A 72089-nucleotide genomic window follows, 5' to 3' on the forward strand; every position below is an offset into this window, starting at 1 on the left:
GCATGATGATGTTGATGACTTATGTGCCATGCTTTCCGAATGCAACTTGGTGGGCAATCCTAATGAGTGGTGGATTGATTCTGGAGCCACTCACCATGTTTGTGATGTTAAAGAAGCTTTTGCTACTTATGCTCCTGTTGGACCCGATGAGATGATTTCTATGGGAAATGATGCAAAGGCCAAGATTGAAGGATGAGGGAAGATAGTTCTCAAAATGACTTCCGGCAAAGTGGTGACTTTGAACAACGTCCTTCATGTTCCCGAGATTAGGAAGAATTTAGTCTCTACTGGACTTCTTGTTAAGAATGGTTTTAAATGTGTTTTTGTTTCCGATAAGGTTGTAATAAGTAAGAATGAAATGTTTGTAGGAAAAGGTTACCTCACTGAGGACCTTTTCAAGCTGAATGTAATGGTTGTTTAAAATAATAATAAAATTTCAGCTTCGTCTTACTTGCTTGAGTCAAATGAATTATGGCATATATGTTTGTGTCATGTTAATTATAAAATTTTGCGTAAAATGATTAATTTGGAAGTATTGCCTAAGTTTGAATGTGACAAATCAAAATGTCAAGTATGTGTGGAATCTAAGTATGTTAAGCATCCTTATAAGTCAGTTGAAAGGAATTCAAATCCTTTAGACTTAATTCACACAGATATTTGTGACATGAAGTCAATACCATCTCGCGGTGGAAAGAAGTATTTCATAACTTTTATTGACGATAGTACTCGATATTGCTATGTTTACTTACTTAATAGTAAAGATGAAGCAATAGACGCATTCAAGCAATACAAAAATGAAGTTGAAACGCAACTTAACAAGAAAATCAAAATGATAAGAAGTGATAGGGGTGGTGAATATGAATCTCCTTTTGAACAAATATGTTTAGAATATGGAATTATTCATCAAACAACAGCCCCTTACACTCCCCAATCCAATGGGATTGCGGAAAGAAAGAATCGTTCATTAAAGGAGATGATGAACGCATTGTTGATAAGTTCTGGTTTGCCACAGAACTTGTGGGGGGAAGCCATTCTTACGGCCAGCCGAATACTAAATCGAGTACCCCATAGTAAAACACAATCCATTCCATATGACAAATGGAAAGGAAGGAAACCCAACTTGAATTATTTTAAAGTGTGGGGGTGTTTGGCAAAAGTGCAAGTTCCTAAACCCAAAAGGGTAAAAATAGGACCGAAAACCGTTGAGTGTTTTCATAGGATATGCGACTAATCATAAAGCATATCGATTTCTGGTTCATAAATCAGAAAATCCCAAAATTCATAATAATACGGTTATAGAATCAGATAATGATGAGTTCTTTGAAAATATATATCCGTATAAAAAGGAATGTGAGTAGATTGGTAAAGGATCTAAATGACTTCGGGAAGAAACAAAATAAAGTACACTTAACCAAGAGGATCCAAGACGTAGTAAACTTCAAAGAACGTCTACTTCATTTGGACCAGATTTTGTGAAACTCTTATTGGAAAATGAGCCTCAAACATTTAAAGAAGCTATGTCTTCTTCATAATCATTGTTATGGAAAGAGGCGGTCAATAGTGAAATAGAATCCATATTGAACAACCATACATGGGAATTGGTTGATCCTCCTCCTAGAAATAAACCATTGGGTTCTAAATGGATCTTTAAGAGGAAAACGAAAGATGATGGCACTATTGACAAATATAAGGCAAGACTTGTGGTCAAAGGGTATATACAACGAGAAGGTCTTGACTATTTTGATACATACTCTCCAGTTACAAGATTTACGTCCATACGAACGTTAGTAGTGTTAGCTGCAGTTTATGGTCTTGAAATTCATCAAATGGATGTAAAAACGACCTTCTTAAATGGAGAGTTGGAGGAAGAAATCTACATGGAACACCTTGAAGGGTTTGTGGTTCCAGGTAAAGAAAAGAAGGTTTGTAGACTTGTTAAGTCTCTTTACGGATTAAAGCAAGCACCCAAACAATGGCATGCGAAATTTGACCAAACAGTGTTGTCAAATAGATTTAAGATAAATGAAAGTGATAAATGTGTGTACATTAAAAATGTTCCAAATCACATAGTCATTGTTTGCTTATATGTGGATGATATTCTCATAATGAGTAATGACATTGCCAACATAAATGCTACTAAGCATATGCTAACGAACAAGTTTGATATGAAAGACTTGGGAGTTGCTGATTTAATTCTGGGAATTAAGATCCATAAGGCTTCTCAAGATCTGGCATTGTCACGATCTCATTATATTAAGACAATACTTGAAAATTTCAAACATTTGGGCTTTAAAGTTGCAAAGTCTCCAATTGCGTTGAATCTTGCATTAGCAAAGAACAAAGGTCAAAACATATCACAATTGGATTATGCTCATGTGTTGGGTTGCCTAATGTACATCATGAATTGTACATGGCCAGATATAGCTTGTGTTATAAGTAAATTGAGTCGATATACGAGCAATCCAGGCCAATCTCATTAGATGGCAATGAAACGAGTTTTGGGATATTTAGAACATACCTAGGGCTTTGCTTTGCACTACAGTAAATATCCTGCAGTGATAGAGGGATACTGTGATGCAAATTGGATCACCGGTTCAACTGATTCTAAGTCCACAAGTGGATATGTATTCACTATTGGTGGAAGAGCGGTATCTTGAAAGTCATCTAAACAAACTTGTATTGCCCGCTCTACAATGGAGTCTGAGTTCATAGCCTTGGATAAAGTCGGTGAAGAAGCTGAATGGCTCCGGAATTTCTTGGAAGATATTCCATTTTGACCCAAATCGTTGGCACCCAATATGAATACATTGCGATAGTCAAGAGGCAATTGGAAGGGCTGGGAGCGTTATGTACAACGGTAAATCTCGTCATATACGACGAAGACATAAAACTGTTAGACAATTACTCTCTAGAGGAATTATCACGATTGACTATGTAAAGTCAAGTGATAATTTGTCGGATCCATTTTCAAAAGGCCTAACTAGAGAGGTAGTTGAGAAGTCATCAAGGGGAATGGGACTGTGGTCGAGAACAAGTCATAGTGGCGGTAACTTTATCTAGAAGACTGGAGATCCCAAGATCTAGGTTCAAGGAGATCAAACAAAGTCATTAATGACGGTTCAACATTGTCAACTAAACTTTTGGTCCATTCTCGTGATGAGACAAAGTTTAGTGCCAAGGATAAAGCATTAAGGCTTTTTAATGATTTCTAATTTTGATACGGGGTATATCAAATAGTGTATCTACGGGATGACACGTTTAGGAATCACCTATGTAAGTGTGAAGTGTTAGCCGCTACAAAGAAAACTTTGTAAGGCCAGTTCTTTACGCACTTATGAAACCAGGAGGTGTCCAAGGCTGAAACGAATACAACAATGAGAACCAAAGACGGTTAAGGGTTGGTTGTTTGACTTGTGGTTGTCTAGGTATACACCAAAGTTCGACGGTTCAAAGATATCAAATCTACCGATTGATCGTGTATATCCGACATAAGTTCACTACGGAAAGTTCAAAGGGAAACCTACTTATCCAGATGCAATTAATCCTTACTTGCGAATCACACAGTTTTTCATGCATACTTTCGTGATATAGCCATTCCCCATTCATGTGGGGATTGTTGGTTTTTTTTTTATGTATTTAATTAATATATTAAATACTTAAAAGAGGGTGAATGTGAAATGGAGGGAATAGAAATTTTTGAGTGAAATTTTAAGTTTTCCCCCTGGTAAATGGACATTGTCCTATATTGGAAGAGGAAGAGGTTTTTTATGGGTATATAAGCAATTGCTCTCCTTCTAGCTCTTAATGAGTTGAGAAGAAAACAAGCCTCTCGTCGCCGCCGTCGTCGCTCGCTCGCTCGGCTCAGAATTCGGATTCGGATTTGGTCAAATGATCGATTGATTGATTAACTTTTTGGACCAAATTTATTCGTTAATAGTAAAATATTAACAGAAATGTTATTAAATATTTGTTTTAATAACAGAATATTAAAATTAAATATTAATATTAAATCCAATCCGTTTTTCTATTTTGGTAACAGAAAATTAACTACCCTCTTTATTTTTCCTCTTTATTGTTGAGTAAATAGCCATTTATGTAATGGCATTTATGATATGGCCGTTTTGCAAAAATAGCCATTCTGAATAGTTGCACCTCTTCTGATTTCAGCCCAATTTTGGCTATAAATACAACACTATTCTGCTCAGAATTTCACTACGATTTTCTCAGTTTCTCCTCCTTCCTCATACTTTTAGCATCAGACAAAGCAATAGTAAGTGTGATTTGTCACCGAACCTTGTGTTCGCTGAAACACTGGGGTTTGAAGTACCACTACACCAGTGTATAATTCGTTCTATCCTGGGAGAAAATAATCCATAACCTTGGGTATTAGGAGGGGATTAAATTCCTTAGGGAAACACTGTGAATTTAGTGGGATCGAATTAGTTTTCTGTTATTTCGTTGTTCACTTCTATTTATGTTAATTTATATTTCCATAATTATTTTACAAATATAGTTAATTAATAAGCTTAAGGAATTTAACTATTTTCTGTATTTGTACTCACTGTTTCTGGAGAGTAAAACCTTTGTGGTTTTGTACTCTATTGGAGATTAAAATCTACGTGATTTTAACGTTTGTATCATTCTTTTACAGAAATGACTAATGATAACGGAAACCAAGCTACTCCGATGGTGACTGCCAATGCCTCAACGAGCCGAACAACACCGGCAGCAATGGCACCGGCGGAGAAACCCGAAAAATTTTCCGGGATTGATTTCAAAATCTGAGAGCAAAAGATGTTCTTCTATTTGACTACTCTAAGTCTCCAGAAGTTTATCAAGGAAGATGTTCCTGTGCTGTCCGATGAAACTCCAGAAACTGAACGCTTTCTCGTGATTGAGGCATGGAAGCATTCAGATTTTTGTGCAAGAATTATATTCTAAGTGGGCTGGAGGATGCTTTGTATAACGTCTACAGTGGCGTGGAGACGTCAAAAGAACTGTGGATTGCGCTTGAAAAGAAATACAAAACCGAAGATGCCGGGTTGAAAAGGTTTGTTGCTGCAAAGTTTTTGGACTACAAAATGGTAGATAGCAAGTCTGTTAGTACCGAAGCCCAGGAATTGCAAGTGATTATTCACGATCTCTTTGCTGAAGGTATAAATCAAATTAATAATAATATTGAAAGTAGTAATTTTAGTATTTATACTAATAGAAATTTCATTGAAAGTCTTGTCATCAATGAAGCATTCCAAGTATCAGCGATGATTGAGAAGTTGCCTCCTTTGTGGAAGGACTTCAAAAACTACTTGAAACATAAACGCAAAGAAATGTCCCTTGAAGATCTCATTGTTCAATTGAGAATCGAAGAGGACAACAAAGATGCTGAAAAAAGAGGCCGTGGAAACTCAACAATAATGGGAGCAAATATTGCTGAAGAGAACAAAACGAGGAAGAAGACTTCTGGACCGAAATACAACCCAAGAAAGAAGCGGTTCAATGGAAACTGCTACAACTGTGGAAACACCAGACACAAATCTATGGAATGTCGTGCTCCGAAAAAAGACAAGAAGAAGGGTCAAGCAAACATGGTTGAAAAGCATGATGATGTTGATGACTTATGTGCCATGCTTTCCGAATGCAACTTGGTAGGCAATCCTAATGAGTGGTGGATTGATTCTGGAGCCACTCACCATGTTGTGTTGTTAAAGAAGCTTTAGCTACTTATGCTCCTGTTGGACTCGATGAGACGATTTCTATAGGAAATGATGCAAAGGCCAAGATTGAAGGATGTGGAAAGATATTTCTCAAAATGACTTCCGGCAAAGTGGTGACTTTGAACAACGTCCTTCATGTTCCCGAGATTAGGAAGAATTTAGTCTCTACTGGGCTTCTTGTTAAGAATGGTTTTAAATGTGTTTTTGTTTCCGATAAGGTTGTAATAAGTAAGAATGAAATGTTTGTAGGAAAAGGTTACCTCACTGAGGGCCTTTTCAAGCTGAATGTAATGGTTGTTTAAAAGAATAATAAAATTTTAGCTTCGTCTTACTTGCTTGAGTCAAATGAATTATGGCATATACGTTTGGGTTATGTTAATTATAAAACCTTGTGGAAAATGATTAATTTGGAAGTATTGCCTAAGTTTGAATGTGACAAATCAAAATGTCAAGTATGTGTGTAATCTAAGTATGTTAAGCATCCTTATAAGTCAGTAGAAAGGAATTCAAGTCCTTTAGACTTAATTCACACAGATATTTGTGACATGAAGTCAATACCATCTCGCGGTGGAAGAAGTATTTCATAACTTTTATTGACGATAGTACTCGATATTGCTAGGTTTACTTACTTAACAGTAAAGATGAAGCAATAGACGCATTCAAGCAATACAAAAATGAAGTTGAAACGTAACTTAACAAGAAAATCAAAATGATAAGAAGTGATAGGAGTGGTGAATATGAATCTCCTTTTGAACAAATATGTTTAGAATATGGAATTATTCATCAAACAACGACCCCTTACACGCCCCAATCCAATGGGATTGCAGAAAGAAAAACTATTCATTAAAGGAGATGATGAACGCATTATTGATAAGTTCTGGTTTGCCATAGAACTTGTGGGGGGGAAGCCGTCTTACGGCTAGCCGAATACTAAATCGAGTATTCCATAGCAAAATACAATCCATTCTATATGAAAAATGGAAAGGAATGAAGCCTAACTTGAATTATTTTAAGTGTGGGGGTGTTTGGAAAAAGTGCAAGTTCCTAAACCCAAAAGGGTAAAAATAGGACCGAAAACCGTTGAGTGTTTTCATAGGATATGCGACTAATCGTAAAGCATATCGATTTCTGGTTCATAAATCAGAAAATCCCAAAATTCATAATAATACGGTTATAAAATCAGATAATGCTGAGTTCTTTAAAAATATATATCCGTATAAAAAGGAATGTGAGTAGATTGGTGAAGAATCTAAACGACTTCGGGAAGAAACAAAATAAAGTACACTTAACCAGGAGGATCCAAGACGTAGTAAACGTCAAAGAACGTCTACTTCATTTAGACCAGATTTTGTGACTTTCTTATTAGAAAATGAGCCTCAAACATTTAAAGAAGCTATGTCTTCTTCGGAATCATTGTTATGGAAAGAGGCGGTAAATAGTGAAATAGAATCCTTATTGAACAACCATACATGGGAATTGGTTGATCTTCCTCCTGGAAATAAACAGTTGGGTTCTAAATGGATCTTTAAGAGGAAAATGAAAGATAATGGCACTATTGACAAATATAAGGCAAGACTTGAGGTCAAAGGGTATAGACAATGAGAAGGTCTTGACTATTTTGATACATACTCTCCAGTTACAAGAATTACGTCCATACGAACGTTAGTAGCGTTAGCTGCAGTTTATGGTCTTGAAATTCATCAAATGGATGTAAAGACGACATTCTTAAATGGAGATTTGGAGGAAGAAATCTACATGGAACAACTTAAAGGGTTTGTGGTTCCAGGTAAAGAAAAGAAGGTTTGTAGACTTGTTAAGTCCCTTTACGGATTAAAACAAGCACCCAAACAATGGCATGCAAAATTTGACCAAACAATGTTGTCAAATAGAATTAAGATAAATGAAAGTGATAAATGTGTGTACATTAAAAATGTTCCAAATAACATAGTCATTGTTTGCTTATATGTGGATGATATGCTCATAATGAGTAATGACATTGCCAACATAAATGCTACTAAGCATATGCTAACTAGCAAGTTTGATATGAAAGACTTGGGAGTTGCTGATTAAATTCTGGGAATTAAGATCCATAAGGCTTCTCAAGGTCTGGCATTGTCACAATCTCATTATATTAAGACAATACTTGAAAAATTCAAGCACTTGGGCTTTAAAGTTGCAAAGACTCCAATTGACGTGAATCTTGCATTAGCAAAGAACAAAGGTCAAAGCATATCACAATTGGATTATGCTCGTGTGTTGGGTTTCTTAATATACATCATGAATTGTACATGACCAGATATAGCTTGTTCTATAAGTAAATTGAGTCGATATACAAGCAATCCAGGCCAATCTCATTGGATGGCAATGAAACGAGTTTTGGGATATTTAGAACATACCTAGGGCTTTGCTTTGCACTACAGTAAATATTTTGCAGTGATAGAGGGATACTGTGATGCAAATTGGATCACCGGTTCAACTGATTCTAAGTCCACAAGTGGATATGTATTCACTATTGGTGGAGGAGCGGTATCTTGGAAGTCATCCAAACAAACTTGTATTGCCCGCTCTACAATGGAGGCTGAGTTCATAGCCTTGGATAAAGCCGGTGAAGAAGCTGAATGGCTCCGGAATTTATTGGAAGATATTCCATTTTGGCCCAAATCGTTGGCACCCAATATGAATACATTGCGATAGTCAAGAGGCAATTGGAAGGGCTGGGAGCTTTATGTACAATGGTAAATCTCGTCATATACGACGAAGACATAAAACCATTAGACAATTACTCTCTAGAGTAATTATCACGATTGACTATGTAAAGTCAAGTGATAATTTGTCGGATCCATTTTCAAAAGGCCTAACTAGAGAGGTAGTTGAGAAGTCATCAAGGGGAATGGGACTGTGGCCGAGAACAAGTCATAGTGGTGATAACTTTACCTAGAAGACTGGAGATCCCAAGATCTAGGTTCAAGGAGATCAAACAAAGTCATTAATGACGGTTCAACATTGTCAACTAAACTTTTGGTCCATTCTTGTAATGAGACAATGTTCAGTACCAAGGATAAAGCATTAAGGCTTTTTAATGATTTCTAATTTTGATACGGGGTATATCAAATAGTGTATCTATGGGATCACACGTTTAGGAATCACCTATGTAAGTGTGAAGTGTTAGCTTCTTCAAGGAAAACTTTGTAAGGCCAGTTCTCTACGCACTTATGAAACCAGGTGGTGTCTGTGGCTGAAACGAACACAACAATGAGAACCAAAGACGGTTAAGGGTTGGTTGTGTGACTTGTGGTTGTCTAGGTATACACCAAAGTTCGACGGTTCAAAGATATCAAATCTACCGATTGATCGAGTATATCCGACATAAGTTCACTACGGAAAGTTCAAAGGGAAACCTACTTATCCAGATGCAATTAATCCTTACTTGCGAATCACACAGTTTTTCATGCATACTTTCGTGATATAGCCATTCCCCATTCATGTGGGGATTGTTTGGTTTCTTATGTATTTAATTAATATATTAAATACTTAAAAGAGGGTGAATGTGAAATGGAGGAAAATAAAATTTTTGAGTGAAATTTAAGGTTTCCCCCTTTGTAAATGGACATTGTCTTATATTGGAAGAGGAAGGGGTTTCTTATGGGTATATAAGCAATTGTTCTTCTTCTAGCTCTTAAAGAGTTGAGAAGAATACAAGCCTCTCGCCGCCGCCGTCGTCGCTCGCTCGACTCGGCATTCGACTTCGGATTTGGTCAAATGATCGATTGATTGATTAACTTTTTGGACCAAATTTATTTGTTAATAGTAAAATATTAACAGAAATGTTATTAAATATTTGTTTTAATAAAAGAATATTAATATTAAATATTAATATTAAATCCAATTCGTTTTTCTGTTTTGGTTACAGAAAATTAACTACCCTCTTCAATTTTTCCTCTTTATTTTTCCTCTTTATTGTCGAGTAAATATTTATGTAATGGCATTTATGTTGTGGCCGTTTTGCAGAAACAGTCATTCTGAAGAGTTGCACCTTTTCTGATTTCTGCCCAACTTTGGCTATAAATACAACACTATTCTGCTCAGAATTTCACTACGATTTTCTAAGTTTCTCCTCCTTCTGCATACTTTTAGCATCAGACAAAGCAATAGTAAGTGTGATTTGCTACCGAACCTTGTGTTCGTTGAAACACTGAGGTTTGAAGTACCACTACACCAGTGTGTAATTCGTTCTATCCTGGGAGAAAATAATCCATAACCTTGGGTACTAGGAGGGAATTAAATTCCTTAAGGAAACACTGTGAATTCAGCGGGCTCGAATTGTTTATTTCGTTGTTCACTTCTGTTTATGTTCATTTATATTTCCAGAATTATTTTACAAATACAGTTAACTAACAATAACTTGAAAACGTATTATAATATCGATATTACTAATTTAATTTGAGAATGTATTATATTGTCCAAATCCATTTAGAAAAAAGAGAGTCTATATTATTATAAAAGCATAAATACAATATTAATATATCAAAATAGCCCTAAAATATTAAACGAAAAAACTCATAGGTAAAGGACATAATTGCAATAACCTATTTTTTTGACGACAATACCTTATATGCTAATTTTTAATATTTAAGATTTTAAAAATAATATAATTTTGTCTATTAATTTTTTATTAAAATTATGTAGGAAGATTTAATAAAATTAATTTCATATCCTCCATATGGCAATACATTTCCACTCCATAATATTCATACCAAGAAAAAATAAAAGTAATAGTAAATGAATTGCATAAAGAGTTGAAATTGAAAAAAAAAATATCCCCACGATAATATATGTTTATATTATATTTGAACTATTTTCCTACTCAAGTAATATTTTTTAAATCAATTTTTCATATAATATTAAAAATACCAAATTATTAAACAACATCTAAAAAAATATTTAAGAATATAAATATGTGAGAAAAGGAAAAAAAATAGTTTGTAAGAGTCAATACCACTAATGATTCTACGAACATAAAGATCTAAAAGTGAAATGTCATATCAATCTTTTACTCTTTGAAAAGAAAATTTATGGTGGATAAAATTATAATTAAGATTAAATATTTAAAATAAGAGATGAACTTATATTAAGATCTGAATCAATATGAATAAATTATTTTTTATGTTGAACCAAATAATAATATATTTTAATTAATTATTTAGCAAGAGAATCCAATTCAATTATTTTTTAAATTCATCACATGATTAAAATTCTTATTCAAGTAAAACAAATCTTAGGATACATAAATTTATTATATAAAAGGAGCGTTAGAACACAAACTAAAAATGTTAGTATATTATTAATAATCAAAATGCTATACAAAGTGTCTAAGGAAGCACCATCAAAGCTAATTCTAAACAAGAACAAGCTTTCAAGACTATATTATAAAGAGTCAATTCTGATATAATGGGATTGTTCTTTGTAGATGCCTCCGGTGGAATCGAAATAATATTTCTATGTCATGCATTACTTGCAAATATCATATCAAGGGCATGGCAATGTTAGTAATAATAACAACTGGTATACCAACAACGGTTTTATTGTGAAGCCACCTATTTTAGATTTGATATACTTCTTCAAATAACTTAAACAAAAATCACAAATATATCAAAGCAGAGCAATGATGCTAAATTTATAGGAAAAGCAAAATTGATAATATGGGATGAAGTACTAATGGCTAAGTGTCAAATGATTGAAACAATTTTTCGGAGTTCTACAGATGTATCGGATACTAATGAACCATTTGGTGGAAAATTAATAGTTTGGGAGGTATTTTATGTCAAGTACTACCAGTAGTTCCAAAATCGACAAAAGCAGGGACTGTAAAAGCTAGCTTACAAAAGTTATACTTCTGGCCTCAAATGAAAGAGTTTCAACTCACAAGATCTATAAAGTAAGAACATATCCAATATTTAGTGTCTTTTTGCTTCGCGTCGGAAACGAAAAAGAGCATCCAATAAAAGATTATTTGGTTGTTTCTGAATACTTGGTTATCAATCTCAATGGTAATACTAGTGCATTTAATAACAGAATTATTTTTATTATTAGATTAAAACGCAATTTGTGCAAATCGCATGATAGAATTAAAAATATATCTTAGCTACCAAAAAATGAATATGTTGATCAACTAAATAAAAGGTTGATTACAAAATTTTATAGTAAAAACAAAATATGTTTCTGTTTTTGACTCAGCAGAAAATGATACCAATAATTACTATCAAGAAAAATACTTAAATACTCTAATACCAAATGGCCTTCTACCATACATGTTTATTGTCAAGTTTATTATTTCTTGCGTATGTTAGTGTAACCGTATATATAATAGACTAAGTTAAAATTGATCTTCCATTGTATGTAGGTTGATTTTGAAGAAAAATATGTTTGTCATGCTACTGAAAAACTTAGATATGCAGAATAGCTTATGTAATAGCACACGGATGGTATATAGAAGTTTTAACAATAATGTCATACATGCAAAAATTATGATATTGGTCAATGTGCTTCTAAGTATATGATTTATCCCTGAATTCAACGTTCATCTTTTGAAACTAAGGAATATCCTTTTAAATTTGTGTGAAAATAATTTTTAGTATGTTTATGTTTTGCAAATATCATATTATATAATAAATGTGAACACATTAAGTCAAAGTTAATTTACAAATCTACCCATCAAAGACTGAGTGACGATTTTACCCTTAAATTAAAAAAATATTCAAACAATATTTATGTACAAAGAGGTAAATATACATTCTAATAAAAGTAAAAAATAAATAAAAATTTAAATTAGAATGGGGACCCATTAAGATGACCAACTTTTAATAAGGCCTTTGGACTTCTTCGAAATTGTCTATGCAAACTTGAATATTTTATTTATTATTCTACATTCAAAATTGCATAGCAATTATATTCGAAAAACTATTGCTGCTCAATTCATTACCGATGACCGTGAGCCTATTTATATTATATAAATATAAGCATTTTGTGGTAACTGACATTCAAGTTACTAGAGTCTTTTCTGCTTCCTATAAAAGCACTAAATAATATAAATGTATTTGGCACCTTTGGAGTTTGTGAAACTTTTAGTATTCCTAATTAATTAATTAATTGTGCCACTTATTACATATGAACTCAATTCATGAAATTTTTGAGAAGAGAAAATACAAATCGAAATATAAATGGTCACAAAGCTCTCCTTGAATATATTGCTACTTTTGTTGCAGTTGCGTCTCCGTCCTCTTGATAGAGAGACATCAAAGCTCTCCCTGAATATATTGCTACTTTTGTTGCGGTTGCGTCTTTGTCCTCTTGATAGAGAGATATCAGATGGTACCAGTATAATGCATCAAGGAGCTGAAAGTTGTGTATCATCAAAGATGTGCGCGGAGATGATAATATGCTATAAGCAATGGGCTCAAAGAAGTTTTGATATTTGTGCTTGCTAAGTCAGGAAATATTTTCCAGTTCTTTTTCTTTTAAAGAATAAGTGCACAATCAGTGTTTATAAGAGTAATGTGGGGTTTTCAAATGCGAATGAATTCAGAGCTCAGGTTTTATGTTTGTTATCAGAATTCTTTAAGTTTTATTCGACGAAAGTTCTTTTGAAATTTGGAATAATTTGGTTGAGGACAAAACTTGAAATTGCAAACTAGAGTTAGTAATATGTTTGATAACAAATAGTTTATATCAACAAGGGTTGTGGGGAGTTAATAATTTCTTTGTCCTTAACTACAACTCTCGAGCCTTGATATGGAGTCGATAACAAATAGTTTAGCCAATTTATTTGCTAGAAGAAATTAGTATATAGTGATATGATGTAGAACTAATTAACTGATGACATCCAAACAAATATTTTTGTGGAAGAATTTAGCCTCTGTCATACTAAACCATAATTAAGAATAAACTATTGGATATCTACTCATTCTTTTTTAGTTATTCATGACTTGATATGTTTTTGTCGCAAGTCAAGATTCTTTCTCCATATGTGTGTTGCTCGTATAGGTCGTATATTGCATATTCTTTATTAATATGAATAGTTTGACTGCGCAAATAATTATATTACTGATAGTACAGAACAATCTACATTTAGGAAAAGAAGATGAAAATGGACAATGAAGAAACAAAGTTTGAGACCATTTATAAATGCAATGTGGTTGCCATAATTTTTAGCCATCTATATATCATCTCTCTCTTTTTTTTTTGTGTGCACGCTTAATTTAGCCGGTCAATTAGGGTACTTGGATTGGCTTTTAAGCTGGTCAAATCAGCTTTTAAGCTGTTTTTAGCTTTTTTCAGTGTTTGACAGTTAAAAAGTGCTTAAAATTAAATAAGTAAAAAACTACTTAAAATAAGCCAAAAACAATAAGTTGGGCATTGCTTTTTGGCTTAAAAGTTATTTCTACTGAAAAGCCACTTTTTAAGCCAATCCAAACGGGCTCTAAATCAGAAGAAAATGACCCTAACGATCTCCTATATTATTTTTATAGATGTCCTATATTATTTTGACAGATCTTTTATGAAAAGACATTATAATTAAAATAATACACACGTTATATTAGAACTTCATACTAAAAAAGTATCCTCCCATATTAGAACTTTATACTTCTAACACATGATACACACGTGCAACGCACGTGATCAGAAACTAGTAATAAATAAAGCACAAGGACAATACATCCAGAGGCGGATCCAGGATGCCACGACCCAGATTTTCCACCCTCGGGAGTCGTGATGGCGCCTACTCGTAGAAGCTAGGCAAGCCACGAAATTCAGAAATCTTTAACTCCTTTGTTTTAATCTATTTAACAACTTGCATTTAACAGGTGATAAACATTAAATAACGGCGGAATGTGAGATTAGTGAAAGACTTAGGCAAATATAAAACTATAATAATACGAAATTCACATATGTCTCTACCCAGAAACCGGTGTCACAACATTCACGAACTAACCATGATTACTACATACAAATGTTTGAAAGAAAGAAACACCGTCTGTCTCGGATACAAGTGATACAAAACATAATAAAAGATAGAGGAGACGCCGGGGCCTGCGGACGCCTACAGGACTACCTCGGAGTCTCGGTGGACTGAAGGCTGGCTCCCCTACTGCTGCTAACCAAGCACTACTCCGGTATTTGCATAGAGTGCAGAGTGTAGTATCAACACAACCGACCCCATGTGCTGGTAAGTGCATGGCCTAACCCCGGCGAGGTAGCGACGAGGCTAGGACCAGACTCCAGATAAACCTGTGCAGTTATATAATATACAGTGAAAAAATAAACAGGAAATAAGCAGTTTAAAAGGAGGGGGAAACATGCTTCGGGGAACATATCGAATTTAGCAAAAACTAAATAGAAATCTGAAAGGACAGTACAATATTTACAACAATACAGTAACACTACTGCTGCGGCGCGCAACCCAATCCCTTATCATTTAACACGGTTGCGGCGTGCAACCCGATCCATATATATATAACTGTTGCGGCGTGCAACCCGACCCACATATATATAACTGTTGCGGCGTGCAATCCGATCCACGTATATAACTGTTACGGCGTGCAACTCGATCCACATATATAACTGTTGCGGCGTGCAACCCAATCCACATATATAATTGTTGCGGCATGCAACCCGATCCACATATATAACTGTTGCGGCGTGCACCCCGATCCAATATAATATAATAATAATATTGCGGCGAGCAACCCGTTCCAAATATACAGTCAACAATAATCATAATAACCGTCCCGACAAGGGATCAGCAATAAATTACACTATCCCGACAAGGGAACTCAACAGTACAAGTATATACGCCCCGGTAAGGGAGAATCAGCTATAACCAATCTTAACTCAACTCCTACTCATCTCAGTTATCACCATTACTCAATCATAAGTAAATTCCACGAAAATAACTAAGTCTTTGCTCAATGTCAAGAATTCATCCACTAAAACATCTGTAGTAGCATTTAAGAATACATCAAGTATCAATTTAAGACTCACGGACATGCTCGACACCAACGTATAGATACGTGGCACCATGCCTATACGTCGTACTCAACAAGAAGCAATTAGCAAATAGGACTCAACTCCTAATCCTTCAAGCTAAGGGTAGACCGGACACTTACCTCGATGTCTCGAACACAACTCAAGTTTCAATTATACCTTTACTCCTCGATTCCACCTCCAATTCGCTCGTATCTAGTCACAAATTACTTAATTACATCAATAAACGCTAAATAAATCAATTTGAATGCATGAAAATGAGTTTTCTAAAGTTTTACCTAAAAAGTCAAAAATCGCTCTCGCGCCCACATGGTCAAAACCCGAGGTTCGAACCAAAACCCGATTATCCATTCCCCCACGAACCCAAATATATGATTTGTTTTGAAATCGGACCTCAAATAGAAGTCCAAATCCCCATTTTTTTAAAAACCCTAGGTTCTACCCAAAACACCCAATTTTCCCCATAAAAATCATTGATTTGAAGTTGAAATCATGTTAAAAGATGTTAATGATTGAAGAAAACTAGTTAAAAACTACTTACAATTGATTTGGAGGAGAAATGTTGTTTGAAAAATCGCCTCTTATGTTTTTGGGGTTTTGAAAAATGAATAATGACTGAAAATCCCGTCTATTTATACCCTTCTCAGACCTCATGTGCGGACTGCAACCGCACAGCCCTCCACCGCGCACTGCACAAGGCCGACCACGGACCGCACTGGCCCCTTCCGCGGTCGCACACGTTTTCGTGCGGACCACACTGGCGGGTTCAGAGATATGGAAATTTTCTGAACCTGCAACAACTGTGTTTTTAGGCCTAAGGCATCCCGGAACCTACCCGAAACTCACCCGAGCCCTCGGGGCTCCAAACCAAATATACAAAAAATCCTCAAAGACATCGTATGACCTACTCGTGTGATCACCTCATCAAAATAACCTGTAAATTCATGAATTAAACCTCGAAACTCAACATATTCATCAAGAACTCTCATCGTTCATAACTCTCCAACCGGAAGTCCAACTCACGCCAAATAAACTCCATTTTTCACCAAATTTCACAGTTATATTTCAAATATCATAACAAGTTTGTACCAGGCTCCGGAACCAAAATACGGACACGATACCATCATGTTCTAATCAAATTTCATTTCAAATTTCCTTAAACAATTTCAGAAAATAATTTCCTTTAAAAATTCATTTCTCGGGCTTGGGACCTCGGAATTCGATTCTGGGCATACGCCCAAGTCCCGTATTTTCTTACGGACCCTTCGGAACTATCAAATTATGGGTCCGGGTCCATTTACCCAAAACGTTGACTGAAGTCAAATTAACTCATTTTATAGCCAAATTTTATTATTTTTTCACAGATTTTCATATTTAAGCTTTTCGGCTACGCGTCTGGACTGCGCACGCAAATTGAGGTGATGATAAATGAGGCTTTCAAGACCTCGAAAGCATAAAATTTCATTTTAAAAAAAAGTGATGACCTTTTGGGTCATCATACAGGATTTGAAGGTTGCGGGTACCACTGTATGCATATAATATAGACGCACACACCTACCACTAGCCGAAAAGACAGAATATGAAGAATGGATGATTCAGTTAAGTTTTGGTTAATCCAGTTAGGTATTTTATTTAAAAGAGGAAAATAAGTTCAATTTTAGTTCAACTTTTTTATGCTCGATTTACTAATTTCTAGATAAAAGTACAAAAAAAATATTTCATGAAAGTACACCTGCAATTAGAAAATTTTCTTAAAGAGTAGCTTAATTACTATATAATTTTTGTTTGATTTTATTAATGATAATTATTCTTGGGTTAATTTTTCCAATTTAATTGTTGCGTTATATGATAATTATTTCCAAAGCCAAAATTTTAAAGTTATCAATCTATGAGAATCAACTTAAAACCTCTATTAATCAAGATATTTTTTTTAAAAGCCAACAAATGATACTGCTCAAATTATACTCTCCAATATAAAAATTTATGTTGTATCACTAGAAAGAGAGAAACTAAATATTACTTAGAATTTTAAAATTATGCATTGATAGAAATTGCTTACAAAATAAGATATAATTGTAGGATGCAAAATGAAGGCTAATATAAAGAAATTTAAAAAGAGAAAGAAGATAGAGGGATTTGGTAGCAAATAACAGGAAGAAAAAATAGGGAGGAAAAGGAGGAAGAAGAAATGAGGACCCAAGGCCCAATAGAGAACAAAGAAAATCTAGGGCTAATATGTAGGAAAAAGAATTTAAAACAAAAGAAAAGGTAAAAACGTTGCTGCAAGGAATTGAACCCGGATTCGTGCGGTACATTAGAGACTTCATCACATCGTCTGAACCATGGCACCCACATCCCATTTGTGTAAACCAGGTGCCACTTTATATATATAACTCATTTTTCAAGATATCAACAACAACAACAACAACAACAACCCAGTATAATCCCACTTAGTGGGGTCTGGGAAGGGTAGTGTGTACGCAGACCTTACCCCTACCCTAGGGTAAAGAGATTGTTTCCAAATAGACCCCCGACATCCTTTCCTCCAAGAACTTCCCACCTTGCTCTTGGGGAGACTCGAACTCACAACCTCTCGGTTGGAAGTGGGGGTTGCTTACCATCAGAGCAACCCCTCTTGTCTTCGTAGATATCAACATAGTTATTAAGAATTTTTGCCGAGGCGTGTGGGCGGCGTGCCACCCCAACCTGACAAGGTAGATACGCCCCAGCAAACATCCTAAACATTGGACTATATTTATCACAATGTATTTTTTTGCACGAACAATTGTATGTTGCACTTTCAAGAGGGATATCAAGATCGACAACAAGGGTTCTGGTTAAGGCAGAGCAACCAAAGCATTAGGAAGAAATATACACAAAAAAATATTGTCAACAAAGAAATGTTCATTAAGATACCATCGCATTAAATACTTTTAAACTATAATACATAATTATCTTACTAACATGACAAAATGGATCATTTCTATAAGTTTTGATGATGTCCTTTTATTTTAAATTCATGTAAAATCCTTTATCTCCCTCCTTTTCTTCTCTCTTTCTTTCTTGCTTTCCTCCTCCTCCTTCTTCTTCTTCTTCTTCTGTTCCTCCTCCTCCTCCTCCTTCTCCTTCTTGTATTATTATACATAAAATTTAGATATTAACGTAATAATATTTTTCGGTATTTAGATGGTTGTTCTATTATTATACATGAAATTTCTCTCATTAATTAAGTTTTATTGTTCCTTCATATAAATAAATGTTTAAATCATTGTGCGTGCCATTATTAACGTGCAATGCACGTTCATAGATATTAGTGAGGAAAAAACGGAAGAAATGATTGATTAAACAAGGGAATGTTTCATAACTAAAAAAGCTTAAAGAAAACATTCGATTCTCCTTAGGAAAGTTTTGATAGGTGGCCTTTTTAATATTAATATTATTTTTACATATTAATCCTTTGCTATGTTTCGAACGTTTTATACATCTTTTAGATTTAGGATTTTTTTTTGAAAAATTTCATATTAAAACAACTGGGCTGCCTCTTTTTCAACTTTATAGCCCATATTTCAATTTATAATTGAATAGCCCAAAAATTAGAGGTCCATATCCGAAAAAGGGCGTTATTTCTGTTTTTGGGGAGTAAGAAGCGGGATTTTCTTTGTTTCAGCTGAATTTTCTCTGATTCTTTCCAATCTTCTTCCCCAAATACTACAAAAACGAGATCTTGCGATCAATGCAGCTCCAAACACCCTAGAATTTCTTTTTCATCTCGAATTTCTTCATTTTTTTTTTGCTACAAATCAGCGCAATTCTCATTTTTTGCTGCAATTTTGATTTCAATTTTTTGTTCGATGGAGCTTTTTCCAGTTTACGTTCTTCATAGTGGTGAATGGGAAGAAAATAAGTTTATTAATTTCATCAGCGATTGTGTAATAATCGACTCGACATTCAGCTACAACAATTTAGTTGCAGCTATTTCGGAACAGATTAGGATCGATAGTGAGTTAAACACAATAGAGATTAACTTTTTCCCAAATGATGGTTTGCAACCGATTCTGATATACAATGATACAGGTGTAAAAGTGTAAATCGAATTAAAGAAGAAAAGCTTGAACTTCACTGAATATCCCTTGTTTGTGACAATGAAAGAGATTTATGATAATCGTTTGGTTGCTACAAGTTTCAGTTGTTTGGTTGCTACAAGTTCAAGTTGTTTGGTTGTTACAAGTTCCAATTCTATAGATGTATCCACAATTGATAGCACTAAGATTATGCCTGATATCGAATTGATTGAAAACACGAAACTTAGTGAAAACACAGGTATAATAGATAATATGTTGAACGAATTTGTTGAGGAGGATCAAGTTTATAAAGATAAAGAGACAGTTATGAATGTGATGGAGAACTTAGTTGTACGTGAGAGGTTCCAATTCAAGGTGAAGAGATCTAGTGCAACAATGTATGTCATTAATTGTATATTCTGTTATATATATGTATAAATATGTATAAATTAGTATATATTTATATATAGGTATTAAAATTAGTATATATGTAGTTATGTTTTTGTATACAAGTGTATTTAGAAGTTGAATGATCTTTAATCCTAGGTATCACCTTATGTGTGTGGATGACAATTGTGCTTGGAGTTTCAAATCTTCTGCCGTTTTCAAGGCAAACATATTCAAAGTGAGAAGTTACAATAATAATCACACATGCGGCTATGGTGAAAGATACTTAACACAACGTCAAGCTACTTCGGGTGTAATTGCTAGTATAGTCAAGGATAAGTATGTTAATCCAAAAAAAGTTTACACCGCAAATGATATAATAGAGGACATACAAAAGCAACAGGGGATTGAAGTGAGCTACATGAAAGCATGGAGAGCTAAAGAGATAGCAATGGCAATGATAAGAGGGAGTCCGAGTGATTCATATAAGGAGTTGCCGAAGTATTTTTATATGTTGGAGAAAACAAATCCAGGAACGGTTACAAAGTTGCACAGATCAGAAGATGAATGTTTTCTTTATGCATATGTTTCGCTATATGCATCTATCAAGGGCTGGGAGCATTGCAGACCGATAATGGTTGTTGATGGAAGTTTCCTTAAAGCAGCATATAAGGGTACCATCTTGACTGCTTGCACACAGGATGGAGCTGGTGAGTTGACTGCATCTACCTTGTTTCTGCAGTTTGTATAATATTGTAGTTTCATGTATAAAAGTGCATAGGATTTCACAACTGTTGTTTTTATAAAATTTGCAGTTGGTATAAAGTTGTATAATTGTATATAACTGTGTATAAGATTTGTATAATTGTCTGAATCCTAATATCTATTTTATATAAACAGGAAAAATCCTTCCACTTGCATATGCAATTATAGATTCAGAGAATAACAAATCTTGGGAATGGTTCTTTGTCCAGATAAAGGGTACTTTTGGAGTTAGGGAAGGGATATGTATAGTTTCAGATAGAAATGAAAGCATCTTCAATGCCACAAAAGTTATGTACCCAGAAGTACCACATTGTATTTGCATGTTTCACTTGTGGCAGAATGTAAAGCGCACATTCAAGAAACATCACAAACAATTGAAGGATATTTTCATTGCTTTGGCTAGAGCTTACGCGATAGAGAAGTGTGAGTACCATATGACAGAGATGTGCAAAATTGATCCGAGGGTGCAGCCTTACTTGTTCGAAGTTGGCTACGAAAGGTGGTCTAGGGCATATTCCAAAGTGAAAAGGTCGATGATAATGACTTTCAATATTGCAGAGTCAATTAATGTAGCTAACAAGGATGCTAGAGAGTTACCAGTAATGCGATTTCTAGAGTACATGACAAATTTTCTACAACAGTGGAACAACAAAAACAGAAAAATTGCAATGGAGACATCTACAGAGCTTGGTGAAAAGTATGACAAACTCCTTCGGGAAAATCTGATTGCATCGGAGCAAATAACGGTAAAATCAATCAAATGTAATGATGTTTGACACTGCTGACTTGCATTTTACTGCTTGTATAAATATGTATAACTCTGTATATTAATGTATAATGTTCTTTAACTTCTTTTTTTTAAAAAAAACTTTTGCAGGTGAGCCCTGCTACGGAGCAGTTATATACTGTGTTTGAAGGGGTAAGGCGAAATATAGTGTGCCTTAAAGAGGGAACATGCAGTTGCGGAAAATTTTAAATGGATGAACTTCCATGTCCGCATGCTTGGGCGGTTTTGAAGAACCAGTATTGCTCTTTTTACTACAAGAAGGATAAACTCCTTAGAACTTATGAATTTCCAGTAAATCCGATGTCAGATGAGAGTTTATGGGTAATCCCAATAGAGGTGATGGAAGATGTGGTCCTACCACCTAAAGGGAGGAGGAATGCAGGAAGGCCAAGAAAAGAAAGACTCAGACCTACTTCAGAAAAGAGTCTAAGAGGGCGTTTTCATGTTCTGTGTGTGGACAAGGTGGTCACAATAGAAAAATATGTAGAAATCGACCAAAATAAATAGTTGGAAACATAACACTTCCTATTACAGTTGTTGTCAGGTTGAGTAGTTAAGTTTCACAAACAATAGAGTTATAAATATTGAGTAGTTAAGTTTCACAAGCAATTAAGTATTGAAGGGTGAAGGGGCAGATTCACTATTCGTTAAGCTTTTGAACTGGAAACATCAGATTTGTCCATTATTTAAAGCCAAAAAATTTCAAAATTTCCTGAAATTATTCCATAGGTGCAGATAATTTTTGCTATTCCTCATCAAGTGCATGTGTATTTGTAAGCCTGTCATGCCATATGTTAAATTGTCCATCGCTGGTAACTGGGAAATGGGAGATTTGGTCTCCTTATATAATCTTGAATAATTATAGCTAGATTTTGAGGTTGCTTTAGACCAAGGCACATTCTCTTATGAAAATATTCATTAAAATGTAATTCATTCGCAGCCACTACGTGTAATGACTACCACAAATTACACAAAAATAAAAACATCTATAATATCCTTTAAGGTTATCTCACAAGTAGCAGAATATTACTTAGACAAAACTACGCAACAACTCCTGATACATAGAAAAACTACAGTAAAATGGAAAAAACAGAACTACTTTCTCGGTCGTCCCCTCTTCCTCTTCCTGAAAAGTCTCCATGTGATTTCATCACCACTAATTGCACCGGACTGCTGTCTTTTCCTTCCATAATCCCACAACAGAGATCCCCACCTGGTTCTCAATGTCAAAATTATCTTTTCAAATTTCCTTACCAAGGATGAAATACTCAGCAAAGCCAGCAACAAAAGCACCACAATCACTGTAATTAAAAAGAAACAAATCAGATTCAAATAGGTACACTAATAGTAAAATAGTAAAACAATTGAGATTAACCTACCATTTGATCTGGTGGGGCACATTATTAACCAGATTAATCTGCAAAGCATCAAAATGGGATTTATCGATATATGCACCATTGGTCCAATCAATGCCCTTCTTCTCGACATAAAAATCAAAACTCTTCAAGAAGTAAGGTATCAGAATTGCATAAGGTAATACACCATCCAAAGCAAGTCTATCATTAATAGCTCCACGATTAGAGTCATAGATATGGATGCACCTATCTATGAACGTAAACAACCCCAAAACCCAATGGCCCGATTTTGCTCTTCTGCGCTTCACATAGATAGGGAATAAGACATGGTCAACAGTGTGCCACAGTACATTTGCATCACAATAATATCCTCTAATGTACTCTTCTATCTCATGCCCTTCAGGAATCACTGAAGGATCTTCATTTACTTTGAAATCTTTATATAGGGAGTTGATTTTGTTACCAAAGGCAAAGTCTGTTGTAGTAAACCGCATGGCAACACTCGACCCATATTTTCCCCTCTTTCTCAAATAATAAAAGGACATCCAAGTGTTAAGATAAGAAATAAAATAGAACAACTATCACTACCGGATTTTTTAAATATAGAAATTTATACACTATTATACAGAGATATACATATTTATATAAGGTTATACAATCTTATACAATATTATACTGTGATTATACAAAGCTACGTATACACTATGGAGGTCTCAAACAATAAAGATATGCAACAAATAAAAAAGGCATTAGAACATAAATTGATTAAATACCGTGTCAATCAAAGGTCGGCCACAATATGCAAGTGAGTGAAACCAATCCTTCGTGGTCACATGACACGAGCCAAAAGTAAAAGCTTCTGCAAGCTTATTTACTTCATCGGGATATATATTTTTGTCACTTCAAATCACAAAAAATAAAAAGTAATCAGAACTACATTCATTGACAAGTATAAAATCAGAACATGAAAGATTAAAGAAAGTGAAGATACATTCGCCTCGTATACATCCCATAATCAACAAACGCGCAAAACTCTTTAGCCAATGGCGACAATGGATCAAAATCATCAATTTCGATCGTGAAAGGATGCTTGATATCAAAAATAAACTTGTGTGCCGATCCTGATGCTCCCGAATAAAAAACTGGCAAATATGGAGATTTGGCATATTTTCCTGGTATTTTCTGTCGAACTGACTGTTCAGGAGAAATGTAATCATCTTCTACGTCTATGATGGATTGTTTGTGAAGCACAATTTGGGACACCTGTAGCGCAGCTAAATCTTCATCACCAATGTCATCCCAAAATGTGTCACCCTTGACATCACCTGTTGCCCCTTAGATAGAGAAAATAAATAATAAAAAACTTTAAAAATGAAGAAAAGAAAAATCAGACAAAAAAAGATAAAATGTAGAACAAATACCATGATCAACACCATCAGTAACTCCCTCGTCAACTAGCACGTTATCTTGATTCACTTGATTGACAAAGTCAACAACAACATCATATTAATAGCCATCAAATTCGCCGAGACCAGATGTATTATCATCAGACATGCGCTGAGGAATCTAATAAAAAATAATAGAAAGAGAAGGCATGTTGAGTGATGATTCAGAGAATGTATAACTGTTGAGTGATTTGGTTTATCAGTAAACAATTACCTTAGAATAAGTAACATCCTCCCTCTTTTGCTTGTTTTCCTTCATATTCAAAAAACTGAACACTTTTTCAAAGGAAGAAACTACATAATTGCTGAGTGTCATCACTGTATCAGTCAACTACAAAAAAAGAAAAGCAAATCAACAACCATGTTTATAACAAAAAAACCATGTATATACAAAAAGTACTGATAAACTACAGAAAAGCTAAAGGTCCAGTACCTTTCCAACAGCACTCCTCAACTTCTCAACTTCAGCATTCAACAGATCAATGCGCACCAAAGGATCATAACTCGGGTTAGGCTGTCGATCCATATTCTGAGGAAAAGGTCGTTTAGACTGTTGTTCCGTATTCTGAGGATAATGTCATTTAGACTGTTGCTCCATATTCTGAGGACAAGGTGGAGATGCAGTGACAAAATCATTAGTGTGAAAGGCAGGCACCACAGGCACCTCCCCTGATGCAACATCATCGGTATTAACTTCAAAAAGCGTGTCGATGTTCAGAGTTGACATCTCTTTATGAGTAGGGGAAATGTTCCTATAGTTCAACTACAAGAAGAAAAACTGGATTACAATAGTAGAAAAATGAAATTGTGACATATTCATAAATATACATACAGAAAAACTGAAATCATATATGAAGAAGTATTATGGTACAAAATGGTTACCTTGTCGATACTACACATGATCACCCCGCCAGTCAAATCCGTATATATTGGAGTTTCAGTCACTTTCCAATTAAGAATGCGTGGCACATTTATTCCAACGCGAACAGCTAGATGCTTGTCAACCATAGAGCAACACTCAAAAAATCATATTTGTAATGCAAGTGGCAAACCTCCAAGCCTATACATTGTCAAATAGTCACATTGTCTGTCCCTCATTGTCCTTAAAACATCTTCAAATAACTTTTTTCCCCAAGCATACGTCTGATATTGACCACTTTCAATGATATCAAAATCATCTTTGTTGATACCATGATTATTGGCATCTGAGAATATGAAATGATGGACAAACACCATCAAGGCCATCTTGAACGCATCTTCGTTCGACTTCCAGTCCTTTTTCTTGAAGCGATCAAGAAGCTGCCCCCTCGTTATAGCCTTTTTCCATCTCCTGGAAAGTACTCTTTTAGCAATCTATTAACATTTGGTTTGTCATAGAAAGTGGTGTCGTCTTCTACACACTTCAAACCAGTGATAACAACAAACTCTCCAATGCCAAAATGCAGCAAACAACCATTAATTTTCACCCACAACTCCATTTCCCGTCCTGGGATGACTTCTCTCAATAATATACAATGAATAAGTTGATTTTGAATTTTAAATTGAGGGAGGTCCAAGAAGTACCCAAAAGAACTAGCACGAAACATTTGAAGCTGCGTGTCAGTCAAACATTGCTTCAAAATGCTCACAATATCAGTTTCAGTATGGGAACTAATCCTGTTGTGGAAATGATCAGTTGGTTGTATATAGAAGTCCTCAACCTTGCATATGGAAAAATTAACAAGAAATAGATCAGGAACAAAAACTATACTAAAAAGTTTTATAAAAATGTATAAATAAGTGTAGTAGTACTTGTATAAAGATGTATAAACACCTGTATAACTTTATATAAAATTGTATAAGCATGTATAATTTAATAGCAACACAGGGATACCTTCAACTTAGCTTTTCTCTCATTCAATTTGCAGCGAATAGCAAACCTTTGTTCTTTCGATATGCAATCAAGACCACTCTCACCATCGTCCTTGATCTTTCTCCTTTTCGGTTTAACATTGGGGCCTACATCATCTTCATTAACCAAATCAACTTTCAGCTTTCCTTTAATTTTTCAGGTCTCCTACTTTTCTTACTCCTTATTCTAACGATGTTAACCAGAGTAGGAGTATTACTTGTTTGCGAACGAGTCATTCGATTGCTCTCTTGTTGCAACTTTTTTGTAGGAGCAGGAGACTCAAAATCATCATCATCGGGAGCCTGGACATGCATATTCGCTTCAGAAGCAGGGGTTGAGGGCAAGTCCCTCGATGATTTAACTGGAGTGGGAGAATTCCTCGTTTGCGAACGAGTCATTCGACTGCTCTCTTGTTGCGAGTTTTTAGGAGGAGCAGGAGACTCAAAATCATTATCATCTGGCGCCTGGACATTTACATTAGCTTCAGAATCAGGGCTTGAGGGCAAGTCCCTCAATCGTTTCGCATAATCGAACTTAACGCCTTTTCCAGCAACCTTCATTTTGCTTTTAGAAGCAGGAATTTTTGAACGCATTGTCTACAATAAACCAAACAAACAAAGCTTTAACAAAAGTGAAGACAACTGAAGGAAAACACAAAAATCAAAATGTAACAAAACTCAAAAGTGAACCAAAAATAAAGGCCATGAACGCAAAACAAAGGCCAATTTTCCCAAATTGTAACAAAACTCAAAAAATAAAAAATTCTTTTCCCAAATTGTAACAAAACTCAAAAAATAAAAAAATCTACCATAAAATTCGAAATAACAAAGCATGCAAACTGAAAACATTAAGTTTAAGCCTAGAACTGAGATAGAAGGAACACAAAATCAAACGAAAAACACAACAACATTGTAAGAAAATAGGCATAATTAGAAAAGCAAAAAAAAAAAAAAAACTAAAAATAAAACAAAATTCAAAACCAAAACTATGGTAAAAGCATAAAATGAAACGAAAATTACCTGAAAATAAGATTGAAAGCTCGAAAAAGTACTTGAACCCAACAATGGAGGTCGGTTATCGTCGGCTCTGAGAAAGCGTGAGGAAGAGAAATAGAGAAATTGAAATTTAAAATATTAAAACCGTTGTTTTAAATTGTGGGCTACCGGGTGAAAACTAAATTTCATAACATATACAATCTAGGCTAAGCCAGGTAAGAGCTTCAAATATGAGCTATTTTCGAATGGGCTGTATGGCCCAAGTGAACTATGATGTAATTTTTTTTTTTTTTTTGGTAGCAAAAGTGTGAAAGTTTCAAATAAGGTTTAGCATTTTTATAAAATATAAGTAAGATGTGGGTAAAATAATTTAAATTATAATAATTAATATGAAATTAATACACATGCAACATGCGTATAGAAACCGTAGCAGAGTTATATGTACTCAAAGGGTGTCAACCGATGCATCTTCGTCAAAAAATAATATTGTATAGCTAGGTAATTTTTATTATGTATTTATATACACTATATATTGACACATCTTGGTTTTAGATTTATTTGTTTATATTTTGACTTATTTTAATGAAAATTATGGCTCCACTATCATACAAAATTACTTTAAAAGTTGAACGATAATGTTTTAACATTTTAATCTAACGCTACTCCTATGACGCTTTTATATAATGAAGAAAATACTAAAACATATTGAAGGAAGAACTATTAGAGTGGATCAAACCCCTAAATATGATTAACACAGTTATCATTTTAGAACTTGCAATCTTTTAATAATATATATGTTATTTTTAAAAGCATCTTTACTATTATAAGGAACATTCCCAATGCTTGTACACTAAGGGCTCGTTTGATACGCGAAACAAGAGATAATTAATCTTTAAATTAAATTTGAGATGAGTTTATTCCATATTTGGTTGAGACAAAATTGCATTATAATGAATCTCGAAATTAGTTATCCCAAAAATATAGTATTATTTTTATTTCCGAATAACTAATTTCGAAATAATTAATTTTGGAATAACTTATTTCCCGACTAAACACCTTCAGCACTAGTAACTCTAAACGGTACATATATTTGGGTCGGGCTGACTTAACGATCTTTTTCTTTTTCTTTTTCATGTCTTTCGGCGATGCTAAGATGAAAAGAAGCGAGAAAGCATAAAATACACAAAAATAAAGGAGAATTCACCTTCAACTTGCTTATCAGGTTCTTCTCTTCCATTCTTTATTTTGTTGTGTTTTATTTGGTCAAGTTATTTTATACTACTGTTTTCAGTTTGCTGAATAACGAAATAATTTTCCATGCCCAAGATTATTTAGCTGTTCTTCTATTGGACTGTGTTAAGTAGGTTATCAGCTATAACTCTTGAAAAGCCTTTGTATTTGGAGTAATAGTAACTCAGAGATAGTACTGATAATCAGGAATTAAAAATGAAATTTCGTGTATTTCCAGTTGATTTGCAGAACTGAGAGTAATAATGATGATGAGTTTGCTATCAATGTATTCCACCTTCCGTTGGATCATCATAGTAGGTGATCCGAATGTGAAGAAAAAAAAAGTTAGAAAAGAAAAGGTGGACTATTATGATTGGAATTAGGGATGGCAGTAGTCTGGGCGTGTTGGGCTTCTCGCAATAATTTCAATCCGCCCATCTTGCCCCGCATAGCATATTTTCATGTTTTCAATCCACCCGCCCCGCCAAATATTCCTTTTATTTATTTCACTTTGTCATTTTTTTTTGCTTTTCTATTATATTTATAAATATAATTGCCAATCTAAATTTTCATTTATGAACTGATGGTTTATCATAAAACTTTGGAGAGTACCCTTTGCTTTAGCTATTTTAAAGAGTTATCCCATTCTGTTGAAATCAATACTGGTCAATTATAAAAGCAGATTGGTTTCATGTTCCTCTGGATCAAGTGAAGTTCCCTCCAAGCAATGGTAAATAGGGATGGCAGGGGGGGGGGGGGAGGACAGGACGGAATGGGCCAGAGTGATTAAAATATTAACATAAAAGTTCACGCGCGAGCGTATGTTGGAGATCCAAGTCTATTAGACCTATCTTTTGAACTAAAACCTAAAAGGCTAAAAACAAAGTTTTCCCACCTGCGATTGCAAGTCTGCATGACTGCATTTCCCAACTCTCTCGACGAAGAAGCTCTTAAGAAGAAGCTTTAAAGTCTCATTCTCTCATCTCCGGTAATACTCTTAACTCTCTACCTTTTGCTTCTTTTATCCGTTTTTACTAAAACTTTCTTGGTTGTTTGATTCAAACTTAGCTTTGTTACTCAAATTTGCTTCTCATGGTAGATTTTAGATTTTCTTGATTAGGGTCTCTTCTTTTACAAAATATTTTTCAAAATATAATTTTCAAGAATCAGTGAAAGTGAAGTTATTGAAGAATTTAAGGCATGAAAGGTGGGGAAAAATTATTTGCTTGTTGAGTTTTAAGAATCTAATATAGTGGATGAATGAAGACCATTTTGTAATGATCTGATGCCTTTAAGAATGTTGCTTGTAGTACTGGGTGCCAGTTTCTGTTATAAAATTGATGATTTTAAGATTGTATTTTCGTTCTATTTGTAGGACAGTAGAAGTACTTTTTCCTTCTCTGTAAACTTTAAACTTGTTTCTGCTTATAGATAAGTATGGAGTTTCAAGATGAACTGTGTTCATCCTATAATACTTTTACCATTCAGAGTGACAGCAAGCCAATGAAACTACTAATGAATTTACTCAAACTAGAAAGAAAAAATTGACTTCTAGAGCATGACTACATTTTAGAGTGTGATGATTGATGATGTTTTCCTGGTGATTGTAAGTATTGTAATACTTGTATTAAAACAATTAGATAATATATGAGAAAATCATTCTTAGGTAATATTGGTTGATGTCCGAAAAAGCCAACTATGAAAGTGAGGGTGGTTGGGGCGGTGATGATGGTAACCAACAATGTTATTTCGATCAAGATTCAAGATGTTTCGCGTAGAGAACTTACACACACCATCAATTTGCATCTATTGTTAATTATGTTGGATTTATAAAGTTTGTTGCTAGTCTGTATCAATTGTTCAAATTAGTTTCAGAAAACACAACCAAGAATAATATTTTGAAGATTTTTGACGATATAAAAATAAAAAATTCTAAGTTATTGGAAAATTCACAAGTGGAATTGCAATAACAGTTGATACATGGATTTCATATAATAACTAAAAAAGATTTATGGCTATTACTTGACATTTTATTGATGTTCATGGAGGCTTCAAAGCCATATTCTAAGGTTTATTTATGTCCCTACCGCACATGATAATGATTTTTTGCGTAGTGCATTGCTTGATTATTTGTTTCAGTAGAATATGAAATGGAGAATATCAACTATTACAACTGATAATTCTAGTATAAATAATGTCATGATGAAAATATTATTAGATGAGAAACTTAGTAAAAGATATTTGCTATTGTTATGTCCAGTGTTTCACGAGCGTTGTGTTACGCACATCTTAAATTTGATTGTGCAAGAAGTGCAAAGGTGACAGAAAATAGTACTGGCAAAATGTGTGGAAGCGTCTTGTATTGGATTAGATCATTGGGCACAATTGAGAGATTGAAGAAGCCACACATTTGCTACACAGATATTATAACAAAAAGTTATTGTATGATTGACCTACTCGTTGAAACTCAATAAATCTAATATTGAGGACAACACTAGAGTATAAAGAGTTATTTAAGAAATTGAGTCTAATTGACACTAGTTATCAATGTTATTCAACGCAAAGACAATGGAGTGATAGATGTTTGTGATAAGTTGAGACTTTTCTTACCATATCACTAAATAATTTTTAGGAATTCCGTATCTAACTTTCAAGTCAATATGTTTCACAAATTTGTGTAAATATGCTATAATTGGAAGTTCAGGAAAAGAGTTTAAATCTTTTGATTAGCGTTATGACTTCAGTGATGTTGAAATTTAAGGAATCTTAGGATGATGTGCGTATTTTGATGGTGTAGCTGTTATCTTTGACCCAAGATATAAGATAAAGTTGGTGGAATTTTTTCTTCCATAAATTTATGATAAAGAAGCTTTAACTAAAGTTCAATAAGTTCAACCCACTGTTATGATCTCTTTTAAGAGTATAAGAGTAGATTATTTGCTTCAATGGGGTCATTTGAAGCATAGTTATAGTGAAGTCACTGACCTTATTGAGGGTGATCGACTGTCCGGTCTTGATAGATTTGTCGCTTCAAGTAAGGCTAACGTGGAGATAAGAACGGAGTTGGATTTGCATTTAGAAGAAAACCTGCTATCTCGAGCTCTATCATTTTATAGCTTAAGTTGGTGGAAGACAAACTGAGTGACAACAAACTGTATCAACATATTGTATTCTCTTCCTCTTCAAAGTAGTATACTGGTGAGACCACGTGAATCAGTTCTTCCTCCTCATCAAGTAATGTTGGACATGAAGCTTTATCGATCCTCAAAGTCTTTTCTGAAAAGAAAAATATATGATTCAATGTATCAAAATAGTATTAAAAACTAAAAATTATTAAGGTAAAAAGTCATTGGAAAAATTACATACTGTTTATTTCGTTTCATAACCAAATGCGAGCCCACATCAAAGCTTCCGAAGTAGTAGGATGAAGCCTACTGTGATGCAAACTAATCAACCTTCCACTAGTACTAAATATGCAACTGTAGACACAAGAATGGCTAAGAGGTAACGAGCAAACTTCTGTAAAGTAAGAAGTTTCAATATGTTTGTCGTCCACCAACTTAAATTATCAAATGTTATAGTTCGAGACAACATGCTTTCTTCTAAATACAAATCTAACTCCGATCTTCTCTTTACGTAAGTACTACTCAAAACGACAAATCTATCAAAGTTTGACCGTCCATCACTCTCAATAAGATTAGTTACTTCACTAGAACCATATGCTTCGATGACCCATCTGAGGAAGATAATCTACTCTTATACTGTTGAAAGAGATCATAGCAGTGAGTTCGAATTTCTTGGATCTTAATTGAAGCTTCTTCACTATGCATTTGTGGAAGAAAGAGCTCCACCAACTTCATCTTCTACCTTGGATCAAAGATAACGTTGTACCCATCAAAATAGTACGTCATCACAATAATTTTTATGTTTCACCATTTCCGACTCCATAGCACTAATCAAAGCATTAAAGCTCTTCTTTCGAGCTTCCAATTCTAGCTTAATTGTACAAACTTTTGAAAAATATTGACATAAAGTTGAATACTAAATTCCTGAAAATTGTTCAGTGATATGGTAAAAGTTTTAATTTATCACAAACATCTTCTGCATCACTCCATGGCCTTTTCGTTGGATAACATCGATAATTGGTGTCAGTTAGACTCAACTTCTTAGATACCTCTTTGTACTCTATGGATGTCCTCAACATTAGATATATTGAGTTTCAATGAGTTGGACAATCATACAACAACCTGTCACAAGAATTTTTTAGCAAACTTGCGGCGTTTTCAAACTTCTCAAATCTGCCCGATTGTCCAATCAAATACAAGATATTTTTATGCACTTTGCCAATACTATCTCCTATAACCTTTAGTCCTTCTAGCATAATCAAATTCTAGATGTGCGCAACCCAACACTTATGAAACATCGACCTATCAACAATAAATCTTTTTTACTAAGCTTCTCATCCAATAAGGTTTTCATCATGGCATTATCTGTACTAGAATTATCAATTTTGATAGTTGATATTCTCCATACCAGATTTCACTTAAACAAACAATTATGTAATGCACTATACAAACCAGCCTCCTTGAATCATCAATAAAATATTTGGTAGTAGCAATAAACTCTTTTTTGTTGCTAACTGAAGTTTACATATCAATTTTTGTTGCAACTCCACTTGTGATTTTTCCCATTAAATTAGAAATTCTTATTTCAGATTGTTAAAATCTTCAAAATGTCATTCTTGATTATGTTTCTTGCAACTATTTTGAACAATGTATGCGGACTAGCAATTAAATTTCTAAACCCCACATAAGCAACAATGCTCATGCAAAATGATGGCATTGGCAAGTTCTCTATGCGAAACATCTTGATCGAGAACTTTGTTAGCTACCATTATCACTATTCGAACGATCCTAACTCTCCAAGTTGACTTTTTGGGACATTAAGCAATACGATCTAACAAGGATTTTTGTCCTACATTTTATAGTTGTTTTAATACGAGTATTGCAGTACTGACCATCACCACTGTAAAATGTGTCCATGCTCTAGAAGTCAATTTCATCTTTCTAGTTTGAGTAACTTCATTGGCTTTAGGCCTTTGACTCCCACTTTCAATGCGAAAAGTACTAAGATGAACATATCGAATTTTGTTTGTCTTGAGACTACATACTTATCTATTAGCAGAGACAAGTTGATAGTTTGCAAAGAAGAAAAAGGTACCCCTTCTATCCAACGGATCGAACAAAAATTTAATCTCGAAATCATCAATTTTGTAACAAAAATGACATCCAATACTACATGCAACACTTATAAATGAATCACATAAAAAACAGTCTTTATTCATCCATTTAATCAGCTTAAGATTCACCAAGTAAATGATTATTTCCCCACCTTTCATGCCTTCTTCAATATATTCACTTTCACTTAATGTTGAAAATTATTTTTTGAAAAGAATTTTGTAGAAGAAGAGGCCGAGACTAAGAGAACCTAAAATCTACCATGAAAAATAAATTTGGGTAGCAAATCTAGATTTGAATTAGACAACCAAGAAAATTTCAGTAAAAATTTGAGAAAAGAACAAAGTAGAAAGTTAGAGTATTACCAAGGGATAGAGATGAGACTGTTTAAAGCTTCTTCGTCGGGAAACACAGTCATGCAGACTCGCAGGTGGCAAAACCTTGTTTTTAGCCTTTAGGTAAGATAGGCCTAATTAATCTTGGATCTCCAACCTGCACCCATTTGGATTTTATCTAAAAAAATATTTTAACCCGCCCTGCCCCCGCTTGCATTCTAATCAGCCCTGCCCCCACATCCCTCTTAACCTGCCCCGCTGCATTGCCGTCCCTAATTGGATTGTAAAAGGGGAAGAAATATGCAACATTCATTGTTAGACTCGGACGCTATATCTTGTACTCGACTAATCAAAGAGAAAATGATTCAATTGGTGCGATGAAAGAGCAAATTTTTTAAACCTTATCTACCTATAAGTATGAGCCCAATGTTCAAGTACCTTTATCTATGCGCTGAGTGGATACATGACTGTGCAAGAGGCCACTAAGGAATGCTGTCTTTGTTATATTATAGTTAATCCTTTTAAATATGTGGTTATATTTACTCTGGTGACTAATGGAGACCTGCTTGAAAAACAGAGTGAAAAGTCCAATCCTAAATGTTGTGGAAACCTTATCTGGGTTACACTTTTTCTATGGCTTGCTTTCTATATTGATCTGCTAATAGATTATACATAGTAGCATAAGCTTACTTCTGTTATTTAATGTTAATAGGTAACTTTTACAATGGTCAGCAAATCTGAGCACGCGTGACTTCTGGCTTGAATTCCTCGAAGTTCATGGCTGGTGGAGTATGTTGCCAGACTAATGTGCATACAGTTTCACAGACTGCTCCTTCTCCGGGAATCTCCTTGATACACACTTTGCCTGATGGAGCTGAAATCTCAAGTGTCTCAACTACTGATTCATCAAGCGGTCCTTCTAATTATTCTCGCAATGTGCTGGCAGCATCTGGACCTCTCAAAGATGTACATGTAGTAAGTAGTCAATAACTATGCCTTTTGAAATACAACTGAGTAACTTTGTCCAGCAGTAGCCTAAATACTTCGTTTCACTATTTTCATTCCCGTGTTACGAAAAATCCAGGGTGCCGTGCAGGGCATACAAGCTCATGTACAATAATAAATCCTGACAAGGTAACACTTTTTTTTCCTCAGCCAACAAGGTTGATGGAGAATTTTCTGGAAATTGCCAGCAACAACACTAAGAAGGATATAGAGACCTGTGGAGTTCTTGGTGCCATCCTTGTAAGATCACTAGTATTCACTTTGCTTTCTAGAATGATACTTTTAGAACATTGTTGAACAATGACTAGCTCCTATGGTGATGTCAGATCTTCTAAATTTTTTGTGCGTAATTTTTTCATTTGTATGACTGGTTATGAAAATTTTAAGCAATGTATTTTAAAGTGTCAAACCTGTAGATTTTAATAGACGTGTTCTAGAGCATTTGGTGTCAAATCTGTTCATGCATGTGTCATGGAAATTTGCTCCATTCGAAGTAGTAGTGATGCTTGAGCTGAAGATTACTGGAATTTCTCCATCTTTGCTTGATTATCTCATCCTTCCATTACGGATCCAAGCCAGATGAGCTCATTACTGTGCTCAATAAAACCGTATTGTGTTCTAACTCTGGTAAAATTATAGGGACAACACATCTTTTAACTCTTCTTTTGAAACTGAAAGTACAGCTATTGGCAAACTACCTTTATAGCAAGAAACTGGTTTCTGAGTCTTAACATATTTAAATACACCACATTATTTTTTCATTATAAATAATGCTTTTATCTTCTTTAGTTCCTTCACTAATATTCAAACTTTGAAGTTAAGGTCTTCAAGAGTATTTACCTGATCAATTCCTAGATATTCAGATCACCAATGCACTTTCTCCAAATCATCTGCTTTTCCGAAGTACTCAAGTACTAATGATGTTGGATTGTTGAGTGTGTAATTGTAATTGCTAATGCTAATCCATACAAGTTAAAGGGAGTGACAATAGAGATTATGTAGGAGATAAAGCACCCTGAGGCAAGTTTTCTGAGAGTAATCATCATATAATTCAAAAGAGGAAAGGAAGTTCTGGTAGACTAGCTAAATTGCCTAAAGCATGTGAGTTGCTTCACCTTAAAGGGAAAACAAGATATTTCTGATTGACTGGACTTCATCTAAAGTATATGTTGTGCAGTGATGAAGCTACAATTTACTCATTAGACCATTCTCCAAGCCAACCATAGTACTTTGATGTAAGACCGTTCTCCAAGCCAACCATAGTACTTTGATGTAAGACCATTCTCCAAGCCAACCATAGTACTTTAATGGTCTAATCAGTAAATTAGTAGTGGTGAGGAAGCTACAATTTACTCATTAGACCATGGAGATTGAGTTCCGTATTCTTGTTTGCCAAGCATGCCTTTCATCAAACTACTGTCTTGTGGCAATCTACGATAGATTATCCGAGTGTTGCCACATAATCTGCTCTACTTGGCATGAAATGGTGTTACTAGTTATTGTTCCATCTCTAAAACACCCTCAAATTTTGTAGTGATAACTTCTCGTGAAGTAGAAACTACAAAGATCATATGGTGGCTGTATTTTTTATCCTAATTTTCTATAAGAATCTCTTTGAGATGCCTTCTAGGACCATGTTCATTTGCCTGCAATTTTTTTATTTTTTATTTTGGGGCATCAACTGTGCATCTGTTTAATGGCACCTTCCTTCAAAGTTTTCTTCCTTTGTTTTTTCTTTTTGATAGTAAAATTATGTACCCATTTACTGGCACCTTCCGATAGACTTTTCTTCCCCTTTTGTTATAGAGAATGTTACAGCAGATTGAAACTGAATTCTCAATGAACTGACTTTTGGCTATTTTCGCCCTTAATTCATGCAGAAAGATGGAACCTTTTATATTACCTCTCTAATAATACCAAAACAAGAATCAACCTCCAATTCTGTAAGTAATTCAAAATCTGAAGATCCATGTCCAATTTGGTAAGAAGAACGGATTCTAACTTATTTGTAGTTACTGCTAGTGCCAGGCCCTACAAGAGGAGGAGATGTTTGCCATACTACATGAACAATCCCTCTTTCCAATTGGATGGATTCATGTAAATTCTCTTCTCTTTCTCAATTTCCTTTTATGTGTTTCCTGTTTATTTGGATGGAATTTCTCAATAGAAGACCTATTGCGATGCTTATTATTCTAAATCAAGGCAGAAATAATTGAAAGAGAGCTGAATTTTAAGTGATTTAATGCATTTGGAGCCAGACCTGTACATTACTTGTACTTGGAAAACATTCTGCAAATTCTGGTTTGTGTTTCTTTTATCTTCCACAAAATGGCATTCAAAAGTTTAAAGATCTGTTAATCTGTCTCATATGGGACTTTACGTTCTGTGACTTGAATAACATCGAGATAATTAAATATGTAAAACAATCCTGAGCTCCGATATTGTAGCATCTCCAGAGCATGTGCTAAAGCTATTGTTTCCTTCAATTCTGCACCACCAGTTAAGGTATCCACCGTGATATGTTTTGACAAGGATGATTTGTCTCTGTTAGCAGCTTCACTTTTAATAGTCTACAGGACACCTTAAATATGAACTGGCTAGATCTAATTGATTGTCAAGTTTAATATTCATATTTCCGTTATCCTTAAATAATCACTTAAATATATAATTGAAAATCAACTTTTTTTGCCGTTGGCTTCCTTCTTTGTGCTTTCCTCTGTTTAGTTCACATGTTTCAGCAATTAAATTGTTAAAGGGCATGTAACTCGGCATAACTTAACGTGTGACCGTTTATTTTTTTCTCCAAACGCATCCATCTCAGAGCTGTTTTATGTCATCGATCGATTTGCATACTCAATATTCGTATCAGGTACATTTACTCCTGATGGCTTTGTGCCTTTGTGCATTTCATTATTGGAGATAACTAGAATGTTGAAAACTTAATGGGACAAAATATTTCTGTTTATTTATGCAATATTGCAATTGGTAGAATGGAGTTACAGGTATAACTTGTGCAACAAGATATGAGGGAATACCTAGTAGTATATCTGTAATTATAAATACCTAGTGTGCCGGTCATGAAAGTGTCTCTTACAAATTAAATACTAAAATCATAAATTTAATGGAAGAAAAATGAAAAATACAAAAATAAAAATAAAAATTGACATAGATAAGTAAAATAAAGGTATAGGATTTAATCCCCACATTTAGTAAAAAATAATTGTTTCTAGCAAAGAAATGAAATTTTACGATAGAAACACACGATGTAGAACTAACATGCTAAAAAGCACAAAATGTGCCTAGTTTCCTGAAGAGAACTCCATGAGAATTCATCTATTTTGTGGTTTGCTTTATCCTCCATGATAGCTTTGTCATGCAAAATTAACTATATTAGTAAAATTAAACAACATGAAGGTCTCAAAAACCAAAATATATGCTAAGTTTTGTTCTTTGGAAGTTATGTATTCCATGAAGATAAGTACATTTCAGCATGTATTAAAGTACATCTTGATTTGATGGTGATTGAATAGATGTATATATGAACATGCATGTACGCTGAAAGAAAGTTTATGAGGCATCTCTAATATAGTTTAGAAAGTACCAAAAACCAGTATTCTAATCAAATAGTAATTAAATCTTCTGCTTTAATAGAAATATAATAACTCAAGTAATCATACAACAAAGTGTATCCTTGTCAAGTTGGTTACCAAAAGACAACAAGCTAAAAGCACATCAAATGAGAAAAGTGGCTTACTAATGTATTTCCAACTTGGATGTCTCTCTTCCTCCGTTAGCTCTAACATTCTCCATTTCACCAATTCCATACAATAATTAAAAAATAACGTTTATTCTGGAGGAGGATAAATTATAAGAATTTGTGAATATAATAGAAGAAACAACATCTAGTACGGGAAATTTGTTTGGGAAACTACAAGCTCAAAAGCTAGAAGTGCTAAATGACTAATTTTTATAGGATCATTACACGAAAAGTTGGATATGTAAGATTCAACTACTTCTAGTTAATAACTAGCATTCAAAATGATCTTTATCTTAGACAAACGAAAATCTGGTTAGGCAATCATATAAATCTGAGTTTCACATATATAATTGTTTACCAATAAAAAGGTTCTACTTTTCGGAAAAAAGTTCAATATATTTCCTTCAAATCTATGCATCTAACTTTGTTAGTAATCCAAATACAAGCTCAAATAAAAAGGGATGATGAAGTATGTGTCTTGCATGTAAATCTTCGTCATGTAAAGCGCAATAAAAGTTATAGAAGGTCTTATTATTTGCACAATAAAAAATCTCTGTTTAGTATCACCAATGACCAATCAGTGTTCTTCAGCTAGCAAATAACCACAAGTTTTCCTCTATTATTCATAGAATGGATGCCCCAATATCAATGATTATCTCAGTAAGATGAGCACAACAAACAATTAAATCAAAGTATTCGGTCTAGTATGCAGACACTCTGCCTATTAATTTTCTTTCACTAAACAAATAATTCCAAATATTTTCTTCTACTATCTATAAGATTGAATACCGCAACATTTTCAAACTTCTTACAGTTACACACTGTCATTTCCCCCCTAACAATTTCAAATCCAAAAGACAAACTTTTATGTCGGGTGCAGAAGTTGGCGAGATCCACAGGAATTGGAAACGACATGGAGCCTTTGAGAGTCATGATAGCTTTCTTCTTCATTATTCTTTTTTCCTTATCCTTTCTCGAGTCTTGTCGAATATTCTTCATCATCGATGGGAATAGAACTGCTGTGAAAGTCCATATTTGTCAATTGTCAATGATACCAACAACACATTACAACCAATGAAGGCCGGTCAAGTGGAAGTACCTTTGTCAGCATAAGAGCTCATATTTAAAGAGGAAGAGATGACAAATGAGTAAAGAAATTGGAGGATGATGAAGTAAAACGTAAAACTTGGCAATATATTTTAGGACTCTTGAGTAACGGTTGTGGCATTTAATAGTAACTTTTGGACTCTCTAGTAGCGGTTCCCCCGTTAGTAATGAAATTCGGAATTTGTCAAAAATAATTAAATGAAAAGAATGGGTAAAAGTGCAAGAAAAATGAGGAAAAAGATAAATTCTAGAACTTTAGGGATGAGGTGTAATAAAGAGATTTATGAAGTGACTTTTAAGCTTTTAAAAATTAAGTTGGATGAACAGAATGAAGCAAAAATATTCAAAAAAAGGAGACAAAATAAATAGGATCCTTGGCCTAGGTATTAAGCTACTGGTATTGATGAGTCTGAACATACACACGCTTAGATTATTGGCTCCCTCATAGTATTTGATACTTTACCTTAGTATTGTTCTCTTGTACTCGAAAATACATACGCTAAATTGTTGAAAAATACAAAAAGGAAGAAGGTTAAGAATTATTCAATTCACATTGAGAAAAAGAAGGAAAGGTTTAAGTAAAGCACATAGAATTCCGGTTCATGAAAATTGAAACCTCACCAGCTTTGACGAATTGCCTTATGGTGTTCCGTCTAGAAAACTTCGTTCATTTGTTCACTATTGAAACGGGAAGAGGTGCTAAAAGTGTAAACTATTGAGAAGAATATAATATTAATGAATGTAATGGATAAAGTTCGACTGGAGAATTTTCAAAAAGAACCGCTAGTGGCGAAGGAAAAAAAAATAGAAAAGGAGATTAAGATATTGCTAATGTCTTGAGGAAGAAGAAATAAAGTTAAAATTTTAACACATCAATAATCATCGGCAATAACAAATAAATTAAGTGTAATTGCATAAGTGAGGTATGTGGAAGATAGTATACATAGACTTTACACTAGAACACATCAATAATACTAAAATTAAATATACAAGATATATAAGAAGTTCAAAAGAATGACTCTTGGGGCTTTTCAAATAAAAAAGAATGAAAAAATTGACAAAAAACAAATTAAAGAGAAAAACAGAAATGTGTTTACTAAGTACGAATACGAAGATAAAGAGAAATTGGAAAGTATCTACTATAAAAAAATCATATACTTTATAGGAAAAAATAAATAGAAAGAAGTCAAAAAAAGAAAAATAATTAACTCTGCGATCAACGAAAGCCATCAAATAACAGAATCAATTAGCATGTTCCGTCTTATTTCCTACATTAAATCAACCAATCATCTCTATATCTCTTCTTTCTCTTATTATATAAATCTTCTTACCATTTTTATTTTTATTTTTTTTTATTTTTTCCTCTCTTCCTTTCCATCAGTACCATTTAATCAACCAGATAATTTCTTATATTCTCTTCTTCCTATTTTTTTCTGTAAAATTTCAAAATATTCTTCTTTATTTATTATATAAATCTTTTAACCATTTCAAAATGTCCAATACCCTTTTTCTATAAATTCAATGAACCCTTTTTTAAAAAGAAAAACAATTTCTCACAACAACATGCATGTGCCATAAAAAAGATCAAGAATCTACCAATAGTTCAATAAGAAAGTTTAAAGGAAAAAAATTAGCACCTGTAGTAGATGAACAAAATCTTCAAATTCAAATTTTCTAAACCCTGCTGTAATTTAATCTCCAAGGATTTGAAGTAAAAGAAACTGCCTTTCTCGTAATCTTGAACGTTGTGGTTTCTCCTCTTTCCAAACATCTCTTTTCTGGAAGAGTGGTATACTCTTTAATGAGGCATTAGCAAAATCTTGCTACTAATCGAAAAATGTTTTAAAACACACATTATCATTTGCAATGCATATGTAGTGGTCTAGAAAGCCAATTGAGAAACTTTAATACATTGATTAATAGTCGATCAGTTATAGATACTGGCGTAACGTTTCATTACTAAGGCGTCTTTTCAATTTTGCACCATTTCTTTATTAATTATTGCAACTGTTGGATTAAGAGAACAAACCGTGTTTTAAATTATAATAGAAAACTGAAACGAAAATAAATTGCAAATAAAGCAAAAAAAACAGGAAAAAAGATAAATAGCAATCCTCAACTATAGAGGATGCCACATCAGCTCTACTATTCCCAGAATTATATATATATATATATATATATAGACTAAGGAAACACTCCTTTTTCTAGCTTACATGCTCTCATTTCTAATTAAAACTGCATTTTTCTGAAACTGAAATCAGCATTCTTCCACCATTCTCGGAAAGACCGAAGAAAAAGGTAGGGAAACCAAAACTGTTTGCAAAACGGGATTTAGGAGGAATGGTAACTTTGGTTTTTGGCTAGTACAGGACCATAGAAATTGAAATCTGAATCTTTTGGATTTCACATGTTTGTGCTGCGCTTTTTTAAACTGAGAGATCAAGAAACTTTGCTTTTCAAATGAGCTTTTGGTTGTGCACTTAGTTACTTGTGAAACACTACTGTCGAATAAATGCAAGGTAGGGTGTCATTAATCCCTGTTATGAACTACTCCCTCTGTTTCAATTTATGTGTCTACATTACTATTTAGGGAGTCTACGAGGTTCATCTTGACCATGGGTTTCTTGAGTATTTTATAAGTATTTCGAAATATAAATTATTATGACTTATAGTACTTTGTATGTAGTTTCCTAATATGTAAATTTTATTAAAGACTTGAAAAATCTGTCTAATTTCATGGTGAAAATTAAGAACTTTGACTCTCGTACTCCGAATCAAGCCACATAAATTGAAATCGAGGGAGCATAATGTAGAATAGAAAATTTAAATGATATAAGTAGTCTAATCCTTCATTCTCGTTTCCATTTTTTGCTGTCCATCTGTCAGCTTAATAGTTAAACTTGTACGAACTTCAATTTGTAAGTATAGTAATTAACTTCAAATTTATTTATACCTATATCCATTTGGAATTGAACTTATCAGAAGGCCATTTCTTGTGTTAGATCATCCAATGATTATGCAAATGGTATCGGCTAAAGCATTATTTTCTTATCAAACCATGTTTAACATATTGCATTCACTTCATTACTTCCCTATGTTTTCCATTAAACTTATCTGAAATTATTGTGCTTCAATACACGTTGTCGTTCTGATTCTTCATTTATCTGCATGTTTTTTTCTCTCTGTATTTTCTCACTTTCTGATCGATTTAGGTCATGGTACCAGAGGCTATTGGAATTGTCATGGCTCCTATCGATAAATCAAGGTCATTTCTATATTCTTTCCTCAGTTTATATTTGCATATTTAGTATAAGAGTATTTGTCATGTTTGAGATGCTTCTTTTCCTTCAATTTTGGTGCATAGCTGTATAAGTGCTTTAAGTCATATCCATATTGGTAGAAAACTATGTTATTCATGAGAATTCCTCTGTCATCTGTATGGCTAAATGAGTCACTCTTATCAGATTTTAGGTTGGTGGGATGTATTAGGGAAAATAATATATCTATTAATTTTGGTATTATTAATCCCTTGTTTGGTACTCCCTCCGTTCTAGTTTATGTGAACCTATTTCCTTTTTGGTCCGTTCAAAAAAGAATGACCCCTTTCTAAATTTGGAAACGATTTAGCTTAAACTTATAATTCTACCCCTAATAAGAAGTTTTTATAACCACAAACATACTCTAGGGCCCTTTTTGACTTGTTTAGGATCACAAATTTTAAAAGTCCTCATTTTTTCTTAAATTACGTGCCCAGTCAAACAGGTTCACATAAATTGGAATGGAGGGAGTAGTATTTTTCAACTTATGTATAACTAATTCCTATATTAGTTATACACCCTATTCAGTAGTATTCTTATACATAGCAAACCATGGCATTAGCAATACCATAGTTTTTAATACATGGATAGGCATGTATAAAGACAAAACTACCCTTTCAAAATCTTTCGCGTCGGAGGGTATTTTGTAAACAAACAATTTTTAAAACAAATTATGCAATGCATGTTATTTTTAATACCAAACCAAACAGTGGATAAAAAAGCATAACTCATCTCAGTGTAATCCCAGCATTACTAATACACTCTAGTCATTACTATTCTTCTGCACCCTACCAAACAACACCTTGAAGATTCTACGAAAGCACTTAGGATCTATGAGTACTGCCTACTAGATTAACCTCATTTCTCATTAGACCATTTATTAATTGCAAAATACTTTAACAGGGAACTTCTAAATAAGAATCTACACATGCAGGTCATAATTCTTAGATAAATTATGGGAATTCATTACTTTAGGGAAAAGAAAAATAAGGGGCATTTGCTGCATTTTTTTGACTGTTTGCACCATTAAGCCACTTTTTGTATGGAGTTGAAATGTAATAGTCCTTGTGAAAGGTACTGATATGCCATGTAATTATTAGAAACAGTTAACAATAATTTGAAACACATAGATAGCCACAAAGTTGCTGATCTCTGACATAGTTATTATGGATCAAACAGTTAAGCTTATCTTCAAGTGCAATGTGTTAGGGCATATGGAATATTCCGGCTATCTGATGGTGGAATGAAAATCCTCAAGGACTGCCCTGAGAAGGGATTTCATCTTCATAAAGAACCAGTTGATGGGAGTCCTCTGTACGAGGATTGCTCCAGTGTCTATATTAATTCATGTCTACGATTAGAGATATTTGATTTACGATGACTGGATGAAGTAGCAGTAACATGTATTTATGCACAAGCTTTATCTTGTTGAAATAGGTAAACCGTCAAATCTTCTGCAGAAGTTGTAAATAAAATAATACTCCTTCTCCCCAATTTATGTCATACTCTTTTCTTTTTTAGTCGGCCTAAAAAATTATGTCACCTTTCCTTGTTTAGAAACAATTTATCTTTAGAATTCCTACTTTACCCTTAATTGATTTATAGTCACACAAATATTAATGCTTTGTTTAGACCACAAGTTCCAAAAGTTTTCATTTCTTTCTTTAAATGATTTATAGGGGCACATACTGCAAGCTCCTCTTCTCTTCTCACCTTATTTTATCTTATCATCTAGTATATTTTACTGGTGTTCTCTACAGTATTCTTTTTACTATTGCAACTTGTCCTTATCCTATGATTTTTGTTGTCACATTTCTTCTGGGGATATATAGATCAAATGTCAAAAGCAAGTAATGCTTCACAAGTTTTGCATTTTGTGCTTCACTACTTGTTTCTTCTGGTGGAATCTTTTGCCCTTTAATTTTGTTAGACCTTATTTTATTAAATAAATATCTTTTCAATGTCCAAGTCAGCTTGCGACTTTGATTAATTGACCAGAACCTAAATATTTCTTCCATCAATGCAAATGCTGGAAACTCTGCACATTATATAAATGTAATCTTTTACTATCAATGTATAAAACCTTTTCATTATCAGTGTATAGAACCTGAATTGCTATACGAGAAGATAAGGAATTCATTTGATGCTTCTGATTTCCGCAGACAAGTAATCTTCTGTCTCCTGCATTGCAACCTCTCTTTTTTGGGAGAAATTAAAAAATAACTAGATTTACAAGTGGTCGTTCAAAAATAGTCCAGTTTTAAAAGTAATCGAAATTTAGTCACTTTTCATGTAAAGATAAATCTGAGCGAAAACACTGTTCAAAACTCGAAAAATACGCCAATATATTATGCTGGAGTTCCAGCAAAGTATACCGGTCCAGTATAATATGCTGGAAGTTCATACACAAGTGCTCGAATCTCCAGTATATTATGTTGGAACTTTCCGTGTGTTGGAGTTCTAGCATAATATGCTGGAAGTTCATATACAGGTGCACCGAACTCCAGTATATTATGTTGGACCGGTCTCTGTTGCAGCAAAATAGTGACTATTTTTCATTGACTTGGTAAACGCTGGCGACCAGTCCGAAAACTGGCTAGACTGTGCTATTTTTACCTCTTTTTTGGTGTAAAGTTTTACCTGCCGAGTAAATGTCTTGTTGGGGGCGCTGTGGTTCGCTTTCTGTCTATGGTTGGCTCAAGCATACTTGCCCAATTAATATTTACATATGCCACGCCTAAATTCATTAAATGTATTGTCCTATCAGTGCAACTACTTTAGCTTCCAGGAACGTTTTTTATTTATTTAAGAATTCTTGGTTATATTCCTTTGTTTTCTTATGCTAAGAGAAGAAGTATATGATTTGAAGAAAAGTGTGTGCAGCCCATGTGCTTCGACATGTTCAACATTTTTTGATTAAGATCTGGAGGATGCTTCAGCGAATGACAGTTAGATTGACGACATGTTTTGCAAAGAATCGTCTCGTAACGGCTACCCGAAATTGATCGATTCAAACATCAAGACTATGATCAACTAGGTCATTTTAGTACTTGTTGAAATCGATTTGTTATCTTCTTGTTTTGGCACTCGAATACGATAACTTATTGAATGAAATAATCTAGACACACATGCACGTCTTGTTTGTTCAAACCAATAAAAGCATCACATGTATCAGTCTTTGTAAAGTTCGACTTAATTTACTAAAGTTCTGTTTGGTCTGTTATCCATGACAAGCCAATGCATCAAATGCGATGTTCTTGCGCCAAGTAGGAAATGATATATTTTCTTTTATTCTGTATCTTTATGTAACGTTCGTAACGCATCCAAGGGTGGAGTATGTCGACCTAATTTAGCTTTGGCGGTCAAATTAAATGATATCGTACAGTTTAAAGAGATATTTAATTTGCAACTCAAAGCAATTTTATTAATTGTTTAACTATGATAAAAGTATTATCAGATGCCAAATACCATGTAGCTTTTCTTCTTTTGTGTTTTCACTGCGTATTTGATATTTGCATTAAGGCTCGATTCAATTCAGATTCACAAAAAATTTCACATTGTGGATAGGACGGCCTAATCTTGTTGGCCTAAAGCCAAATCTTGATGGGAGGAAAAGTTTTTCTTTTTTAAAAAAATACTCCTTCCGTTTTAATTGATGTGAACTCATTTGACTGGATACGATGTTTAAGAAAAGAGAGAAGATTTTTGAACTTGTGGTGTAAAATGAGGCACATATATTTTGTGTGACTATAAATCATTGCATAAAAAAAAATTGTTGCCAAATAAGGAAATGAGTCATTTTTTTTTGCACAAACTAAAAAGGAAATAAATTTACATAAATTGAAACGGGGGAGTAATAATTTCCTATATAGTTTTATTTGAAGTTTACTTTTTTTTAACTTTTTTGACATGCAAAGTTATTACGTAATAATTTTTTATAATTGAATTCTTCTTATAATTCATTTTCAATTGATAGTATAAGTAATCTATTTAACTTTTTTTTTTTATTTTTGCGAGACATTATTGATCATATGTAAGGTTTTATCAATATTAATTTAACTGCAAATGCAAGTATGTAATTTATCGGCACATTATTCTATAAGAAATATAGAGATTTAAAAATTAATTAAGTCTCCCCCCCCCCAATATTTGAGGATCTAAAGCCCTTGCGTTTGCTGTCTTACCCTCGGGACGTCCTTGAGCACTCCCTAATAAAGACGACTTTATAGAATATTCAAATCGAGATGTTTAGGATGAATAAGTAATTACTACTCCACTACATGGCATTATTGGTTCCAAATTTAAATACCATGTAGCTATGTTGTGCATGTACATATAAGTTATGTAATTAAACTTCTTATTTTTTTCACATGAAGGCAAAAATGTTCGTTAAAATGTATAAGTAGAAGCATAAAATTAGTTTAAAAGAAAAAGAAGGTTTAATAGTTTATTACAATGTAAAAATTCTTTAACAATATCTGACAATCTAAGAGATAATCACATGCTATATTACAGTCCACAATAAATGAAACCAGTAACCATAAAAAAGAAGAAGATAAGTAGCATGGTAAAACAACTTCAAATACAAATAGTATAGAAACTGTATACAAGTGAAATCCCCGAAAATAAGAAAAAATCAAAAGAAAATGTATAACTAGCAAGTCATAGTCGTCTCAACCTATAGTTACAAAATACAAGGTTGAAGGGGAAATTCCAACTTCCAAACAGTCGTAAGAAGTCTGGTCTTTTCATAGAATTAAAACTAGAAAGTCGAATGAGTATTTACAAAAACCAACTTTCAACTCGTAGCCATTACTTAGACGCAAGCTTTGTGTCACGATCTAAGTAAGTCAAACTCAACATCATTAAAATAAAAATATTTCCACCAGTCAAAACGAATAAAAAATAAACTAACTTTGACTCATTCACCACCTTTAGAATGGGTGTACATTCCTGGTCAATCCACCATTCACATTAGTGAAAAACCCGACGAGCTCTGGCCGGTAAGGAAGATACGATCGTCGCCGTTCTTCATCTCTTGCTTTACTCCTCATATAAGCTTCATGTGCTAACACTGCTTCACTCTTCTTTACAACTTTCTTCTTCTTCTGCGTAATTACTTTCTTGACTTTAACCTCATCACTAACACTTGTCTCTTTCAGCTTCTCCAAAACCTTTTCTTCCTCTTCCTTCGACGTTGTTGTAGGATTATTCAAGAACACGAACGCATCTCTTCCGTCACTGTTACTCCGACGAATGAAATCTCGGAATCTCCAAAGTTTTGAAAACCCAGTGGAATTGCTCTTTTTACAACCCTCAGCTGGATTTGTATTTGCTTCGACCTTTTTTTTTGACCATTGACAGTACGGTCCTGAGATTTCTACATTCTCGTCGGGTGATGAGGAAGTTGTCGGAGGATTATTATCTTCTGTTTCGACGAAAACTTTGTTGACAGGTGGCTGTAAAGGTAGCCGATTTTTTAAATTGTTAAAGTCAATATCAGACAAGAGAAGATCTTTGTTGAACAATGGAAAAAATGGCCTGATTTGACCATTATCAAATGCTTCTTCTGCTGCTATCGGTGATGTGAGTACTCCACATATAAAAGAAAAATCTTCATCATTAGCATCAACAAGTTCAATCTCATGATGATCATCAATATCCTCTTCTTCTTCATCATCATCATCTAATTCTTCATATTTAGGTTCATCTTCTTGAATCAAATCATCCTCAGATGATTCTTCTTTTACTTTCAGCTCTTCGGTTAGTTTCTCTGTGCCCTCTAGAAAAATTGATATATCGGGCAGCATTTTTCTCGGAAGACCCAAAATAAAAAAACTGAATTTCACTTTGATTTTCCAGGGATCTACAGTAGTAGGGGGAGAGAATTGAAATAAGTAATCTTTAGTCGTATAGAAGGAGGAGGAGAGAGTTTGAATAATGCTAGGAAGGTTTTGAATTAAATGAGGGGTATATATTGGGTAGTTGAGGAGTGAGATGACGATATTGGTGGCATTAAAAAAGAGAGAGAGAGAAGATAATTCTTTGGAAAGTGATTAGAAAAATGTAAAATTTGGGGAGCAAGGAAAAAAGAAATGGAAAGGAGAGAGAAAGTAAGAGGAAAGTGAAGATTACTTTGGAGAAAGTAAAAACGTTAGCGCGTTGGGCTGCGAAATTGTGTCTACTTTTGACCTTTTTGCTGGTTTTGGATGCTTACATTTTGCACGTGTTTGGTATACAAATATTCTTCACTCGTGCTAATTACATTTCAAAGTTGGCCGCACGTAACCTTTCAGGACAATTCAATAATTAAAATGCCAAGATTCAAGAAATATTAGATGCTGTGTCTAATAAGTTGGTATTAGCAATCCATTGGAATTGAAGGAAGAAAAATGCCTTTATCCCCTCTACGTATACTAGTCAAAGTTGTTATTCAATGAAGATACGCGTGGTCATTACTTAAAAATAAACTTATCCATGTCCAATTTAATACTTCCTCCGAACCAAAGTAAGTGATTTTTTGGTTTTTTTTTTCTGTTGGTTCAAAATAAGTGATTTTTTCAGATCTCAAGAATGAATTAATTATTTTTTTCCTACGTTGCCCTTGGAGTAATTAATGTTGGAGTATGTATTATGAGTGTTTATGTGAAGAGATAGTAAATGTTAATATGGTCAATTTCATTACTAATTAATATTAAAAGATGAATTTCTTAATATATGTGAAAACAAAAAAAATCACTTATTTTGGACCGGAGGGAGTAGAAGAACTAGTGTATTTTTTCCGCGCTTCGCGCTGTCTCATATATATATATATATATATAATTAGTAAAAATTGAATAAAATCAGAAATATTAAGCATTTTCAATGACACTATAGTTGCAATTTTCATACCTTCAACACTATACATGTTACAAGTTTGTCATGGAAGGATACAATTGTCCCCACATTTATAAAGGGATTAATTTATATACGTAAAGTTGATATGTATTTCTTATATAATTATCTCTCTGATTTTCTAAAAAGTTGAAGAAGTTTAAGAAATTTGTATTTTTTAATAGAATAATAAATGTTTTTATTTACTATATACATATCTAAGTTTGTTTATTTTTTTAAAATTTTGTTCGAATGTTTCTCCTTACATAAAAAAGAATGTAGAATTATAATACAGATAAAAATAAATTAAAATACAAACAAAGAAATTTGTACATGATGAAAAATACAAAAAAATAATTTTTTTAGATGTGATCATCTCTTTTAAGAAACTTGTAAACTCAATTCTTGTCCTTCATAGTCGCTTGAAGATGGTTTTGCTTAATTTTTTTAAAAAGAAAATAGGAAAACAAAAGACTTGATCTTATGTATTGCCATGAATTCCTGCATGATTTCTTTTTTACGGTTCTTGCTTCTATCACTTCCTTTAATGGAAATCAACTACCAATTTTATTTTTAGCAATGTTATTTGTTGAATGTTCCAAGTTGGCATATTCCTTAAAACTGTTTTAGAACTATTCAACGATATACGTATTTATATGTGTTTTCACCTTTAGTATACATCCAAAATACATTAACATCAGAAAGAACATGCTATTCATTCATGAATTTTACACCAATCTTAAAGCAAAGTACTTTGATACAACATTTCCCAAAGTTAGAGAGAAAGTAAAAGAAAAAGAAGAAATAAAACACACATCTTGTTTGGAACCTTAATCATAAGAAAATAAAAGGAAAAAAAAGAAATATAGAAGCAGTGCAATAGTTTTCCGAGCTCCTCTTGCAAATCGATCAACATTCAAGAGCCTTCTTCCTCCAGCAAAACTAAAACATGAATCTAATATTGCGATAAATATGACACCATTACTATATATTTTAGATATGGAATGAAAAGGGTTAACCTTGGGTAGGAGTCTCATGAAACAAAAGTTATGAATTTATATAGGCAAAAGTAGAGGAATACCATAAGGTATCTTAAATTTATAAATTAAATATTTGGAGGTTATGAAAAGCATAGGAGTTATGCTTATTATTAAGAGTGGAATTTAAAGAGGTGTAAGTTACCAAAATAAAATTTTTAAAACAAATAAAGGACAAAAGATAAATACAAATTATAATAAATTTACATATTAAATATTTGGGGGGTTATGGATATAGAAGACAAGAGAATTATTGAGATTATTAAAAATAAAGGTTATCAAGATAATAAGGTGAAAGATACGAAGATAGAATAGGGATAAAAACTCAAAAATAGAAGAAAAAAGATAAATATATTTTTTAGCCTAAGAAAAATGCCACCTCACTTTTATTACCCATTTTTATATATAGATATAGATGCTTTGAACAATTAACAAAATAAGGCACTCACTTGACAATGTGCTTTTTTGACACATCCAATCGCTGTTTCTTACTTCATCTGTTTTAATTTAGATGACACACTTTCCTTATTAGTTCGTTTCAAAAAAGAATGACATATTTTTACAATTGAAAATAATTCAACTTTAAACTTTTCATTTGATCTATTTTACCCTTAATGAGAAGCTTTTATAACCACACAAATGTCATGGTCCCACATAGCTTTTACCCCTTAAGCTTTTTAAGATCACAAATTTCAAAAGTATTTTTTTTGAACTCCGTACCAAGTCAAACTACTCATCTGAATTGAAACTGAAGGAGCGGTTCGAGTAGAATTAGAAGGCGAATCCAAACTCATTAGTTGGCAATGCAATTGGTTGCCAGCAGAAACATGTGTAAAACGTTTTCCTTCTCATTTGTTTAATTCATGCTTAAGTTGCAATTTCCAATTGTAATCAATGAGTTTCCTTCACATATTATAACTACATAATTATTTCCTCTATTTCAATCTATTTAACATTGTTTTTCCCCCTCAATTTGCGGACTTTGTAAAATATTTGTACCACTTCTCTAATAATACTATCATTCTAACAACTTTTACAATTTGAAGTCAAATTTATTTAACAATTAAAAATCTAAATTTTGATGTAATGCTTACCACTAAAATAATAAATAAGTCAAATTACAATATTAAATAATGTGTCCATTCAAAACCTTCCCATAAAAAAATGAAGTATTTGTTTATCACTGTTTTCTCCTCTTACTATGAGAAATATCAAAACATTTCATGCGTGATCTCCTTACGCTATGTCAAGCGCATACCAACTAGTGGCGTCACGGGCGTCTCAACACACTAGGGGCTAAAGTCAAAGTTTAATGGAGGCCTTAAACTTAAGAAGAAAGTTTTAATTTATTTGAAGTCTATTTTTTTTAGCTTTGTGAGATGTAAAATTATTTTTTGTTACAACCGATTCTTCTAATTATTCCTTTTTAATTAACACGTCATCAATATGATCATTGGTGGAGTCGATGTCCCTCAAGGGCCGATGTTGAAGCGCACCAAAGTATCCAATGCAAGAGAAAAATGGACTCGAGATTACATACCAGAAGGAACCTTATCTTTCAACGACGAGGACGCGGAAGGGATCGTACAGCCTCACAACAACGCGCTAGTAATATCAGTACTCATAAATAAATCTTGAGTTAGGTGGATGCTAAGTGATCCAGGTAGCTTGGCCAACATCATCCGGTCGAGAGTCGTGGAACAACTTGGTCTTCAGGATCAAATTGTACCTGCAGTCCGAGTTCTGAACGAGTTCAACATGGCATGTGAAATCACTAAAGGGGAGATAATATTACCAGTCAACGCCGCCGGGACTATCCAGGAGGCCAAGTTTTATGTGATCGAAGGTGAGATGAGGTACAACACCTGTTCGGGAGGCCATGGATCCACAACATGAGGGCAGTGCCCTCGAACCTTCACCAAGTGTTAAAATTTCCAACGCTAGGAGGGATTAAGACGATCTACAGTGAACAACTAGCCACAAAAGAGATGTTTGCAGTCGATGAAGTGATTTCGATATCAACACTTACAACGTCAAAGGAACCAAGTTCGGGAGCAAAGCAGGAGGACAAATAACAATCACCGATACCGTCCATGACCCAAGCAGACAAGCAGGGGACTGGCGAAGACGATGATTATGGGGTTCCCACATCTTTTATAGTCCCCGATGATTCCGACCCTACTAAATCAATGGTCGAATAACTGGAACATGTCATATTGATCGAACATCTACCCAATCAGAAGGTATACCTGGGCACGGGGTTAACTTCTGAGCTCATGAAAAAACTCATTCAATTTCTTATAGCTAACATGGATTGTTTTGCTTGTTCTCATCTTGGCATGACAGGGATCCTACCGGAGATAACTACCCATAAGCTAAGCCTGGACATGAAATTTCATCCGGTCAAACAGAAAAGGAGGCCCCAGTCTGAGGTCAAACATGCTTTCATCAAGGATAAGGTATCTAAACTCCCTAAAATAGGGTCTATTCGGGAGGTTAAATACCCGGATTGGTTAGTAAACGTAGTGGTAGTCCCTAAGAAAAGGGGAACAAACTAAGAATGTGTATAGACTATAAGAATTTGAACAAAGCATGCCCGAAGGACTCTTTCTGTCACGACCCAAACTGGAGGGCCATGACTAGCACCCGACCATACTTGCCGAGCACCAACATACATTTCATCTAACCTTCTTTATTATCTTTTAGGGCTGACGAGATCAATATAAATGGTAGACATGGATCAAGGACAACCAACCATAAAATATGATGGCATGAACATACATAACATGGGATGACCAGACAATCAATAAACTATATATATATGGTACGAGCTACCACGCTACCATGAAAGACTATACAACAAAAACCAGCCGACAAGGCATACCAAACTATACATGAGTCGGCACCTATCTATGAGCCTCTAAAGGAATATAAGTGCTGCAACTTAGACGGAACATGGCCCCGACATACCCATAATGTCTATAACAAAAAATGCATACCAAGATCGCGGCAAGTCCGGAGATGGGATCTCGCCAATCACCGCTGAACTGGACAACCTACTGTGGTGGGGGAGCTGCACCTGCCTGTCTATCAGGACCTGCATCACGACATGCAGCGTCCACAAACAAAAGAATGTTAGTACGAATAAAGTACTGAGTATGTAAGGCAGGGAACCATAAATACGAACAGTAATGTAAGCAGGGATAAAGAATATACAACCTGGAAAATCTGAGTACCTCTGAGGGCTACTGACATGCAATGCATGATACATATGTATGTATACTTAAATTTTTAAAACATACACCTCTGTGGGCATCATCATCATCATATCATACCCGACCATAATAGGCTCGGTAAAAACGTACCCGACCATCATAAGGCTCGGTAGAATCGTACCCGGCCACATGGAGCTCGGTAAAACCCAACTGATCAGTGGTTGCACAATAGGTGCCGTACCCGGCCGACTATAACGCGGCTCGGTAGAGTAAAATAGATACATATATATAATGCATGCTGGACTCATGGAATCACATTCTAAACCTTTCGGAGTGACGTAAGGTCGGTATCCTCTGTACACGCTATTAGGACTAACTCTTCACTATTAACCTTATAAGAATTAGTAAGTACCAATAACATTGATAACATAAGAATAAGAGAAGCAACATTAACATCAATCTTTCCTTAAGAGGGAAAGCAATGTAAGTACTGCTAGCTTCTAAGAGTAGAGTATCTTTGGAAGCTCGTTCATTACATTATGTACAATCGGAGTCGTGCAAAAGAAGGAAAGGGATAGCCTAATATACCTTGTATATACTTCCCCAATCACAAGCTATGCAATTGTCATAACTACTTAGTCTACAATAAGAGAAACGATACTATCGTTATCATTTAAGCGTCATAACTATTATGTATCGACCACAACCTATTTTACGTTGAAACAGACAACACCTACCCTATATATATGACTTCACACCATTCAAAATAATCACTAAAAAGCCCCAAAAACATCAATAATAAATATATTGAGCATCTCAAAATAGTCCACGCACAACTTAATTACATCATACATACGACGACCACCTTAGTCGTGTCAAACGACCCGGAAATGTTACGAATAAATATCAGCCCAAAACCCTACATATATATGGTATTTCTCCACACCCTTACACCTCCAAAATTTCACAAAATAGTAGTAAAACACGCAGCCCAATAGCAACACAAAACAGTCCACAAAACAGTCCGCTACAAGTGAATAACTCGAACTCACGGCTTCCGATCACCGTCCCGTGAGCTCTTACATGTATAGAACGAATTACCATGAATTCACAACAGAGAAAAATGTATGAAAGATGGCAGTAACTTACCTTACTTGTTGGATAACTCATCCCTTCCCTTGGTTCTTCAAACTCTAGGTTTTACCTTCAAATAGAACTTGAAAGAGAGGGAAAATCGATTAGGGTTTGTGTGGGATTTTTGGGGAGGAGTTGCAGGGGTTAACTTTGGTTTTGAGGGTCTGAAATATGGATGAAATAACTGAGTTCATAACCCCTTAAAAGTCCTCTCTTTTCCGACTTAGGTCTTTTAATTTTGTCCTATCATTTTGGTAAGTAGGTGATGCACCTACTTGTCATCTACCAATCTGCGTAGGCTTGCAAAAATATGAATATCTCTATACCCCGAGATCGTATTGATAAACGGTTTAATAAGTTCTAAACTAGACTCATAGATCTTTAATTTTGTGGGTATATCACCTCGTAATTCCTTGTAAATTGGTAGAAAATCTTAGAAACATTTGACCTAATGTGTAAGTAAAAGTATGAACCTAAGTTGCGACAACGTTTGTCGACTTTTGTTTCATAACTCGTTTTACTTCAAGACTTATGATACGGATATTATATGATTCAAATACCTTAATACATGACCTCTTGAGTGTATTAAGAACCTCTAGGTTTACCTAAAAATACGAGTTACAACATCCTTGATTCGTTTAACTTCTAATACTTGTTAATCACCCTTATACACCCTTGTATCACTTAAGACCAATAGGATTAACTTCTTATCATCTCAAAGGTAATTCCTTCTTGGATTTATGTTAACTAATATATGGCATGAACTAACACGTGTGGATATGGGTTGTAACACCCTTCCCCCCTTAGGAATATTCGTCCTCGAATATAAGGGTTCATGGGAAGTTTAAATCATCGTGGATTCCGGCCAAGTTTCTCCCATAAATAGAGGACAAACTTGCAAGCGGTTAACCCAACATATGGCCTTACAAGAGTATGCAAAGCATTATGGACATGTACATTATATGCATATCACCATTTTGTATTAAGGAGGAGTATTCTCAAATTATTGCTTACCTCATAGAGCCGTTTCACCTTCCAATGTATCCTGTCTTCCACCAGCATCCTTGTTATCTTCATTCTGGAATAAGTAAGGGTATTTAGACTTCATCTCCTCTTCTGCTTCCCATGTCATTTCTTCCATATTTTTGTTCCTCCACAATACTTTGACGGAAGCTACATCTTTTGTTCTCAGCTTGCGGACTTGCCGATCTAATATCGCCACTGGCACTTCTTCATATGATAGGTCCTCTGTAACTTGTACATCTTTGATAGGGACGACTCGAGAAGGGTCTCCAATACATTTTCTCAACATAGATACATGGAATACCGGGTGGACAAATTCCAATTCGGATGGCAATTCTAACTCATAAGCAACCTGTCCAATCCGTCGAAGAATTTTATACGGCCCGATATACCTTGGACTCAGCTTACCTTTCTTCCCAAAATGCATAATACCCTTCATTGGTGAGATCCTCAGGAAAACCCAATCACCAACCTCAAACTCTAGATCACGACGTCGGACATCAGAATAAGATTTTTGCCTGCTTTGTGCCGTCCTCAATCGCTCCTGTATCACTTTCACCTTCTCAATAGCTTGGTGAATCAAATCTGGCCCATATAATTCTGTTTCACCGACTTCGAACCATCCAACTGGTGATCTACATCTTCTCCCGTATAGTGCCTCGTATGGGGCCATTTTAATACTGGAATGGTAGCTATTATTGTAGGCGAATTCTATGAGTGGAAGATGGTCATCCCAATTTCCCTTAAAATCTAGAACACATGCTCGTAGCATATCTTCCAGTGTCTGAAATGGTACGTTCAGCCTGTCCGTCAGTCTGCGGATGAAATGCAGTGCTGAGATTCACTTGTGTGCCTAAACCCTTCTGAAAAGACCTCCAAAAGTTAGCTGTAAATTGAGCTCCTCGGTCTGATATAATAGATACCGGCACACCATGAAGCCTAACAATCTCCTTGATATACAACTTCGCATAATCTTCAGCCGTGTAAGTTGTCTTAACTGGCAGAAAATGGGCACATTTTGTAAGTCGATCAATTATCACCCAGATGGAGTCAAACTTATGATAAGAGCGAGGTAATCCAATAATGAAGTCCATATTAATCACCTCCCATTTCCAGGTCGGAATCTCTATATTCTGAAGCAATCCACCGGGTTTCTGATGTTCTATCTTTACTTGTTGACAATTGGGACACTGGGCTACAAATTCTGCAATAGACTTCTTCATGTTATCCCACCAATACTGCTCCTTGACATCATGATACATCTTTGTCGAGCCGGGATGGATGGAATATCGGGATTGATGAATCTCATTCATAATCTTCTCTCGCAACCCTGCCACATTAGGCACACATAATCGGCCCTGGTATCTCAGTGCCCCATCTCTTCCGATCTCAAAAGCCATACTTTTACACTGCTGAATGCTCTCTCTTAATCGTACTAAGATAGGATCTTCATATTGCCGTGCTTTTACCTCGGCTACCAAAGATGATTCTGATGTATTCTGTACAGTAACACCTCCGTCATCAGAGTCTAACAATCTGATTCTCATATTGGCTAGCTGATGAAGCTCTTTAATCAACCCCCATCTACCTGCCTCAATATGTACTAAGCTTCCCATTGATTTACGGCTGAGAGCGTCTGCCACAACATTGGCTTTACCGGGATGATACAATATCTCGACGTCGTAGTCTTTCAATAATTCAAGCCACCTACGCTGCCTCAAATTCAACTCTTTCTGCTTGAAGATGTATTGTAAACTCTTGTGATCTGTGTAGATGTCAACATGGACGCCGTATAAGTAGTGCCGCCATATCTTCAAAGCATATATTACTGCAGCCAATTCCAAATCATGGGTTGGATAATTCTTTTCATGCTTCTTCAATTGTCTTGATGCATAAGCAATCACCTTCCCACGCTGCATCAATACGCACCCCAAACCTATACCTGAGGCATCACAATATACCACATAACCTTCTGTTCCTTCAGGAAGAGTGAGCACTGGTGCAGATGTCAATCGATTCTTCAGCTCCTGAAAACTACGTTCACAAGTGTCAGACCACTGGAATTTGGTAGCTTTTTGTGTTAACTTAGTCAATGGTGATGATATAGAGGAAAATCCTTCTACAAACCGCCTATAATATCCTGCTAGCCCTAGGAAGCTGCGGACTTCTGATGGTGTTGTAGGTCTCGGCCAATTCTTTACTGCATCGATCTTCTGAGTGTCGACACTAATACCCTCATCAGATATCACATGGCCAAGGAATGCTACTGAGTTCAGCCAGAATTCACATTTGGAGAGCTTAGCATATAACTTACGATCCTGAAGCGTCTGTAATACTATCCGCAAGTGGCCCGCATGTTCCGCCTCCGAACGAGAATACACTAGAATGTCATCAATGAATACAATCACGAACACATCAAGATAGGGCCTGAATATAGTATTCATGAGATCCATAAAAGCTGCTGGGGCATTTGTTAGCCCGAACGACATCACCAAGAACTCAAAGTGCCCATATCTTGTCCGGAAGGCCGTCTTTGGAATATCCTTCTCCCTAACCCTCACCTGATGATACCCTGAACGTAAATCAATCTTGGAAAAATACTTGGCACCCTGGAGTTGGTCAAACAGGTCATCAATTCTTGGAAGTGGATACTTGTTCTTTATAGTAAACTTATTCAACCGTCGATAGTCGATACACATCCGTAACGACTCGTCTTTCTTCCGCACGAATAGGACTGGTGCACCCCAAGGTGAAGTGCTAGGTCTAATGAAGCCCTTATCCAGCAAGTCCTTCAACTGCACCTTCAACTCTTGCAACTCTACCGGGGCCATTCTGTATGGAGGGATAGAGATCGGTTGAGTGTCAGGCAACACATCAATGCTAAACTCAATCTCCCTTTCAGGAGGATCGCCTGGGAGTTCATCTGGGAAAATATCTGGGAATTCGTTGACCACAAGGATTGATTGTAAAGTAGGCGGTTTCGCCTCCGCATCCCTAACGCGAATGAAATGATAAATGTAACCTTTTGAGATCATTTTCCTTGCCTTAAGATAGGAAATAAACCTACCTTTCGGTGTAGCAATGTTCCCTTTCCATTCAATGATGGGTTCACCAGGAAATTGAAACCTAACCATCTTCGTACGACAGTCAACATTTGCATAGCATGAGGCCAACCAGTCCATTCCCATTATCACATCAAAATCAACCATTTCTAACTCAAATAAATTTGCCGAGGTTTGACGACTACAAATCATCACAGTGCAACCTCTATATACCCTTCTAGCAATCACAGAATCTCCTATCGGAGTAGATACCGCAAGGGGTTTACTTATCAATTCAGGTTCAATGCCAAACTTATTAGCCACAAAGGGTGTAACATATGATAATGTAGATCCCGGATCAATCAGCGCATATACATCATAAGAAAACACAGATATAATACCTGTAACAACATCTGGAGACGACTCGAGATCCTGTCGACCTACTAGAGCATAGGTTCGATTTTGAGCACCACTCGAACTCGGCACTGCACCTCTACCCCTACCACGACCTGTCGACTGCTGAAAACCCCGTGCTGGAGGTCGAACTGATGAGGAAGAACCAGACACAGATCCAGTCGGCTGAGCCATACCATCACCTCCTCTATTAGGACAATCCCGCATCATATGGCCAGGCTGCCCGCACGAATAGCATGCATCAGAACCTCGACGACACAGTCCAAAGTGGGCCTTGCCGCACTGATCACAATGTGGTGTTGGGGGTCTCATCTGACTAGTATCCCTGTGATGTTGCGAGCCAGATGCCCGCGAACTCTGACCTGGACCAGAATAGGATCGATCATATCGAGGCCTCTGAAACTGTGGAGGAGCACTAGCTACAGGTGGCGCCGAACTCCTCGAAAACTGTGGCCTGATGCGGCCTCTGAAGTCATCAGAATACCCTGCAAATCTCGCCCTCTTATGCTGGCCCCTATCCTGCTCCCTAACTGCCCTCTGCTGGCGCTTACGATCCTCTAGGGTCTGGGCATAAGCTTGAATACGGGAAATATCCATGCCCTCCACCAAGGAGGCTGTCGTACACTCATTTATCAGATGTGGTCCCAACCCATTCACGAACATATGCACCCTATCACTCATCTCGGCCACCATATGGGGAGCATACCTTGCCAAAGAATCAAACTGCATACTGTACTCTCGCACACTCATATTACCTTGTCTAAGGTTCAAGAACTTATCAGCTCTAGCTCGTCGTATCTCAACTGGCAAGTAGTGACGAAGAAAGGCCTCAGAAAATTCCTTCCACACAGCTGGAGGAGGGTTCGGACCCCTGGATCTCTCCCAACTATCATACCAGAGAACCGCTAAATCCCGTAGCCGATAAGAAGCCAACTCTACTGCCTCTGTATCACTAACATGCATAACCCACAGTGTATGATGAACCTGGTCAATAAAAATCTGCGTGTCCTTCTTGGGGTCTGATCCGGTAAACACTGGAGGGTCTAAATTAATAAAATCACGAACTCTCGCACTAACTGGTTTATCAGCAGCACCTGTATTCTGCCTCTGAGCCTGAGCAGCTACGAAGCTAGTCAATAACTGGAAAACACTCCGTATATCCTGGTCTGTAGTGCCAGACGGAGGAACTGGAGGTGCTGGGTGCCTCCTAATATCCTCTAGAGGAGATGGGGTAGATAAGGTGTGAGATGACATCTCACTCTGAGCCTCACTTTGGCCTGCTCTGGCTTGGGGCACCTGACTGGTACCCTCTCCCGCAGCTGTATCAAGCCTTCTACTAATTGTTTGCTTCCTAGTCGAAGGCATCGCTGAAAGAAAACAAGGTGAATATTAGAGACGAACACTTACGACTCAACTCTACGCACGATCTAGATTCAGGAAGAAGGTAACAACCCTAGATGTCATGTAGCCTCCTGATTATAAATGTGGCGCGCTACACATCCATAATCAAGACTCTACTAGACACGGCTCATAGACAACCCCTAGGACAGACTTGCTCTGATACCAAGTTTGTCACGACCCAAACTGAAGGGCCATGACTAGCACCCGACCACACTTGCCGAGCACCAACGTACATTTCATCTAACCTTCATTATTATCTTTTAAGGCTGACGAGATCAATATAAATGGTAGACCTAGATCATGGACAACCAGCAATAAAATATGATGGCATGCATATACATAGCAGGGGATGACCAGACAATCAAGAAACTACATATAAGGTATGAGCTACCACGCTACTATGAAAGACTATACAACAAAAACTAGCCGACAAGGCATACCAAACTATACATGAGCCGACACCTGTCTATGAGCCTCTAAAAGAACATAAGTGTTGCAACATAGCCGGAACAGGGCCCCGACATACCCATAATGTCTATAACAAAAATTGCATACCAAGACCAAGGCAAGTCCGGAGAAGGGATCTCGCCAATCACCGCTGAACTGGACAGTCTACTGTGGTGGGGGAGCTGCACCTGCCTGTCTATCAGGACCTACAGCACGACATGCAACGTCCACAAACAAAAGGACGTTAGTACGAATAAAGTACTGAGTATGTAAGGCAGGGAACCATAAATACGAACAATAATGTAATCAGGGATAGAGAATATACAACCTGGAAAATCTGAGTACCTCTGAGGGCTACTGACATGCAATGCATGATACATATGTATGTATACTTAAACTTTTAAAACATACGCCTCTGTGGGCATCATCATCATCATATCGTACCCGACCATAATAGGCTTGGTAAAAACGTACCCAGCCATCATAAGGCTCGGTAGAATCGTACCCGGCCACGTGGAGCTCGGTAAAACCCAACTGATCAGTGGTTGCACAATAGGTGCCGTACCCGGCCGACTATAGCGCGGCTCGGTAGAGTAAAATAGATACATATATATAATGCATGCTGGACTCATAGAATCATATTCTAAACCTTTCGGAGTGACGTAAGGTCGGTATCCTCTGTATACGCTATTAGGACTAACTCTTCACTATTAACCTTATAAGAATCAGGAAGTACCAACAACATTGATAACATAAGAATAAGAGAAGCAACATTAACATCAATCGTTCCATAAGAGGGAAAGCAATGTAAGTACTGCTAGCTTCTAAGAGTAGAGTATCTTTGGAAGCTCGTTCATTACATTATGTACAATCGGAGTCGTGCAAAAGAAGAAAAGGGATAGCCTCACATACCTTGTATATACTGCCCCAATCACAAGCTATGCAATTGTCACAACTCCTTAGTCTACAATAAGAGAAACGATACTATCGTTATCATTTAAGCGTCATAACTATTATGTATCGACCACAACCTATTTTACGTTGAAACGGACAACACCTACCCAATATATATGACTTCACACCATTAAAAACAATCACCAAACAGCCCAAAAACATCAATAATAAACATATTGAGCCTCCCAAAATAGTCCACGCACAACCTAATTACATCATACATACGACGACCACCGTAGTCGTGTCAAACAACCCGGAAATATTGCGAATAACTATCAGCCCAAAACCCTACATATATATGGTATTTATCCACACCCTTCCACCTCCAAAACTCCACAAAATAGTAGTAAAACACGCAGCCCAATAGCAACACAAAACAGTCCACAAAACAGTCCGCTACAAGTGAATAACTCGAACTCACGGCTTCCGATCACCGTCCCGTGAGTTCTTACATGTATAGAACGAATTACCATGAATTCACAGCAGAGAAAAATGTATGAAAGATGGCAGTAACTTACCTTACTTGTTGGATAACTCAGCCCTTCCCTTGGTTCTTCAAACTCTAGGTTTTACCTTCAAATAGAACTTGAAAGAGAGGGAAAATCGATTAGGGTTTGTGTGGGATTTTTGGGGAGGAGTTGCAGGGGTTAACTTTGGTTTTGAGGGTCTGAAATATGGATGAAATAACTGAGTTCATAACCCCTTAAAATTCCTCTCTTGGCCGACTTAGGTCTTTTAATTTTGTCCTATCATTTTGGCAAGTAGGTGATGCACCTACTTGTCATCTACCAATCTGCGCAGGCTTGCAAAAATATGAATATCTCTATACCCCGAGATCGTATTGACAAACGGTTTAATGATTTGGAAACTAGACTCATAGATCTTTAATTTGGTGGGTAGATCACCTCGTAATTCCTTTATAAAATAGGAGAAAAGCTTAGAAACATTTGACCTAATGTTTAAGTAAAAGTATGAACCTAAGTTGCGACAACGTTTGTTGACTTTTGTTTCATAACTCATTTTACTTCAAGACTTATGATACAGATATTATATGATTCGAATACCTTAATACATGACCTCTTGAGTGTATTAAGAACCTCTAGGTTTACCTGAAAATACGAGTTACAACATCCTTGATTCGTTTAACTTCTAATACTTGTTAATCACCATTATACACCCTTGTATCACTTAAGACCAATAGGATTAACTTCTTATCATCTCAAAGGTAATTCCTTCTTGGATTTATGTTAACTAATATATGGCATGAACTAACACGTGTGGATATGGGTTGTAACACCTTCCCTCTGCCCAACATCGATCGAATGATTGATGCCACAGTCGACCACGAGATCCTCAGCTTTCTCGATGCCTATTCCAGGTACAACCAAATACGAATGGACCTAGATGATCAGGAGAAAACCTCTTTCATTACTAAGTACGGCACGTACTGCTATAATGTATGCCATTCAGACTAAAAAATGCCAGTGCCACTTATCAACGCCTAGTAAACCGGATGTTTGAGGAACAAATAGGAAAACTAACGGAGGTTTATATTGACGACATGTTAGTTAAGTCTCGGCGAGTAGAGGACCATTTAAAATATTTGCAGGAAACTTTCAGCATTTTAAAGAAGAACAATATGAAGCTGAACCTAGAGAAGTGTGTGTTCGGAGTCGGATCAGGTAAATTCCTCGGGTTTGTGGTATCCAACCAAGGAATCAAGATCAACCCCACAAAATCAAAGCCATCGAAGACATCACAATCGTGGACAATGTGAAGGCCGTGCAAAGATTAATTGGACACATAGCCACTCTAGGACGATTCATCTCGAGGTCCTCGGATAAGAGTTACCAATTCTTCTCGCTACTCAAAAAAAAGAACAACTTTTTGTAGACCCCAGAGTGTCAACAAGCCCTGGAGGAACTCAAACGATATTTATCGAGCCCACCGCTGCTTCATACACTGAAAGCAGATAAACAACTATACTTATACTTGGTAGTAATGGAAATAGCAGTAAGTGGAGTCCTGGTCCGAGAAGAACAAGGTACGCAATTTTCAATTTACTATGTTAGTAGGACCCTAGGTGAGGGCGAGACTAGGTACCCTCACCTAGAAAACTGGCGCTCGCTTTGCTAAGCGCCTCTAGGAAACTAAAACCTTATTTTTAGTGCCACCCCATATGTGTTGTGACAACTTACCCGTTGCAAAATATTATGCACAAACCCGAGCTCTCTGGACGATTGGCCAAATAGGCTGTGGAAATCAGTGGGTACGATATTGAGTATCGACCCCGGACAACCATCAAATCTCAAATTTTGGTAGATTTCGTGGCCGACTTTACGCCATTCCTAATACTTGAGGTCAAACAAGAGTTGTTGGTAAACTCGGGGATGTTCTTGGGAATATTGACACTCTTTACAGACGGTGCCTCGAACGCGAAAGGGTCCGAACTCGGTATCATTTTAAAGCCACCAACGGACAATGTAGTTAGACAATCTATTGGGACTTTAAAATTGACTAACAACAAGGCCGAATATGAGGCCATGATTGCAGGTCTCGAACTAGCCAAAAGCTTGGGGGCAGAGGTGATCGAAGCTTAGTGCGACTCCCTCCTTGTGGTAAACCAAGTTAATGGAAAATTCGAGGTCAGAGAAGAATAAATGCAAAGATACTTGGATAAGTTGCAAGTAGCATTACATCAGTTCAAGGATTGGACCTTACAACAAGTACCCCAGGATCAAAATAGTGAGGCCGATGCCCTTGCTAACTTAGGTTCATCAGTCGAAGACGATGAGCTTAATTCGGGGGCAGTAGTGCAACTCATGATATTGGTGGTGGAAGAAGGTCATGCCGAGATAAACTCTACAAGCCTAACTTGGTATTGGAGAAATAAATACGTAGAATATCCGAAGACTGGAAAACTTCCCTCGGATCCAAAAGAATCGAGGGCCCTCCGTACAAAGGCAGCCCGATTTTCTTTGTCCGAGGATGGAACTTTGTTCAGGAGAATGTGGCCCACTATCAATATGTCTAGGACGAGGAGATACCAAATACGTTCTGAGGGAAATTCACGAGGGCACTTGTGGAAATCATTTGGGCGCTGAATCATTGTTTTGAAAGATGATCAGAGTAGGCTATTACTGGATCGATATGGAAAAAGATGCAAAAGAGTTCGTACAAAAATGTAATGGGTGCCAATTACATGCTCCGATGATACACTAACCTGGAGAGCTGCTGCATTCGGTTTTATCGCCATGGCCATTCATGAAGTGGGGAATGGACATCGTCGCCCTCTTCCATTGGCACCCGGTAATGCCCAATTTATTTTGTTTTTGACTGACTATTTTTCTAAGTGGGTAGAAGCCCAGGCATTTGAGAAGGTCAGAGAGAAGGAGGTCATCGATTTCATTTGGTACCACATCATATGTCGATTCGGATTTCAGTTGAGATCGTGTGCGATAGCAGAAAACAATTCATCGGTATCAAAGTAACCAAATTTCACGAAGACCACAGGATCAAAAGGATTTTATCAACACCCTACCACCCTAGTGGGAGCATAAAAGCTGAATCGACCAACAAAACCATACTCTAGAACCTTAAAAAGTGGTTGATCGATGCCAAAGGAAAATGGAAGGAAATCCTACCTGAAGTCCTTTGGGCATATCGTACGACCTCGAAGTATAGTACTACGGCTACTCTATTCTCATTGGTTTACGGCGCTGAAGCTTTAATACCAGTCGAAGTCGGAGAACCAAGTATCAGATTTCGATATGTAACAAAGGAATCAAATGACGAGGCCATGAATACGAGCCTGGAGTTATTTGATGAAAGGAGCAAAGCCGCCCTTGTTTGGTTGGCTGCCCAAAAATAACGTCGTGAGATATTACAATAGAAGGGCCAACCTTTGATACTTTAAGGTCAGGGAATTAGTACTTAGGAAGGTCATGTTAAACACCCAAAACCCGAATGAGGGAAAGTTGGGGCCGAACTGGGAGGGGCCGTATCATATCATCAAAATCACCGGAAAGGGATCCTACAAGCTCGGAATGATGAACGGCAAACAACTACCGAGAAACTGGAATGTAACTCACCTGAAATGATATTACTGCTAAGGTATGACCCCATTCTTTTTTTTACTTGTATTTCGGACTAACGCTTGCAGGTAACCGACAAGGAACAATACAAAGTTTTTAGGTCTGAAAGTACGCATTGCACTCTTTTTCCCTTGAACCGGTTTTGTCCAAAATGGGTTTTCCGGCAAGGTTTTTAATGAGGCAACAATGGATCGTGCTAACTTAAAATAGAAGACCAGTCATGAATCAGTGTCGAAGTTCAAATTAACAGTATCTGAGGCTTCTCTATAATCAACCTCGAATATTGGGGGACATTACCCTTGATATCTACTTTAGCAAGGGAAGACACTTTGTAACTGAAGGGTCTCGACCGATAGGATTTATTATAAGGGACAAACGGTCAAATGAACCGTGTCCACATAGATTGCCCGAGCCCCGACACAAAGCTTGTACACATATGTAATTATGACACACAAGAATGAAAAGAAGTCTCTTCCTTGCGGATAAGTATCGTTGTCTTTTTAAGTTTTTTTGCATTTATTAAGAAATTCCCTACTTCCGATCTCCTAAAGGTATCGAGACCCAGGGCCACTTTGGTCTGAGTTCATGCAGTCTGTCCCACCTAGAGACTGCTATCCGAAACCAAACTCGGATGATTCAAATTATCAGAGTTGGGGGGCACAAGTCCTATTAGGCTACGCCCGAATTTTAAAGGCTAAGGTCACCCCACTCGGGGACTACCATCTTAGGAAAACCCGGATAACTCGAGTTAATGATATTAACACGGGACTACACCTGAATTATAAAGGCTACAACCATATAAATACGACTCTGAGATGTTAGAGGCCTGTAACAAAAACAACAAGGCCTTAAAATTTCTTAACCGATTCTCAAGTCTATCCTCGACAGATCATAACTTAAAAAAGTCTAAGTACTTTGGGGAAAGAAAACTTTCGGTCACACTTAACCCCCACGATTCCTTAAAACGAAATAAAGTTGAAGGAAAGGTTTCTTCGAGTCTCTAAACAAAACCTAACTATTTCATTCTAAGGGATTTAAATCTTTGTAAATAAAAATAAATAAGGCAAAGAGAAAATTTGAAAGCTATTGAAGGGAAAAAACCTTATATTCATAATCAGGAATCTCTTTTTACAAGGGCCGAACAGCCCGATGAGGATTTTTTTACAAAGTCCAAACGACCTCAACAAAAAAACAAAAAACCAAAAAAAATCTAAAAAAGCCTAAGTGGCCTAGTCTTCGTCGGGGGAAACATCATCACATTTAGGATCTCCGCCACCCTCGGACTCTCCCAAGTCTTCGGACTCCTCGTCGTCTTCGGGATAGGCCAGTGTTTTGTCTTTGGCTTCGAGCTTTTTGGCACTCTCGATATCAGCCGATAATTCAAAGCCCCGAGCATGGATCTCCTCAAGGGCCTCCCTTCGAGACTGCCACTTAGAATTATCAATTATGTCCTTTGCCCGAACCTGAGCCGCCTCGGTGCCGACCTTATCAACAACTACCATTTCTTTGGCATTAATTTTTATTACTTTGGCTTCTGACTTGACCGTTTCGAGATCCTTGGCTAGATTTTCCCGATAAGAGACGACCAAGTTCAGCTGGGACTGGAGCTCTTCGATCTTCTTGGCCTACTCCAAGGACTTCTCCTTTAAACCTCGGAGCTGAACCTCAGCCGAAGCTAGTCGTGCTCGGGCGGTCTCCTTTTCTAAGGCCAAGCGGTCCATGTTCTTTTTCCACTCTCCTACCTCGGCCTTTACCGCATCTACCTTCTCCCGAAGCTTTCTGATTTGGTCAAGCTTCTATTGGACTTGCGGGTTTGAACCATTAGCCACCATGTCTGACTCATCATCACTATCTTCAAAGACTATTCTTACATGTTCAACCAGGATGGCATGCTCTTCCGGTCCACCTCCAGCTCAGCTTGGAGTTTCCTGACCTCCCCCTCATGTTGCTCACTGAGAAGCTTGTAAGCATCTCTCCTCTCGATGAGCTCTCGGGTCTCGGCCTCGTGGTGGTTTAGTTCTTCTCGATATCAAATAAAAATCTCGTGATGAAGCACCGAGGCCTACAAACTTGAAGAAAAGGGTCACGATAATTTACAAGTTAATCTAAGTACATAATAAAGGCGTCAAAATGCATTCGAAGTTGCCTGATTTAACGCCTGTTGGGCTTCATTGAACAGGCAGGGCATTTCCACCTCATTTATCTTGGCCTAGTCCTCTTCGGTAACTAATCGCCGAAGGTAACTTGCGACCCCCACGGGGGCTGAGAGGACCCGGGCATCCTCTGGAATGGACATAATAATTGTCTGCTTCCGACTAAGATCTGCACTAGGAGCTGGGAACCGGTCCATTAATTTCAGACTTGAAGAAGGCCCGCTGGTTTCGAAGACGGACTGTTCTTTGGTACCCCAGCCCGGTGACGTCCTCCGAGGTATAAGAATCCAAACCATATAAGAAATGGTCAAAGGGGTCTGCCACCCCTTGGGGCCCCTCAGATGGGCCCCTTTTTAGCGTTTGGGCATCACAGATCATAGAGTCGGTAACTAATGGCGAGTCGGAGAGGCCTATCACCCCAAGTGCATACTTTGGAGAATTATCCTCTGCTTGAGAAACACTAGCCGCACTATCTTGATCAGCCTCCCTAACTTGGGGAAAAAATGACTTTGCTCTTCTCTAGTTCGGAGGACTCGGCCACTACCCCCTCAGCACCCTCCCTAGCTTGAGGCAATGCAATGTTGCCTCACACATGGGCCACTAGCTCGGAAGCTTCTTCTTTTTCTTCTTCTTCGGACTAATCCCTTAGCTAGTGGACTGAGTCCGTTGGGAGAGCTCCGGTGCTTTCCTTAGATTTGCGCACCAACCTCCTCTTCGATTTTTTCTTTTCCGAGTTCAGAGAACTCGGAGGCCTTCTCCTCTTCTTTTCCTTGCCCTACCTAGGGGCAGGGGACTCGCTGGGGATGTCCTCATTGCCGGTTGGGGACCTCATTGAAACATCCTTCCCAAGGCCTACAAAGAAAAAGAAATGAGTAAGCTTAGAAGAAGCCAAAGTGTTGTACATTCTAGGAAGGGATCTCACCGTGAGAATAGGCCTCCCACCGACCATTTGAAAGTTCGCGCCATGCACGCTTGGAGTAGGGTTTCTTTAACACTATACCCTCGACCCACTCCCTGTGTCAAGGAACTACCTTTGAAACCTAAGCAACAGCTGCATTGCAACCAAGTATCGGTAAGAAAGTGGAAAAGGAGAACAAAAATATTGATTTCTGGGAAAAGAAGAACTTGACTTACGTTTTGTGTTCCACTCTTCGGGGTATGTCATGTCCTCTTCCAGGATAAAGTCCAAGTTCCTCACTCGGACAAATCGGCCTAGACAACCTCGGTCTTGATCCTCATCAATGCTCGAGAACAGGGCTTTGGTGGCTCGGTGTGCAAGTTTGATTAGTCCGCCCCTCGAAAGAATCGGGGACTGTAGAGGCGCATCAGATGATCAATGGTGAAAGGGCACCCGTCAATGTTGCTCACAAAAAATCGGAGGATAATGACTATTCTTCAGAACAGGGGGTGGATCTGACCGAGGCACACCTTGTACCTTTTGCAAAACTGGATAATCACCGGGTCCAGCGGGCCCAATGTAAAGGGATAAGTGTAAACACTTAAATACCCCTTTAGGTGGGTAGTGATGTCATCTTCGGGACCGGGAATCACCACGTCTTTTTCGGCCCAGTTGCAATCCTCTATGACCTTAGGGAGTACATTCTCGATGATCGAGCAAATATACCCCGACACTTTCTCACCCAGGCCTGGAACGGGTGAAGGTTTATCAACCTTGAAGTCGGCGGCCAACGAGCACCCTCTAGGAATAAACGCATCAAGAGAGGGTTCTGCCACTGGCTCCCTGCCGTCCGGCCAGGAAGAAGAAGCATTCTCTTTTTGAGGAACTGTTTTAGAGGTCTTCGCCATTTTGTGGATAAAGATAAAGAAGAAGGATTTAAAAGGGTACGCGTGAATAGTTCAGACAGAGGGGGGAATCCTTACAAAGCTCTCAAGAAATTTTGGTAAGCACTAGAAAATGCAAAGGTTCTTCAAGAACAAGAGTATAAAAAGATTGGATGTATAGTTTGAATGAATGAAATAGGAAGTATTTATAGTTTTAAATGACGGTTCAAAATCTGTAATGGCCAACCAACAACTGACGAGCATTTAATGCCATTAAGATGAGATTGACAAGATGTTTCGCCAGTTTTATCGTTTCGGGCATAAAGTATCGAGACGAAGATCTAGGGCTCATAGCGTTTCTTTCATTGTTTACTCTTAGAGAAATAAGGGGCCTATATGTATACGGTAGAAATTGGGTTCATCTATTGCATGACAGATCATACTGAAACGTGATGGACTGAAGATTGACCCCGAGTTCCATCGGACCAAGGTATGAGGTTAGAACATAAGTCTTTAAGATCATTGAGCTCATGACTACGGAACCGACCCCGACTGTCGCGCCCCCTTTTTCTTGTGAAATCGGGTTTATAACATTTGGTATAGGACAACTCGTTCCTTTTGGGAACTGGGTTTTGCATTTAAAGAGTCGCCACCTAATGAGTTAAGGTACATTAGGACACTAATAGAGATTCAGTTCTAAGTTTGTTTGGATAACCAGAGATTGGGTAAGGGCTTGAAATTATCCCGAGGGGAAGGTGTTAGGCACCCCTTAGGATCTACTAGTGTGGTTCCCGGCCAAACAGTTTTTGTGAATTTGTGTAATTAACAAGGCTCAAATAAGAGGGAATTTTAAATGCACAAGTGTTTGAAAAATGATTAAATAAAGCAAAAGTTTTGAAAAGAGTTATAACTAAGCATGCTGGTGAATGTAAAGGGGTCCTAGGTTTGTTTGTAATATGGATCACATCAATGCAATACCCGATAATCACTCCTCAAAAGGGGCTACACGTGGTAATAGCGCACCGATCATCATATCCATATATACCATTCCCACCCTGTTAAGGTATTAAAGCGCGGATTGGTTTTGATTAC

The 72089-nt window shown here is 36.2% G+C and overlaps 3 protein-coding genes across 9 annotated transcripts; 2 read left to right on the forward strand and 1 right to left on the reverse strand.

Moving 5' to 3' along the window:
• The first annotated feature begins 19606 nt into the window (after nt 1–19606).
• LOC138889672 (uncharacterized) lies at nt 19607–21944 on the forward strand. The gene is made up of 6 exons (XM_070173007.1): nt 19607–19839; nt 19942–20214; nt 20363–20913; nt 21019–21021; nt 21104–21714; nt 21846–21944. Exons 1-6 carry the CDS (start codon nt 19607–19609, stop codon nt 21942–21944), a joined length of 1770 nt encoding a protein of 589 aa, XP_070029108.1.
• A 6610-nt stretch (nt 21945–28554) lies between these two features.
• LOC104236864 (AMSH-like ubiquitin thioesterase 2) lies at nt 28555–44949 on the forward strand. Of its 7 annotated transcripts, none has more exons than XM_070171982.1 (8): nt 28576–28663; nt 34956–35218; nt 35399–35488; nt 37129–37191; nt 37271–37345; nt 38070–38117; nt 43325–43377; nt 44609–44949. In XM_070171982.1, the coding sequence occupies exons 2-8, from the start codon at nt 35021–35023 to the stop codon at nt 44610–44612; spliced, it is 531 nt and encodes a 176-aa protein (XP_070028083.1). In that variant the 5' UTR covers nt 28576–28663; nt 34956–35020; the 3' UTR covers nt 44613–44949. The 7 variants fall into 7 exon arrangements, with proteins under 7 accessions (XP_009789210.1, XP_009789225.1, XP_070028083.1 ...); XM_009790898.2 differs by having other exon boundaries at nt 44639–44949; XM_070171980.1 differs by lacking the exon at nt 28576–28663 and adding an exon at nt 28782–28801 and having other exon boundaries at nt 44639–44949.
• Nucleotides 44950–48363: 3414 nt separating this feature from the next.
• Nucleotides 48364–49239, reverse strand: LOC104236885 (uncharacterized). Its single transcript, XM_009790936.2, has one exon. It carries the CDS (start codon nt 49237–49239, stop codon nt 48364–48366), a length of 876 nt encoding a protein of 291 aa, XP_009789238.1.
• Nucleotides 49240–72089: the final 22850 nt, after the last annotated feature.

Source organism: Nicotiana sylvestris, chromosome 4 (genome assembly GCF_000393655.2).
Source record: "Nicotiana sylvestris chromosome 4, ASM39365v2, whole genome shotgun sequence".
In the NCBI taxonomy this organism is placed as follows: domain Eukaryota; kingdom Viridiplantae; phylum Streptophyta; class Magnoliopsida; order Solanales; family Solanaceae; genus Nicotiana; species Nicotiana sylvestris.

Bases quoted from the DNA above. Each gene is read 5' to 3' on its own strand.
- LOC138889672 (XM_070173007.1), top strand. From the start codon at position 19,607: ATGGAGCTTTTTCCAGTTTACGTTCTTCATAGTGGTGAATGGGAAGAA. The intron at 19,840-19,941 runs GTAAATCGAATT...TACAAGTTTCAG, and splicing joins AATGATACAGGTGTAAAAGT to TTGTTTGGTTGCTACAAGTT. The intron at 20,215-20,362 runs GTATGTCATTAA...CTTTAATCCTAG, and splicing joins AAGAGATCTAGTGCAACAAT to GTATCACCTTATGTGTGTGG.
- LOC104236864 (XM_009790898.2), top strand. From the start codon at position 35,021: ATGGCTGGTGGAGTATGTTGCCAGACTAATGTGCATACAGTTTCACAG. The intron at 38,118-43,324 runs GTACATTTACTC...TGATCGATTTAG, and splicing joins ATACTCAATATTCGTATCAG to GTCATGGTACCAGAGGCTAT. The intron at 43,378-44,638 runs GTCATTTCTATA...GCAATGTGTTAG, and splicing joins GCTCCTATCGATAAATCAAG to GGCATATGGAATATTCCGGC.
- LOC104236885 (XM_009790936.2), bottom strand. From the start codon at position 49,239: ATGCTGCCCGATATATCAATTTTTCTAGAGGGCACAGAGAAACTAACC.